Below are 72089 nucleotides of genomic sequence, written 5' to 3'. Positions count from 1 at the left end.
CTAGCCCTCCATTGTCCAGCTACTTCCCACCCTTGATCCTATCAAATTGTTTATGCCCAAATCTGTTACCCTTAAACTAGCCTAGCCCTACATTGGCCATTATCTCCAGGTAGCTTTCAGCTTACTTCCTGCCCTTAATCCCATTCTCTTGGTTCTTGGAATCTGACCTTTCCCCAGTCCCATCAAGATCCTCCTTAGACTCTTCCTCAAGACTCTCCCTAAACCTGACCTCATCAGTACAAGTGTATAATCCCTACTGCTGGGGAGGCTGAGGCTGATGGATCTCTTGAACTTGGGAGTTCTAAGCTGTAGTGTGCTAAACGGATCAGCATCCATGTTTTGAGCCCCCAGGAAAGCGGTGGGTGGGAGCTACCAGGTTGCCTAAGGAAACAACTAAAGTGGAATAGATCAAAGTTTCTGGGCCCATTAAAATGGAAATGACTCAAGGTCCCAGTATTTCTAGCCTAAGCAAGATGGGAGATCCCGTCTTTAAAAAAGAAAAAAAGAGTCCTTTTTTGAGGACTCTACCTGTTCTATCTCAATGATAATTTGTCCAAATTAGTGTAGTATTGATCAGGAGAACCTAATCAATTTAATGCAGTCTCAGGGAAGTAAGCTATTGTTTAGGACTTTGACTGTATCTCTCCATAGACAATGAGAGGTATGCTCATGAATATCTCCTCAAGGGAACTTGAGGACTGCTGAGGTTGACTTGACCCATTGCTTTTTCATTGAGGGTGAGTGATTAAATCTAAACCACTAGGGATGATTGGATTGGATCAAACAACTGGGTAACCCCTTTGGACAGAATCCTTAGCAACTACCATGAGTTATTCCAATGGGATTAATGATGGGAAGGGGGCAGTTTTTTTCTAGCAATTCCAAGTTTGGTTCAGGGCAAGTCCAAGCCCTTACTGTAATCTGGTCAGATTAGAGGCCTAAACAAATCCCTAGGGTAAAGTGGAACTTCCTGGAGAAAGAGGAAAATTGTATTGATTATTTATGGTCTCACTGTGAATCCTTTGTGCTTCCTGTTTCCAGGATGAAATCAACACTGTCTTATATTCATATATGTATCATTAGCTTGGTTGTTTCCATTAGTCTGGGGACCCTTTTAGCCCTATCTTCAGAGACCTTGACACAAGCTATGGTGTGTCAAGCTATACTTTGAAACTCTGGATGGGGACAAAATGGACCGAAGAGATCTGATTTTTGGAGAAGCCCCAAAGATTGAATCCAATTCATGTAACTGTGGAGCTTGGTCCACTGGACCACAGATTACCTCAACATGGAGAAGTAGCTAGGACAAATCACTGAGGTCAAGTTTTACTTACTACATCCCTTCCCTTCTCCAGGTCTGGCTTTCTATTTTTTTCATTTGTAAAATGAAAAGTTTGGACATCCAGCATTCTTTATTCACCCTTTTTGTGTCCTGGACCCCTTTGGCAGGCTAATAAAAACCTATGGACCCTGTCTTGAGAAGAATGTTTTTGAATGCATGAAATGAAATACACAGGATTGCAAAGGAAACCAATTATATTAAAATACATATATTGAAATATGTTTGTTTGTTTTTTTAAGCACATGGCCCCCTGAGGCAGCGGGGTGGCAGAATAGATAGAACTGGTCTATAAGTCAGCAAGACTTCAAATCAGCTTCAGGTATTAACTATGTGACCCTGGGCAAGTCGCTTAACCTCTGCCTGCCTTCTTTTCTTCAACTTAAAAATGGGGATGATAACAACACCTACCTCTCTGGGCTGTTGTGAAGACCAAATGAGATAATGCTGTAAAGGACTTAGTACGCAGATACTACAGAAATGCTTATTTCCTTCTTCTCTACACTAGTTAAGAACTCCTGGGCCAGATGATTTCTAAGGTCCTTCCCAGCATTGAACTGAGGAGAGACTAGAGCTTTTGGGAAGGATACTTAAAAACCAGGCAGAACGTTGCTAAAAAGAGAACTGGGAGACTTTTAGAAAGGGGAGGATGATTTTTAAATTTTGCCAGGGGCCAGTTCTCTGCAGGGGACAAAGCAGACCACCCCCATTGATCAGCATTACATGGTTTAGTACCACTTAGGTTTCCCTGGCAGGAATTTTTTTTTTTAATGCTCTTTCCTTGACAAATTGAGTCTTTCATCATGCCAGCAAGCCTGGATGTTGGCGGAGGATCAAATGGACACTTAGAGATATATGTTTCAAATATGCAAATAATTTATACAATGCTAGCCCTCTTTCCTTGTTTCAATATAGACATACCGATGATGGAAAAGCGACAGTAGCTGTTGGTTGATTTTTTTCCCCCCAGCTGCTCCATCCTGGGTTTCCCACTGTTAGAATCTGTTCTCCCTGCTGGAGGTACTCAGCTAACCCTTCCACCAAGGTCAAAGGGCAGGAGACCTGCACTCCCCTGTTGTTTCCTTTACTCAATTCATTTAACCATTTATTGAGTTGTTTTGCTTTGGAATTGGTCCTTTTCCTTTCTTGTCTTTTCTCTTTTTTGGTCCAGACCTATGGCTTCATTGGTCTGGCAAATTCCTGGGGTAAACACACTAATCACCAATATAGATAGGCAACTCCCTTGTGACTTAAGAGTCTTAGAGAGTTGTCTGGGGACACAGAGAGGTTAAGTGACACTCCCACAGTCACACAGTCCATTTGTTAAAAGGCAAGACTGAGGCCAGCTCTGCTTGTCTCCAAGGCTGGGCCTTTATGTACTCCCTATGATATAATGGAAGAAGCATCAGAACTAGAATCAGAGCATCTCCATTCAAGTCCTGCCTTTGAAACGGACTACCTGTGTGACCTGGAGCCAATTAGTCAACCTGAGTTTATCAGGCACCTACTATGCATCAGGCACTGTGCTAAGCACTAGGGATACAAAGGAAGGCAAAAACAGTCTCTGCTCTCAAGGAGCAGAAAGTCTAATGGATAGGCTGGTCTTTTAATCTTCTGAGTCTCAGTTTCTGCATCTGTAAAAGGGGGGAGGGGGGGGTTGGTGTTGCAACAATCAGGCTAGAAGCTGTTGTGGGGGTGAAAGACCAACACAAGCCCAACAAGAATGCTACCGGGCACAAGTTCTTTTGATCTGCTTTAACAATCCTACTTTAATCCAACATACAAATATCATTCACTTAATTTAGGGGAAAAAGCAAGCACCCTGAACTTCAGAGCAAATACAACAGAAATTACAGAGACAATATAAACAGATCAACATTTCTGTGTAACCAAATCACAATATGCAGAGTTACCAGAGAAGGCCGAACATCTGGGTTTTTCAAGGGGGGGGGTGCTCCTTAATGGCTACCCAGAGTCTCTATACTCTTCCAGTGAATGAGAGGCCCTGCAAATAGCTCTGTTCTCTCTTTTTATACACCTTTAGCCATCATCAAACCATCTGAGCAACCAGAACTTAGGCTCCTACTATTGGCTCTGGTCTTAGCAACTCCCCTTAGGACCCTGGCGGCTTCATGCCCACATAGGCTTAGCACCTAGTAGATAGGGGTTTGGACCTGGGACTTTGCACCTAGTAAGGCTCAATCAAAGACACTTAATTAATTTATCATTCTAAAACAGTAAAAAAAAGTCCCAACTTAATTGATATTACAGTTGGATCAAATGACTTCTAAAGTCCCCTCCAGCTTTAAAATGATGAGCCTACTATGTGCTGCCTCTTACTTTGTGGTTCCCCTAGACCTCCTTTATCCCCAGAGCTTTAAATCAAAACTTACCCATCTTATTTCCTAGCTCCTTATTCATCTAAGTCATCTTTGTCTCCTCCAGGTCCCCCCCTTTTTATATCCAAATCAGCTACCCAGTCTCAGAGATTCTGGCTCTACATCTCTCTCATCCTCCACATTTTCTCCTTCTTATCTGTTCCTACTGCTACCATCCTACCATAAGCCCTCATTACCACATGCCTGGACTCTTTCTTTTTCCTTTCTTCTTTCTTTTCTTTCCCTTTCTTTCCTTCCTTCTTTTCTCTCTTCTTCCATCTTTCCTCCTCTTCCTTTTTTCTTTCCTTGTATTTCTTTCCTTCTATTTCCTTCTTTCTTTCTTTCCTTCTTTCTTTCTCTTCCAAATTGTTACTTATGTCTTTTGGCTTTACATCATTTTCATTTCCTAATATATGCCCCACCACCACCACCCCCAGAGCCTTCTAAGAACAAAATGAAAAAAGAAAAGTTTAGCAAAATAAAGTGATACCTCAACCTACTCTGACATGATAGTCAGTGCTCCACACTCATGGTTTGCTATCTCTGCAAAGAAGGGGAGAGAAAGAGGTACATTGTCTTTAGCCAGGTGGGAAGAGGAGCAAAGCTGCTCATAACTCTTGGATAAGTCATGAGCCACACTGGTGATGAACCACTCATTCAATTATTTGGAGGACCAATAGGCTTTACCATTTACCTGACTCTAGGTCCTAAGGTGCTCTAACCTTGTTATCTGCCCTACTGCAATGCTTTCACCAAGCACTGTCATATGATCTGGTGATGTACCCATGGGACTTCAGGGCCTTTCTGTAGGCCCTGTAGGTGAACTCAAATGTATTGTCTCCCCAAGTTGGAATTGTGAACTTGTGAGAGCAGGGACTGTCTGTACTTTTTCCTTTTTTTTAAGGGCAGCTAAGTAGCACAGAGGATAGAGCATTGGGCTTAGAATCAGGAAGACTCATCTTCATGAGTTCAAATCTGACCTCAGATACTTACTAGCTATGTGATCCCGGGCAAACCACTTAACCCTGTTTGCCTCAGTTTCCTTATCTGTAAAATGAGTTGGAGAAGGAAATGGCAAATCACTCCAGCATCTTTGCTAAGAGAGTCCCAGATGGGGTCACAAAGAGTCAGATATAACTGAACAACAACAAAATCTTCAGTGTTTAACACGGAGCTTGGCACATAGTAAGCACTTCAAAATGGTTTTCCACTCATTCTTCCATTAGGGGTCAAGTTCAGTCATTAGAATTTCACAATAGTCAATTTCAGTTTTTTTCTTTGTCGTCCTTTCCATTTACGTGGTCATAGTCAATGTGCATGTGTTTTTCCTGGTCCAGGAGAATGGCTCATTCTTTTCTGTATTCTTCATATTCATCATTCTTTACCTGTGTCGTAATTTTCCATTACATCAGTGGTGTTCTGGGGATGGCTCTTATTGGCTCTTGTGAGAGCTGATTATTAAATTTTCAGTGTGAGCATTTATACCTCAGGAATCACCAAAACATTTATTGTTTTGTTGATTGCCTAGTTTAAAGAACCTGAAGGAGAAAATGTTAATAATAGAGATTAAACTTAAAAGACTATGAGCATTCAGGTTTTGGGGTCAGTTTTTTTTTTTGTACAGACAGTTGTCAAACATTTTTTTAGCACATCTCCGCCTCTATTCACATACCACAATTTGTTTAGCCGTTCCCTAATAGAGAGACACTTCTTTTGTTTCCAGCTCTTTGATACTACAAAAACTGAACTTTCATGATAATGATATTGTTTAGTTGTGTCTGACTCTTTGTGGCCCCATTTTGGAGAATTTTCTTGGCAAAGATACTGGAGTGGTTTGCCATTTCCTTCTTCAGCCTCAGACACTTACCAGCTGTGTGACCCTGGGCAAATCACTTAACCCTGTTTGCCTCAGTTTTCTTTTTCTGTAAAATGAGCTGGAGAAGGAACCCTACTCTCTCTGTCTTCCAAATCAATTGTGCATACTTCTGCTAAACATCTTTTCTGACTAGTTCTGGCCAGATCATTCCTTTACTTGAAAATCTGTAGAATGATGAGGAATCTGAGGCAAATAGAAGTTAACTGACTTTCTCAAGGTCACACAGCTAATTAGCATCTGAGGTTGGATCTGACTCCAAGACTGGCACTCTTCACTGTGCCACTTGACTAAACTTTCGCAATTACAATAACCTCCTTATGGGCCTTCTCACCCCTACGCTGTCTTCCAATCAATTGTGCATGCTTCTGCTACACATTTTTGGTCTAGTTCTCGTCAGATCATACTTTCACTTAAAAATCTTCAGTGTTTTCCTATTGCCTATTGAGCAAACTCAAGATTCCTTTGCCTGGTGTTAAAGGCTCTCAATTCAGTTTAATTCAATAGCATTTATTAATTGCCTCCTCCATAGAAGGCATTTTGCTATGTGCTAGGAATCCAATGACCCAAGAATTGCAAGTCTCTGCCTTAAGATACTAACATTCCGCTGAGGATTACATGTACAATGATAAATAAATACAAAATATATACAATGCAAATACAAAATAACTTTGTGGGGGTGGGAAGAACAGTAACAACTGGGAAGACCAGGAAAGGCCTTGTTGTAATGGGTGGCAGGCTGAGCTTTGCTGGAAGCTAGCCATTCTGAGAGGATGAGACAAGGGCAGAGAGCATCCCAGAGATGAGGGAGAAGGAGACAACAGATGGATAGTCTTGTACCAGTAGGCCAGTTTGGCTGGAAGAAGGAAGATTTGAAGGAAAGTAATGGGGGGAAAAGTCTGGAAAAGGGAAACCAGACTATGATGGTTTTTTTAAAAGCCAAACAGGGGACTGTGTATTTTATCCTAGAGGTGAAGCTTCTCAAGCAGGTTGGCGACATGGCCAGATATGTATATTAGAATGTCAGTTTGGAGGCTATATGGAAAACGGGGATGTATAAAAAGTTCAAGAGACATAGTTTCTGGGTCATTAATCATTTTATTAATCATGCTAGTAATAATTAATAAAATGGATCAGTGACACTCTCGAATACCAAAGACCCCTCATGGAACCCATTCAAAGTTTATATGCCCTTGGTGTTCCTGAGAGTGGCAATGGACTCTGATTGGTTAACAAGTAATGAGAGAGAATGAATATTATGAGAGGTGAATGTATTCTAATGAGGGGTTGGGAGATGTAACTTTGATCACTCACACCTGTCTGACTGGAACACTATGGGCCAGATTTCACCCAGATTAGATTAAATTCTCTGTAAGGTTCTCCAAGTGGGTGAGGTCTCCCACTCAGGATCTAAAGGCATGTAACCCAGGGACTTGGGTAAATCTCATCCGTCAACAATGCCCTTCAGAGACTCAACAACCTACAGGCTTCTGAAAAAATCCTGGTCCTAATTCAATAATTGATTATTAATATACTAGAGAAATAATCATTTCTCTCAAAGTGAATTGGAGAAGAGAAAGACAGAGGCAGGGAGACCCATGCAGAGGTTATTGAAATGAACCAGGAGAAAGGTGATTAGCATCTGAACTAGAGTGGTGCCTATGTGAGTGGGAAGAAGGGAACCATGCAAGAATTGTGGAGATGGAATCAGCTATCTGGTGCCGCCTGATCTCTCAGGCCTTCTCTGCTCCTCTTCCCTCCTGCAACCCCTCTCCAACCAAACCGAAACACTCCCCATCTTCTGAATGTGCCATGCCCTCACCCTCCCTCCCTCCATGCCTTTGCTTGCAGCATTTGCTATTCCTGGAATGTCCTCTCTGGAATGTCCCTCTCGGCCTGCTGAATTCCTTCCTGTCCTTTAAAGCCTTGCTCAGATACCACCTCCCCCAAGAAGTTTTCACTGTTCTCCCTTCACTAAGCATCTTTCATGCTGAGACCTCACAGAACACTTCACTTTTCACCTTCTTAATGAACATACTTATCCACAATTTGTGTCGCATTTACTTCTCTGCATGTGTGTCATATAGACCATTAGATAAGTCCTTGTAGTAGTAGCGTGTAAGTAAGCAAGGTAAGTACCAGTAGAATGTAAGTCCTTGTTGCTTTGTCTTTGTATGTCTAGATGTCAGTAATACAAGGACAAAAAGGAAACTAGCAGGTTGAGAAATTGAGGCCCAAAGAGATGTAGTATCTGTAAGTGGCACAGTGGACAGACTATTGGACCTTGGTCAGGAAAACCTGAGTTCAAATCCTACTTCAAACACTTACTAGATGCATGACCCTGGGCAAGTCACTTAACCTCTCTCAGCCTCAGTTTCCTCACCTGTAAAATGGGAGTCATGGTAACACCTACCAGAGTGATGTGAGAATCAAATGAGATAATATATATATAAAGAACTTTGGAAATTTTAAAACGTTCTATTTATTGTTGTTGTTGAGTTTTTTCAGTTGCATCCCACTCTTTGTGACCCCAATTGTCTTCTTGGCAAAGGTACTAGAGTGGTTTGCCATTTCCTTCTCCATCTCATTTTACTGATGAAGAAACTGAGGCAAACAGGGTTAAGTGACTTGCCCAGGGTCACACAGCTAGTCAGTGTCTGAGGTCAGATTTGAACTCAAGAAGAAGAGTTTTCCTGACTCCAGGACTGGCGCTCTACGTACTGTGCTACCTAGATGCCCTGTGCTAGCTATTATCATCATTATTATTTTCTTGCCTCTTCCATCCCAGCCCAGAGTGACAAAGAAGAGGCGTTGGGCATTTGTGCCAAATGCTGCAGAAAGGTCAGGAAGAATGAGGACTGACATAAAGCCGTCGGTGGAGGGCATGGCTAGTGTTAGGGGTTAAAGTTGGGGGAACGTGAGGCCGTGGTTATTAACGGAGATGGGGAATCATTCCAGTGTTTTGGTTTTCTCCCCCCACACACAGATATCACAGTAGGATATGATTACAGTTGTGGAGGAGAAGGGCTGAAGTGGGGCAGTGGAATGATGGATGAATTTTGAGTCAAAGGACCCAGGTTCAAATCCCAGCTCTACCCTTTACTACCTATATGACCTGGGACAAAGAATCATGACTAGACCATGGCTTTACATGGCCATGCTCCAACACACTCAAATGGATCTGTGATAGTTTTGAAAGATCTCTCCAATAATACAATTAATCCATGATTGTCCATCCTATATAACTTCTGTACACAGCCTTACCTAAATTCAACACAGGGGATCCACTCCATATACTTGGCACCTTCTACTTCTTTTGACATTCCAAGGATAGCAAAGAGCACTCTGGCTGTCCATTGGTAACGATGCTATCACACAACCAGCCCAGGCTTTTTCCCTATTATACATTCTCTGATGACATCTTTTGCTACTCCTGTTCTTCAGGGTACTTACTTGGTTATATGTTGCACAGGTTGTTTGTCCCACCATGCACCTCTCCACTAATCTCAGCATTCTCATGCTCATCTGTTCTCAATTAATTGGACACTGGCATATTCCATGTCTCACAGTGATATAATAATACCTGTGGAAAATGGTACTAAACTGGATGTGTATTTGAAAGAAAGAAGAGAGACAAAAAGGAATAGAGCGAGGGGTAGCAGATTTCTCTTTCTTCCTTACCCCCTTTGGCAATGGTGTCTTCTGCAAAAGCGCATGATGCTATGAATTTTGTACGTAGCCTGAGAGGGAAATCCAAGGACAGTGCTTCCTGAACTTCCATCCGTGTAGACAAAGTCAAGAAGAGGGTTTAGCACATAGGACTGGCATCCTGTTTAGGTAAGGGCAGGTACAGTAGTTACAGATGATGGGCAGCCATGAACGGATGTGAAGAAGCAGGGAGGGAAGTTGTATGCTGGTCATAGGGTAATGATTCTGGTTCTGTCCTGTCTTTAAAAGTATGGCAGTGTCCTAGCCAAGGACTTCAGCTGAGCCACAAGGAATAGGTTGCAACTGGCTACGAAAGGTATACACACCGGTGGGGGCTCATGAGATAGTTTTAATATCCAGCGTACTGGAACCTTGTGTAGTCAACCTCAAGGGGATCTGTCCTGTGAGGTAGAAGGTCACCCAAAGAGGTGCCATGTGAGGAAATGAGGAACTAGAGAGAGGAATCATAGTGGAAAGCACCTGGGTAGAGGTGGCATGAAATAACAGCTATGTGACATAGATAGAAGACCAGACTTGAAGTCAGAAAGACCTGAGTTCAGATCCTGCCTCCCACATTTACTAGCTGTGTGACCCAAAGCAAAGCCACTTAACCTGTCCGAGGATCAGTTTTCTCATCTGTAAAATAAGGGGTGATAATAGCATCAACCTCAGAAGGATATTACAAGATAAAATGAGAAACATGTACAGCCCTGTAAGGTATGTATTAGCTACATAAATGTTAACTATCATTATAGCCAGCAAACCTCCTCAGTGCTTCTGTGTTACCAGCTGCTTGCCCCACCATTCATGTGTTACAGTACTGAAGAGTGCTGGGTGTGAAGTGAAAGGAGCTGAGTTCAAATCCTTACCACTCTATCACTTGTGTGAATTTGGCTAAATCACTTATGTTCTCTTGGGCTCAGTTTCCTTATCTGAAAGGGTTAAACTAAGTACAGTAGAAACTTAGAGTCCTAGGATATGAGTTCAAATTCCACCTCTGCCCTTCCTACCCATATTTCAGCAGCTTGGTGGCATAGCAGCGCTGAGCCTGGTGTCACTGAGACCTTAGGTCAAATCCAGCTTCAGACACTTACTGGCTGTGTGCTCCTGCTCAAGTCACTTAACCGCTGCCTGACTCAGTTTCCTCAACTGTAAAATGGGGATAATAATTGCACCTAGTTCCCAGGATTGTTATGAGAATCAAATGAGATAATATTTGTAAAGCTCCTAGCACAGTGACAGGCACATAGTAGGTACTATATTAATGCTTATTCCCTTCCCTTTCCTATATGGGCATAACCCTAGGTAAGTCATAATTCGATTCCACACCCCCCCACACTTTTTTTTTTTGAGGGGAGAAGCCAGGGCAATTGGGGTTAAGTGACTTGCCCAAGGCCACACAGCTGGTAAGTATGTCAAGTATCTGAGGCCAGATTTGAACTCAGGTCCTCCTGACTCCAGGGCTGGAGCTCTACTCACCCTGCCACCTAGCTGCCTGCGATTCCCCTTTTGTCAATGACTAAATGGCATCTGAGGTCCCTTCCAGTTCTCCATCCATCATCCCCCAATCTTTGCTTTTCAAAAGGAATTGCTGGTAGGCATCCCTGCCTCCCCTTACTGAAGAACAGGGTATCTAAGGGAATGGAAAACCTTATCTTTTCAGGCCTGATCCTCTGTTCCTCCAGGAGCAACCTCTGAGAACCCCTGCCTCCCGTCCCCATCTCAGGGCATGCCAGCGTGGAGCCCATCACCATTTACAACCCTAGCGAGGGCTTGGTAATTTACTGGGGAGCTCAGACATGTGCCACGGCAGGATTCTGAGGGCAATGGGGCTGCCCTCCCTCCTCACTGGGGTTTAGTAACGGGAGACAGGTGGCTCATTAAAATTTAGAGAGGGCTCCTGGAAAGGCAGCTTTTGCAGGGAAGCTATTAGAGTAAGTTAGACAGATGAAAAGCCTTGCTGTGCCTTCATTCAGCCAAGAGCAAGTCCCAGCAGGGAGAACAAGCGGCTGCCCAGCACCAATTCATATTCCACCCCCACCCCCCAATTGTATTGCATCACATCTCTAGGCCCTTCATGTGCACTGCACAGAACAGAATTCAGCTGTAGCTAAGACACTGGCTAGCTGGTGGGTCCCTGCCTTTCCTTCTGCCAGTCCTGGGAGCCTGGGGCTCAGCAGGGTAGGAGCCAGAGGTTTGGGACCCAGCTGGGTAGGAGGCTGAAATTTGGGGCTCAGCTTGGTGGGAGGCGAAGCCTGGGGCCCACCCATCCGGATAGGAAGCTAAAGTTTGTGGCCTAGCAGGGCAGGAGGCTAAGGTTTGCGTCCTAGCTCTCTGATTTATAAAACACAAGTTAGCCACAGGGGACAGAATGGGCACCGAGGTCCAAGGACTCAGTGAATCTTGGAGGGCGAAGGGACTCCCTAGGGCCTTTGCAGCCAACCTTTCCAGAGCCAGAAAAGCAGTCATTCATGTAGCGTCCCTGTCCGGCCCCTACCTAGGTGTGGGCTGCTTTACCAAGGAACTCTCCCTTCCCTTCCCAGGGCTGCAGTAGCAGCCATCCTATAGACAGATTCCAAAGAATGAAATGAAAACTCGAAGCCAGTCCAGAATAGACAAAAAGGTACTTCCATCTGTAAAGAAATGACCTAAGACTTTGAGATTGTCTGGAGTTTCCACTTGAGATGTAAATGAATCGCTTTTCATAATCATTCAGAAACCTATTGTCCTGACTCTGACTCCGGATTGAGGGGCCGGACAGAAGATGGGATCTCTTTCTTCTTTTTCTTGGAAAGTTTGTGTCTGTCGGGGGAGAGGGGAGGGCTGGGCTATGGGATCCTTAGACCTGAGAGGTTTGGTCTTGTTTTTCCACCTCTATCTGCTTTTTTTTTTTTAAACCATTTTCCTGATGCCGCATAGAGGCTAGAATGAAGTACTTGGAGCCAGGTTTAACCACTCAGCCAATTAGCCTGCCACACCCCTGGGAGTATACTAAGGTGCTAGGGACACAAAGAAACTATTTCTGCCCTCGAGGACCTAAGAATCTAGTGGTAACTGTGCCGGCCGTAAAGAGTCAGGAAAACTTGAGCTCAAATGCAGACTGACATGTACCAGCTGGGTGACCCTACCTAAGTCACTTAACTTGTCTGCCTCAATTTCCTCCTCTTTAAAATGGGGATAATAATAGCGCCTATCTCACAAGCTTGTTGTGAGGATCAAAGGAGAGAATATTTGTAAAGTGCTTTGCAAACTTTAAAGCGCTGTATAAATGCTATTATGTTATGCTATGTTATTATGCAATAAATGTTATTATATTATGCTAATAATGTTATTATACCATTATTATTTAAATAGTTACAAAATGTAAACAAAGTAACTTGGGAGGAAGAGGCAGCTGGTATGATTAGGTTCAAATTCCATCTCAGACACTAGCCAGGAGATGCTGAGCAAATCACTTACCTCAGTTTCTTCATCTGTAAAATGGGCACCAAAAAAGCATCAAATGAGATAATGTAAATGCTCTGCAAACCTGACTGTAAGTGTGCACCTCTATCGGGCTAGCCCACTGGCATCTCAGCTTCAGCTCTGGGCAGGTGGTACAGTGGAAAGAAGGGTAGATTTGATGTCAAAAACTCAGCTCTCCCCTTGCTTCCTGTGCAATGCTGGGCAGTTCAATACATTTTTGTTTTGTTTTTGGGGGGGGGAGGCAGGGCAATTGGGGGTAAGTGACTTGCCCAAGATCACACAGCTAGTAAGTGCGTCAAGTGTCTGAGTCTGGATTTGAACTCAGGTCCTCCGGATTCCAGGGCCGGTGCTCTACTCACTGCGCCACCTAGCTGCCCTGGTTCAGTACATTTTTAAACACTTCTTTTCATTATTTCTATTGGCAGCACTATTGTCTGTTAGTGGCACGGCCATTTACCCAGACTCCCAGGTTTGAAACTTCAGTTATATCTCTGCTTTTTCCCCTTCCTTTACTTTGTACATCCAAACATTTGCCATGGCCTGTCTCTCTCTTGAATGTATGCCCACTGCCACAGTCCAGGGCTGCCCCCTTAGGTCCTCCTCACTACCCACTTAGACTCTTGCCTGATCTCATCGCCACTTTCTCAGTCCTTCCCTCTGATTTATGCTTCTGGATTAATCTGTCTCACGCAAAGATCTGAACATGTTATTGCTGAAAACTCTTCAAAAGTTTCCTGTTGTCTACCAATTAATGTTCAAATTCATTAGTTTAGTATTCAAGGCCCCCACAATTTGGTGCCATCTTATGTTACCTTATTTCCTTTAACATTCTCTATGGTCCAGCCAAACTGGACAGTATTCCTCTTCTGGGGGATTTGGGTATGCTCAAGGACAGGAGAGGAGAAAGAGGGGACTTCCAAAGAGGGAACCTCAGGACATCCATCTTATGCTTGGACTTAAGGACCATGTTCTATCTCTAGCTTCATGTTCTATCTCTAGCTTCTGCTGGACAGAGGAGAGGCACCATTCATTTAATGATTAACAAGCTCACACTTGGTCATATCCTACAAATCCCAGTGATTTTGAACCTCTGTAGACATTATCCAAACCCCATCCCCCATTCCCCACTACTCAAGTTCTTAGCCCCATTCCCCTCAACCCACTCATTCCAAAGTCCCAACAAAACGTTACCCCCCTCCTCCACTGTGCCCTCTGGTATGCCTGCTCCATAGGCAACAAGCTTGCTTTCATCTTACATCTTTTCCTTTCTTAATCCTTCCATTTTTTGGCTATCATTAAGACTTTTCTACTCTTTCCCTTCAACTAACTGGTTGAAGGTCCTCTTTGCTGCCAGGCAATCTTTCTACTCCTCCCTCATCAATTCACTATTCCACTCTCCATCGTGGTTCTTCCAAATCATTTCATCCCTCCTCAAATTCCTCATGGTTCCCCCTTCCCCTAGCTTCTCAGCTGAGAACCTTTTACTGAAAAACATTGAGGCCATCTGCTGAGAGTTCCCTCTTCTCTCCCAGCCCCCCTTCACGTTCTATTACTCGGATGCCTTCCTTCTGCCACTATCTCCTCCTTCACCTCTGTCTCACAAGAAGAGATGACCTGACTCCTTGACAAGACAAACCTCTCTACCTGCACAAGCCATCCCATTCCATCCTGTCTCCTCCAGTACATTGTCTCCTCTGTCATCCCTAGTCTCATTTATTTTCCATCTCTCCCTGCTTCCCACTCACTGTCATCCCATACCTTCTTCCCTTGGTGGCTAATCTCCTTGAGAAGGCCATCTACAATAGGTGCCCTCACTTTCTCTCCTCTGCCTGTCTTCTTAACCCTTTATGATGCAGCTTCTGATCCCATCATTTCACCAAAATAGGTCTTTCCAAGATTATCACTGATCACTCAGTTGCTAAATCCAATGGATGTTTCTCTGTCCTTGACCTCTCTGTAGTCATTAACACCATTGGTCACCTCTCTTCTCTCTAAGTTTTTGGGATGCCAGTCTCTCTTAGTCTTCCTTTTACCTATGTGACCTTCTGTCTCTTTTGCTGGATCTTTATCCAGAGTATTCCTGCTAGCCCTCAACATGTCCAAAATGGAATTCATTATCTTTCCCCTTGAGCCCTCCCCCCAAGCTTCCTGATTACTGTAAAGGACAGATCCCCAGCTCCTGACACCTCACTGTCTTCCCAGTCTCCAGGCTTGAAGCCTCAATGTAGGTCTACACTTCTCACTCTCTCTCACTGCCCCTCCCCCCCACCAAGACAATCTATTGCCAAGGCCCATTGATTTACCTTTTCAACATCTCTCCAATACCCTCCCTTGTCTCCCCTGATATTGCCACTACTCTGTTGCGGGCCTTCATCACCTCAAACATGGACTAGTGCAAAAAGCTGCTGGTGGGTTTGCCCACCACAAGTCTCTCCCAAATCCATTCCATCATTAAAGTAGTTTTCGTAAGGCATAAGTCTGATCATGTGACACATCCTCCCCCTGCACCGCACCCCCCCCCCCCGGAAACTCCAGTGGTTCTCTATCACCTCCAGGATCAATTATAAAATTATCTTTTTATCATTCAACATCCTTTATAACCTCCCCTCCCTCCCCCACCTTTCAAGGCTTCTTATACCTTACACTACCCTCCCCCCAATTATTCTTTGATCCAGTGACATGGGCCACCTTGCTAGTCCCCAAACAAAACAAGACACTCCATCTCTCTCTTCTCTGGACATTCCCTCTGGCTGTTCCCTATGCCTAGAATGATCTCACCTCTGCCTCTTGGCTTTCCTGGTTTCCCACAAATCCCAGCTAAAATCCCACCTTCTATAGGAAGCCAGTCTCAATACCTCTTAATTCTAGTGTCTTCTCTCTGTTGATTATTTTCTGTTTATCCTGTACATAGTTTGTTTGTACATAGCTTTTTGCATGTTGTCTCTCCATTAGATTATGAGATTCTTGCCTTTTCCTGTATCTCCAGTCCTTTGCACAATGCCTGGCACATAGTAGCAGCTTAATAAATGAATATTCCCACTATTGTGCTATAAGAAATGATGAGCAGATGGACTTTAGAAAACCCGGAAAAACTTATATGAACTGATGCTGAGTGAGGGGAGAAGAACCAGGAGAACATTGTACACGGTTACAGCCACATTGTGTGATGACTGACTTTGATAGACTTAGCTTCTTCTCAGCAATGCAAGATTCTAAGACAACTCCAAAAGGCTCATGATGGAAAATGCTATCCGTATCCAGAGAAAGAATTATAGAATTGGAATGCAGATTGAAGTATACTATTTGCTCTCTCTCCTTTTTGTTTTGTTTTGTTTCTTCTTTCTCAAGGTTCATTCCATTGGTTCTAATTCTTCTTTGCAACATGACTACTGTGAAAATATGTTTAATATGAATGTATATGTAAAGCCTGTATCAGATTGCATGCTGTCTTGGGGAGGGGGGAGGGAAGGGAGGGGCAGAAAATTTAAAACTCAAAAGCTTGTGGAACTGAATGTTGCAAACTAAAAATAAATAAATAAATAAATCAAAAAGATACAGTAAAAAACAAAATAAAATAAATGATTATTCCCTTCTCCCATTCAACTACCAAGGTTTTGTCCTGGGTCCTCTTCTCTTCCCTCTCTGTGCTCACTTTCTTGTGATTATATAGCCTCCCATGGGTTATGCTATCCCTTTGGTACAGACAACTAACTCCTAAATCTATGTATTCAGCCCTAGTCTCTTTCCTGTACTCTTATCCCATATCACCAACTGCCTGTTAGCCATTTCAAATGGGCATCCCAGAATTATCTCAAAGTCAATATGTCCAAAACAAAACTCACCATCTTTCTCCTTAAACCCACCCTTTCCCTAACATCTCTTTTTCTGTTGAAAACATCACCATCTATCCAATCACTCTCTTCACAACCTTGAAGTCACTTCTTACCCTTCCCATCTAGTTAGTTGCTAAGTTCTGTCCATTATGTATCTCATCCTTCTTCTCTGTACCCATCCAGGCAACACTCTGGTCCAGGCCCACTTCCCTTGGGGTCACCCTGCCTCTAGTCTCTCCACTTGCCAATATATTCTCCATATAATTACCATATTAATATTCTTAAAATGCAGGTCTGACCCTTGTGTAAGAATCTTAGGTGATTCCCTAATGTCTCTAGGGTAAAATAGTTTCCTCTGTTTGGCATTTAAAGCCTTCTGCAATCTGGCTTCAGTCTATTTGACCGGGCCTTTCACATTATTCTTTTAAAATCCTGCGTTCCAGCAAAACTGGCCTGCTTGCCGTTTCCCATACACAGTAATCCATCTGTTTCCATGTCTTTACACCAGCTGTTTCTCCCATGCCTGGAACATTTTTCCTCTTCACCTCTGCCTCTTCTCTTAGCATCTTTGTCTTCCTTCAGTATTTAGCTCATGTTCCACTTCGTACAATGGAAGAGGTCCAGCCCTGCCTTCCCCCAATGGCTAATGACTTTTCCCTGGAAATGTCTTTGTCTATGCTTTGTATTTAGTTTTCTATATATGTATTGCTTTCTCCCAAAAGAATGTAACTTCTTTGAGTCAAGACTACCTTTTTTGTGTCTTTGTACCCACAGTACATGGTTTATAATAGGCGCTTAATAAGTGCACATTGAACTGAATTATTGAATTCAGCATGCATTTATTAAGCACCTACCATGTGCAAGCCTACTCATTCCCTTTGACTGCCCTCATCAAGGATGCCCTCAATAGGTCATTCTCATAAAAATGCATATAGATGAGAAAAAAAGATACAAATTAGTAATTGTGGGTGTTTTCCTGGTTTCCTTTTTTTGGGAGAGTAACAAGTTCTAATCATTTTTTCACACTTTTAGTATCTTCATCTGCTTCCTATACCTTAAGAACTGATCCCTTGGCACCCTCACCGTTGTCTCACCTATAGCACAGACCTCCTGGGAGTACCTTTGGCCGAGTCCAGCTACTTTTCCCGTCTTTGTTCTCTTCAAGGTAATTTCTACTCTGAAGAACTGAAAATCAGTATCACACAGAGGACACTAGAAAAATACATAGTGTGTATGAGCACACAGAGAATAAGAAAAAACAGAAGATAACTAAAAGAATTGAAGAAATGTGTGAGCCAAAAAGAAGATGGATCGGTCACCTGGGGGAAATGGAGAGAGAGTTGATGAAGAGTTCGTGTGCTCTGTTGGTATCCTTGTAACATTAAGAGAAGGCAACAAAGGCTTGGCCCCGCTATGGCACACTTAGGGAGAAAAGGGTTGCAAAGAATGGGCCAATGTGCAACTTGAGAGAGAATACTCTCTTGAAGACATCACAGATTCACTATGTATTTGAGTATATGCAAGGTGCTAGTCTATGCTGTTCCCTCCACCTATCTCCACCTCTCGAAAGTCTATTCATCCTTTAGAGCCAGCTCAAAAGCCATGTTCTACATGAAGCTTTCCCTGTTCTTCAAACACTAGTTCCCATCACTCAGCCTTTCTGGGAACTCATATAGCACTTATGTGCTTATCATGGCTTCCTTTGTATTAGCTATTTTGGGAAGGTATCCTATGGTCCTACTAGACTGTGAGCTCCATGAGAGCAAGGTCTGTCTTATTTAATCTTTATACGCCAGCAAAGGGGGGTACTTAAGCCAGTTAGAATTAATTGTTAAAATTTCACTGTTAGCAATCATACCTCAGAGATTGGCAAACACTGCAAATCAGTGCTTCATTTATTGTTTTGCTGATTTCCTAGACATAAGTGGTAGAGAAAATGTTAATGCAGTTCAAACTGAAAAGTGTGTCTAAATACACCACCCACCCCCAGCCCATTGTTAAACATTTACCAGCACACACTTATACTAGCACCAAGCATGCCCAAATATTGACGTTGGAACTGAAATGAGAGTGTTTGAACTGAGCTAGTTGCCAAAAAGAATGAAGAGAGAAGTTAGCAAAAAAGATGACATTTATTATGACAATTATATGTTAAAAAAAAAGGAAATAGTCCTTGCCCTCAAGGGGCTTATGTTCAAGGAATATGACATACAGCCGGATAAATGATATAAAGTATACAAAGTTAAGCAAGGTCATTTTAAGAGAGATCAGAGCAGCTTAGGAGGAGGAAGGGGAATCAGGAAAGGCAGCATAGAGTAGAATAGATGGCAAGGAATGAGAACATTCTAGATATCATTGACCACTGTGCAAGGGCATGGAGGCAGAAGAAAGTGTGTCATGTATTTAATATATCATTATTAATAATAGTATTATTATTGTCATCGTCATAGCCATCATGTGTATAGTCCTTTAAGGTTTTCAAAGCACTTTGTACATATTATCCCACAACAACCCTGGAAGGTAAATGCTATTACCATCTCCATTTTGCAGATGAGGAAACTGAGACCCTTATCAGAGTTTAAGTGACTTGGCCAGGATCACACAGCTAGGTGTCTGAGGTCAGATTCAAACTCAGGTCTTCCTGACTCCAGGTCCAGCACACTATTCAAAAGAAACTGCTAGTTTGGCGCAGATGCAATGTATTCAAGGGAAAAAGATGAAGTAAGGAGACCAGGAAAGTAGGTAGAACCGTGTTGTGGACAAATTTTCAAAGTCAGGTCTAACCCCATTTGAATTATAATTAACATAGGGCTGACTATTAGTAAGAGATATTTTGCTCTTGAACCTTCCCATTCAATTTCTCTATTTTTATGTTTTTATCAATGTTTTCTATTTCTGACATCATCATAGTTATCTCAAGTATTCCTCTCCCTCCCCCTCCCAGGGAACCATTCCATACAAAAAATAGGATTTTTTTTTTTAGAGAGGAAAAAAAAATCAGCAAATCTCATCAATAGATTAAAAAAAATCTGAAACTATGCAATGCCTAACACCCATGGACCTCACATCTCCACAAAAAGGGTTGGTTGCTTCCCATTCAATGAACAAATATGCATTAATTTGAGAAACAAATATATTAATCAAAGGGAAAGGCACCATGACATGGTGAATAGAGAGATAGAAGACCTGGATTCAAGTCTTGCCTATGACCATGTCTTGGTTGTGTGACCTTGGGTAAGTCATTTAACTTCTTAGTGCCCAGGGAAATTCTTTAAGACGATAAATAACAGAAGAGCTGTTCATCTGTAGGGACTGAAGGAATTTCTGCTCCAGGAATATCCTATGCCAATGAACTCAGTGGTCCAACAAAAATGGGTGAGGCACTGGACCAAGCACAGAGGTGGAGAACATGGTAGAATCTAATCACTTTCTGGGCACAAACTATTTCATTTTCATCTTTGTGCCACCAGCCTAGCACACATAGTAGATACTCCAGTTATCCCTTTCACATCATGACTTTCCCCATCCTGATTTTGATATATTGAGTGTTGGCATAAGAAATTAAATTGGAATTTGGGGGTGGGGGGAGTTTTGTGGAAGCTGCAGGTGACAGGGGAAGGTCAGCAGATGACACAGAGTCTATACTTAACCCAAATTTTACAATAAAGTACTGTAAATACCCCATAAAAGAAAAAGAAAAAATTCCAAATTTTTCTCTGATATGAAGGGAGGGCCAAAATACTTAGATTTTCCAGATGGGGAGAGGGGGAAGATAACAGTAAAATTCTTGTTGATTTATTGATTATCGTGACAAAGACCCTACTCTCAAGGATCTATTTAATTGTAAGCTACTCTGTTAAATTGTAAACTCCTTGAAGCTGGGACTGTCTTTTGCCTGCTTTTGTATCCTCAATAATTAGCCAAGTACCTGGCACATAGTTGGCACTTAATAAATGTTTATTGATTCATTCATTCATTCATTCATTGGAGAAAGAATCCAGCACTCAGGGTAGAGATCCCCTCAGGACACTTCCTGGAGGAGAAAGTCATGGATTTGATGCTAATGCTGCAAAGAGTTAGGTCATGAGAGGTGCTTGAAGGCGGTTTCCAAATCCAAAGGACTGGAGTCTCTGGAAGACTGATGAGCAGCTGCCTTACTGGGGTCCCTCTGGCCCTGCCATATTTGTTGTTTTTATCCCCTTAAATTATTAGCTTTTAGGGACAGACCTAATTTGGCACTTTGTTAGTTCAGGTTCAAGTTCAATGTTGGGATGAAATGATTTACACATCATGGAAAAGATAATAAAAAGAGGTTTACTTAGGCCTAGCAGAGCAAGGATAAATAAGGATGCTATGGCACTTAGCATCTGTAGATGTGCCCCCCCCCCCCCCAATCTGCACATGAAGATATGTCTGGGCAGCAGAACAGAATGTGATGACTCCTTTTTGTTTACAGACACTCGCCCAACTGGAGAGGGGTGGAGGTGCCTTTAGGTGGCCAGAAAATTGCATCAAGGAAGATACAACTTGAACCTTGGAGTCTCACTCCACCCCTGGGCCAATCAGGTGCTGGCTTTGCTGCCTTTTCTTAACCCATGTTTGTGGTGGAGAGAGGGGGGGAACCCTGATAGAGGTTGGTCTAATCACAGCAATAAAATCTTAAGGAAAACAAAGAAGAGGGTTGTCTGCTTGTGTCAGAGATAGCAAGCACGGTAGGGGGACAAGTGACCTCGGGAGATAAGAAACCCAAATGGGTGAACCAGAGTGGAAATAGGCACTATCTGAGATAAACTGATAACTGAAGCCCCTGAGACTTCTGAGAGAAGAAAGTGGGGCATGGGATGTTGTTCATAGGAAAGAAGAGTGTTTCCCAAATGGATCTTTTATGGATAATGCAGAATAAAAGTATTTAAGAGATGGAGAGCAAAGGTAGAGATCTGGAATGGATGCTGTGTTAATTTCACATTGCATTTGAACAGGGGGAAAGGAAGCAATCCGTTCTTTTATGATCAATCCAGAAAAGTTTCATGGAAGAGGTAAAGCTTCAGGAAAGGCTATCTGAAAAAGAAAACACATGATATTTGGAGGAGAAAATTCTAATGTTTTTTAAAATCTCTCAATTCTGAAAAAAAAAATTTGTTTTCTATGGTCAAAATAATATGGTGCCTCCTACTAGCAATTATCCCAGATTTAAGATACCTTGTTGGTCAGCACATGTTCAAACCATAAATGGTTCCTGTGTCTCCATGGGTGTGCTTACCTTTCTTTAATAGTCAGAGGGTACAACTACTTCAAAGGAAAGGCTTTTAATGAAATTGCATGGTAAAAAAAAAAAAAGTAGCAATAAAACACACCCCTCACTGACCAGGGTTTTTGTCTTTCCCACAAATACACACCCCTTCAGTTGCAAGAGTGAACACATGTTGCAGGAACATGTGTGGCTAAGGCAAATGCAGGAAGGGGCGACTAATCCTTCTCACTCTGCCAGGCTGCCAATGTCATCCAACAATGTCATTTCACTGCTTCTGAAGAAGCTGTTTGCCCCCTGCTTTCTGCTAGACAATCAATCAAAAGCAGTCATTAAGCAGCAACTCTCTTGGCCAGATGTTGTTCCAATGGGTACGTGGTCTTTGAAAGGCCAACACAGGGAGATCTGGCTCCTCAACATGTCCTGCCCTTATTTCCAAAGTCTGTTCTCTCTCTGTTCCTGGAGTCTTTCCCTGGAGAGAATCTGGAACCACATGTGTTCTCTCAAAGCAAAAATGAAGAAAAGGGTCTATTGGGAGTAGCTCTGCCCCGACACACAGGCACACAGTGTGGAAGCATCATTCTCTCCTCTCTGGCATGGGGAGAATCTTATGCAAATGATCCAGGCTTAAAGCCAAGGTTATCCGGGTATAATGCTTTCTCTCACCCTTCCCTTCTGTACCATAAATAGCTGCAGCTCTGAAGCTCTCCTCTCAGACCCAACTGTTTAACTGTCTCTTTGGTTTCATTCTCCTTCAGACTCTGCAGATTGCTTATGTAAGTAGGGGACGGGGTTGAGCCTTAGCCTTTGGAGGCCACATGCTTGGGCTCCATCATCCCTGCAACACTTCAATCGGGACTTTCCATACCGGGCAGCAAACACGCCTGTTGAATTCTTATCTGAGCAGAAGGTTAATCCTATTCATGTTCATGTCCTTATATTACTCTTTTTAGGTAATACAGTGCCAAATGATTTGTACAGCAAATGCCATCCTCCTGCATACAAAGATAGAATACAAACTCTACTCCCTTTTTTTCTTTCCTCCAAGATTGGATCTCTCTCTCACCTAGGTTCAAAGTAGAAGGGCTGCTCATGGGCTCAATCCTACTCTTGTCTAGGAGTGGAAGCTTTGACCTGCTCCATTTCTGACCTAGGGCAGCTAGGTGGTGCTGGGCCTGGAGTTGGGAAGACCCAAGTTCAAATCTGACCTCAGACACTTAGCTACGTGACCCTGGGCAAGTCACTTAACCCTGTTTACCTCAGTTTCCTCATCTGTAAAATGAGCTGGAGAAGAAAATGGCAAACCACTCTAGTATCTTTGCCAAGAAAACCCCAAATGGGGTGACAAAGAATGAGACACAATTGAAACAACTGAACAACAAAAATTTCTGACCTGAGCGTCCACTCTCAGGAGCTCACCACATCAATGCCAAACTTAGGCCACGGTGGCTCAGAACTTGGGAGCCTCAAAGCTCCAACAGTCTCAGCCTCTCTTGTACTAGGAACTACAGGTGTGCCTCACACCAGCAACAAACCCTCTTATCAAGGAACTTCCAGTCTAATAGAGTGGAATAAGGTACCCCCAATAAATCATAATAACATAATAAATGTCAAAGGATATACCAAGCAAAGTGCCACAAGAAATATGAGTAGTAGATGGTGTCTCTCCTGATTCTAGGTTCTTTGAGGCCAAGGTCTGTCTTTGTTCAATTGATCCCTAGTACCTAGAAAAGTACCTTGCCTGTAGCAATTGTCACTTAAATGTGCCTTAAACTGAATAGAAGAAGGTATCATTTTCAGTCAGGAGAAGAGGAAGAGAAGGACCAGGGAGAGGTCATTTTAAAGTTGCTTCTAGCTCTAGGACAGAGATTCTTGATGTTTTTCCCCCCATAATTACATTTCAAAGCATTTTTTTGAGCAGGGGTCCTTCTGCCTCTGGCATAAATGCATAAAATGCATAAAAATAAAATACATAGGGTTACAATGGAAACAATTGTGTTATAATTCATACATACACACACACACATACACCCACACACACATATACATATATACACATATACATATGTGTGTGTCTATTTTTTTAAGTTTCTAGACAGACCCTGGGTGAAGAACCCCTGCTCAGATCATTTAAGTCAATGGTCCTATTCTACTACTGCAACATGCTGGGATTTCCAGGTCTTTGCCTGTTTGTTCTAAGCACCTGCAGGTCCAGCTCTTGACCAGATCTACAGGCTGGTTCTTGATCTGTCTAGATCTATAATCTCTCCCTCCCCATCTCCGCCTCCTGACTTCTCTGCCTTCCTTCAAATCCCAAAGAAAATCCCACCTTTTATAGGAAGCTTTTCGCAGACTCTCTTCATTCTAATGCCTTTCCTTCCTGAATTCTTTTCTGTTTAACCTATATGCGACTTGTTTGTACATATTTGTTTGGTTATAGTCTTCCCCATTAGATTATGAGGTCTTTGAGAGAAGGGACTGTGTTTTGCCTTTTTTTTTGAGTCTCCAGTACTTAGCACAGTGCTTGCCACTGTTTAATAATTATTATTATATTACTATATCATATTTATTTTTATTTACTTACTTTTTATATTTATTTATTATTTATTAAATGACTGCCTATTCTCCTTAGCTCTCAGTCCTAACAGGCCCCTCTCTTGTCACTCCTTCCCAGTCCCCCCTCCACACCACCCCTAAGGACCTTGCTGTCTTTGTCCAAATCTTTGCCTATTGATACAATCACCAAACTCTGAGCACCTCTGCCTCACTTAAATCTAATTCACATACAAGTCAAGACATCCCCTTCATGATGTCAAAGATCCTTTTCGAGAATGAAGAAGAAACAACAACAAAACAACCTCACGGCAACAAACTTCTTCTTACCTTGCTCACCATTAGACAAAGAAAGTAGAGGAACTGAGTTGTTCCACCGAGGACCCTCAGTGTAGCAGACCTGGGAGTCCTCCAGCCCTAACATTGTACTTTCTTCAGCTATATTTCACAATTTCATTCAAAGCAAACTCTACGAAAGAGTATTCCTTACTTTAGCCTGGGACCAGATAGTAATGTATAGGATAAAGGATTCAATCTACATTTGTTTTGTCTACACTTGTGGATGATTTATTTGCTTCCCCCCCCCCCCAAAAAAAGGATAATGACACAAATAGGTAACATTTATGTAAAACTTTAAGATTTGGAAAAAAAAATAATAATGTATTCTGATAAGAGAGATACTATTCATATCCCCATTTTACTCTTGGGGAAACTGAAGCTCAGATGGGTCAACTGACTGGTCCATAGTTACATAGCTAATAAATGTTTAAAATAGGATTTGAGCTCAGGTCTCTCTGGCTCCAATCACTGCATGCTAACCAGGAGACCAAACTGCTTCTCAAAGAGCAATAGTACTTAAGTAATAAAGGAGGGAGGGAGGGAGGTATTTGTGACCTACACTTGACAAGTCACAAGCACTTTGTTCCCATCAGTCTATCCACAAACATTTATTAAATGCCTACTATATGCCAAGCACTCTGCTACACTGGGGATACAAGACCAAAAAATATTTCATCTCCCAAAGTAGAGAATACAAATGGAGATCCCCAGGATGGAGGGAGCAGTGAGACTAAGGGTCTCCTGGATTCAGAGGCAGGGATTCTAGGGGAACTGTGGTCAGAGACATTGACTATCCTTAATAAATGTGAGCTCTCACTCTCTCTCTCTCCATCTCTGTCTCTGTCTCTCTCTCTCTCTCTCTCTCTCTCTCTCTCTCTCTCTCAGTAAGGCAAGATTGATGACCTCTAAGATGACCATGAACATGCCTGTATAGTTCGGAATTGCAAAATATAAGAGATTCTCTAGGTAGAAGGCGGGGGAAGTATAACATTTATTTAGACACCAGAGGATCAATCCCAGAACCAATAACTCCAACCCGACATAGCAGTAATTGTATGGACCACTAAGGTGGAAGTGGACCAGTAAGTCCACCTCAATGTAAAAACAAGGAAATTATAACACAGTATCACAGCAAGGAACCAAGCCATCCTGTAACCTTCCCTCCTGCTGGGGCCTTCCTGTAAACACTCATGAATCCCAACTGTCTGCTTATGAGCATTCTCTTCACCCCTCAGTTCTCTGGTCTCCAAAGCTCTCTGGTTTCCACTCTCCACTCTGCAGCTCAGTTGACTCGGAGTTCTTGTTCCTTCTCCTTGGGCTGAATTCTGACTTCTGAATTCTGTAGCTCGCTAGTCCTTGAGCTCTCTGCAGATTCTGAGTTCTATAGCTACCTTCTGGGCCTGAAGGCTTCATGCCCAGTCAGCAAAAGAGTACAGGCCTGGGGCTTAGTGCCTAGTAAGTAAAGGGTGTAGGTCTGCCTACAAACAAACCTCTAATCAAACTTCCTTTAACTGGCCCCACCTGAGGCCTATTGAATGGGTGGCCTCTCTCTCTCTCTCTCTCTCTCTCTCTCTCTCTCTCTGTTTTGGATTCTCTTTATTTACCTCTCTATCTCTGTCCATCCATCTTTCTATCTTTCACATATCTATCCATCAATTTATCTGTCATACATCTATCCATCTATCATCTATCCATCCATTTATCTATCTCTCTATTTCTCTATGTCTCTCTGAGTCAGAACTGTAGAAATCTATTAGATGAGATTAGAACTGAAATCAGAAGAATCAATGGTCTCTATGGCTTCTGCACCTCCTCGAAAGTTGAGCAATCAGATTCCCAATGGGAAGTAGTAGGTGTCTTTCAAGATGACCCCAAGGCATAGCAGATACCAGGGAGCAATGCCAAGGGCATACTAAGCCTGAGGAGCACTGGCACTCCCTGCCCTTTGACCAAGGGCAGCTCTCCCTCAAAAATAACAAGGCAGTTCATAACATGTCCAAACATACCATTTGCTCAGATGAGGTCAGAATGGCTCTTCCCTCCAGCGATGGGAACTTTCATTTTCTCAAGTAGGTGCCACTTCTGCCAAGGCTAGTGGTAAAGAATTGCCATCTAACTGAATTTATTGGGTGTACATTGTTTTGGGCTGAATGGGTAGTCAGAGACTCTAGGCTCTGCTGCTTTTTATTGTTGTTTAGTCATTTTTCAGTCACATCCAAGTCTTCATGGGGGTTTTCTTGGCAAAGATACTGGAGTGGTATACCATTTCCTTCTCCATATCTAACCATGGGCAAATAACTTCACCTTTCTGGAGTCTCAGCTTCATCGTTTATCAAAGGAGGGGGGTAGACCAAACAAGCCCTTTGATCCCTTCCAACTCTCAAGTCTATGCTTCTAGAAGGGCTCTATGAAGGAGGTGGTCCCTGCCCTGGACTGATGCAGTCTAATGTACTAGGTAGGGAGCTGGACTCCAGTGAAGAGGACCCATGTATGATTTCAGGGTTGCACCCAGGATTCATCCTCAATTGTTAAATTTTCAGGTGTGAACATTTACACCTTGGAAATCCTAAAGACTACAAATCAGGGCTTGGTTGATTGTTGTGCTGACTATCTTGACTTAAAAAAGTGATGGACAAAATGTTAATATAGATTAACCCTAAAAGTCTGTAGTGTATGCAGTTTCTCCCTAGAGAGGCAATTGTTACACCTTTACCAGTATACCCCCATTTGAATCCTCTTCTGCCACTTACTTCTACTACTTACCTACTATACATAGGACAGCTATGTGGCTCAGTGTATAGAGTGCTGGGTCTGGAGTCAGGAAGACCTAGGTTCAAATCTGACCTCAGGCACTTACTAGCTGTGTGACCCTGGGCAAGTCACTTCAACCTGTTTGCCTCAGTTTCCTCATCTGTAAAATGAACTGGAGAAGGAAGTGGAAAGCCACTCCAATATCTCTGCCAAGAAAACCTCAAAAGTTGCTACAGAGTCAGACACAATTGAAAATGACTAAACAATAACAACAAAATCGGCTATTTACTAGCTGTGTGACCCTTGGTAACTCACTTAATTTCTCTGACCCTCAGTTTCCCCATCTGCAAAATGAGAAGTAAAATAGCTCTTGCCTGCAAGGGCTGTTATCAGGATCAAATGAGATAGTATCTGTAAAATGCTTTGCAGCTCTTAGAGGGCTATATACACATTAGCTATTAGTAGCAAACCTCCTTGGTTTCTGTATGGACCAAATGAGATGATTTATATGAATTCCTGTGCAAACTTCAAAGTGCTATATGCAGGTCAGTCATTCTTGCTATGACTATATGTATCCTGCCATGTTCTGTAAGTAATCAATTCTTCCTCATCATGGATCCAAGATGTTTCTTTTTCTTTCCTAAATGATCCTTGTCTCAATTCAATGCCTTTCTGTTTTTTTCATCTCTCTACTTTTTCCTGTTAATATCTGTGGTAACAAACTCAAATTGTTAGTGAAATGAGAATCTTAGGCTAACCCCAATGACCACATGTTCATAATAATAGTAGTAATGCCTTCCAGTTGGATGGGTCTTTTGAACTTTTCAAAGTTCTTTTATTCCCTGCCCCCTTTCCACTGGCATAAAGAATTCCCACTGTGGAAACTCTCTCCCACTGATTCCCTTCAGCAACTGATGTAATATAGTCTTAAAAAGTTGCCTGGGGCACTGATAGGTTAAGTGATATGCTAGTATGGTATGTATCAGTGGTAGGATTTGAACTCCTGTCTTCCTGGCTCCAAAAGCTCATCTACTATACCATACTGCCTCTCATAAGTCTCCATCATCATTCTTGCCTTGTTTTATGTTCTCCACAGCATGGTGGAGGTAGGTCAACAGAGGATTCCTATTTGATGTAGAAATAGGAGACCAGACGACAACTTGCTTAAGGTAATTCATTTCATTGGTGGCACAACCAGAACTAAGGTGAGTAGATGACAAATCCCTTATTAAAGTTTTTTAATTTTTTTGGAGAGGCTCATCTGTAGCGCACTGTGGAATCCTTGGGGACCCACAACCCAACCCAGAACCTTTTACTTTCCATCTACCTATCTACTATCTACCTTCCTACACATCCAACACACACACACACACACACACACACACACACACACACAGTGAACCATAACCAAATCAACTCTGCCATTGTCCATGGTTGGGGCATCTCTAATCCTTTATGGCCCCTCTTACCATCTGGATAAGATAACTTTTTTAACCAAGTGCCCCTCACTGGTGACTACTCCTCTTTTTTGTGTTATCTTCCCCATTATAAGCTTCTTGAGGGCAGGGACTGTCTTTCCTTAGGTATTTATATCTCCACAGCTTTGGAACATGAAAGCCTTTAATTCATTTTTCATTCAAAAAGAAGAATATTCATGGAAATGTTGAAAAGTTGTATATAAGAAGTATGTAAAGAATGATACAGGGATGAGGGGACACTTAATAATCACTGTCTCCTTCCTCCCTAAACATGAGGTTAGAATACAATGGAACAAGCTTGCACTAGATAATTGATTTCATATTGTACTCTTGGAATTTGGGACTTATGAACCCAACATGCTTAATGTAAAACATGCCTCAGGATTTGTTGAAAGAAAATATATACGTCCCTTAATCTTGATACCAAGTGCTAGGAGGCAAGTTTTCTAATATTGGCTTGGGATGGGCGTGGAGGAATCATTTAGATCCCATTGTTTCAAAGTAATTTACCATCTATGTGACCTATACATGTTTATCTGTTTATTTATTTTTAGTTTTCAACATTCACTTTTTTTTGGAGGGGGGAAGGCAGGGCAATTGGGGTTAGGTGACTTGCCCAAGATCATACAGATAGTAAGTATGTCAACTGTCTGAGGCCAGATTTGAATTCAGGTCCTCCTGACTCCAGGGCTGATGCTCTACTCACTGCACCACCTGGCTGCCCCACAACATTCATTTTAATAACATTTTGAATTCTAAATTTTTCCCCCTCCCTCCATTCTTCCCTCCCCAAGGCAGCATGCAATCTGATATAGCATATACATGTACAATCATATTAAACATTTTTCTACTTTAGTCATGTTGTGAAAGAAGAGTCAGAACAAAAGGGAAAAACCATGAGAAAGAAAAAAAGAGAAAAAATAGTGTGCTTGGATCTGCGTTCAGACTCCATAGTTCTTTCTCTGGATGTGGACAGCATTTTCCATCATGAGGCCTTTGGAATTGTCTTAGATCATTGCATTGCTGAGAAGAGCTAAGTCTATCAAAGTTGGTCATCACAGGATGTTGCTGTTATTGTGTACAATGTTCTCCTGGTTCTGCTCAATTCACTCGGCATCAGTTTCATGTCAATCTTTCCAGGTTTTTCTGAAATCTGCCTGCTCATCATTTCTTATACAACAATAGTGTTCTGTTACATTCATATACCACAGCTTGTTCAGCCATTCCCTAATCGACAGGCATCCCCTCAATTTCCAATTCTTTGCCACCACATAAAGGGCTGCTATAAATATTGTTATACATACGGGTTCTTTTCCCTTTTTATGATTTCTTTGGGATACAGACCTAGTAGTGGCATTGCTGAATCAAAGGGTATGCATAGGTTTATAGCTTTTTGGGTATAGTTCCAAATTTCTCTTCAGAATGGTTGGATCAGCTCACAGCTCCACAACACTACTTCCAATTTTCCCACATCTTCTCCAACATTTATTATTTTCTTATTTTATCATGTTAGTCAGTCTGATAGGTGTGATATAGTACTTCAGAATTGTTTAAATTCTCTAATTGATAGTGATTTAGAGCATTTTTTCATATGACTATAGATAGCATTGATTTCTTCATCTGAAAACTGCCTGTTCATATCCTTTGACCATTTATCAATTGGGGAATGACTTGTATCCTTGTAAATTTGACTCAGTTCTCTATATATTTTAGAAATGAGGCCTTTATCAGAAACATTGGCTATAAAAATTGTTTCCTAGCTTTCTATTTCCCTTCTAATATTGGTCGTATTGGCTTTGTTTGTGCAAAGACTTTAAATTTAATGTAATCAAAATTACCCATTTTGCATTCCATAATGTTCTCTATCTCTTGTTTGGTCATAATTTCTTCCCTTCTCCATAGATCTGACAGGTAAACTATTCCTTGCTTTCCTAATTTGCTTATAGCATCACCCTTTATGTTTAAATCATGTACCCGTTTTGACCTTATTTTGGCAACCTGTACTTGTTGTCTTAAAATTTTTCTTTCTCCAGCATCAGAGTTTGTAAAGGTCTCTTCGCCCTCATCATTTCTGGTTTCCTAAAGTATATTCTAGGATAGCATGTAATTTGCTCTTGGAGTATTGATTTGATTTTCCAAGAGGTCCCATAATATTGTTAAAAAGCATAGTACTGTTTTACACGATTGCACATGTATAACCTATATCTGATTCTTACCATCTCAGGGAGGGGGGAAGGGAGAGAGGAATAGAATTTAGAACTCAAAACATTTTTTAATGTTAAAAATTGTTTTAACATGTAATTGGGGGAAAATAAAATATTATATTTTTTGAAAGCATAGGATTGGGGCAGCTAAATAGTACAGTGGATAGAACAATGGCCCTGGAGTCAGGAGGACCTGAGTTCAAATCTGGCCTTAGATACTTACTAGCTATATGACCCTGGACAAGTCATTTAATCCCAATTTCTCTCCTTCTCATCTGCCCTGGCAGAAAAAGCATAGCACTTGGAATCCATGATCAAGTCCCATACTTAGCAGTTATGTGACCTTGGGCAAATCACAACCTTCTCTGAGACTCAGTTTTCTTATCTGTACAATGAAACAATACACCTTTGACTATCTGCCTCACAGGATGATAATGAAAGTGCTTTGAAATCTGTAAAGTGCTCCATGAAAGTAAGCAACCCCATTTAGGGTTTTCTTGGCAATGACACTGGAGTGATTTGCCATTTCCTTCTCCAGCTCATCTTACAGATGAAGAAACTGAGGCAAACAGGGTGAAGCAACTTAACCGGGGTCAAGCAGCCAGTGAGGGCCTGAGGCCAGATTGGAACTCAGGTCTTCCTGACTCTACCCCAGGCACTCTATTTACTATGCCACCTAGCTGCCCTATATCTATATCTATATCTATATCTATATCTATATCTATATCTATATCCATATCCATATCCACATCCACATCCACATCCACATCCACATCCACATCCACATCCACATCCACATCCACATCCACATCCACATCCACTGGCTAACAGACAACACACAGCCTATGACCAAATACTTAACTCAAATTTTACAATAAGGTATTGTAAACACCCCATAAAAGAAAAAGAAAAAAAGTCAGACTTCTCTGATACAAAAGAAGGGCCAAAAAAAATCTTGCATGGATTTTCCAGATCACAGGAGCACCATGTCCTTAGCTAACCCTGGCAACGTGGAAGGGATAACTATAAGCCTATATCTATTTCTACCTACATTTCTGTATAGACACACATATATTTATATATGCATATATGAATATACTTATTTATATGTATATATGATATCAACATCTATTTAGCTAAATCTATCTATCTATCTATCTATCTATCTATCTATCTATCTATCTAACAAGGAGTCTAGACAATCATGTGTTCCCACTGCATCCTTTGTTTTGATATCAGTGAATTATAACAGAGAAGGAGGGTGGTATGGTGCCCTGGATCGACAGTCAGCCTCTGAACCTGGCCACGTTATTTACCCTCTCAGGGCCCCAAGCAGCTTGCTAAAACTAAGTTGCAGAGCAGGTGCGAATTTTTGTCCAAAAAGGATGTGTCTTATGCCAATAAAATCATAGGTCTGCTTTAAAAAATAAAAATCAAAAAGTCCTGGTGACTGGAAGTTGCCTATCTCTTCTTTAAATCTAGAAATGGACATTGATAGGTATTTTTTCCCCTGGGCTCTACACACAAAAATTCCTGACTAATGGTTATTAAACACTTTATTCTAACTAGGGCTGGGCTAATGTGACTTTGCCCCCAGGGTGCTGACAGCCCTGGTGCTCCTTGGTAGGTAGAAACAGCAGAGCTTAGCATCTTGCTGGTAAGAACAATTCATTAAAATAGGAAACTCCCCGATGTCCCCACCCTGAATCCTCCCTCCTCAGGCGAAGCCCCAGAATAGTCTCCCGGTGCCCTACGGTCTCCTTGTGTGTCCAGCAAAGGGATGCCCCAGAGTCTCTACTCTCAGGGTCTTCTGTTTTGGCAGTCCCTTTTTGCCAGACTACTCCCCTATGACCAAATACTTAACTCAAATTTTACAATAAGGTACTGTAAACCTTATTTGTTTCAAGGAGTTGATTGAGGGAATCTTTTGAGGTTCTTGCCCTGGATTCCAGAATCACTAGTTAATATCAGAAACTAACATGATTTTATCAGTGGAGATGTCATTAAAAAGACCAGGCATCATTATCTGCTTTGTTCCAAGTAGAAAGGACCCCAGCAAGGACAATGGTAAGGCTGGCCTTCCATTCTTCAGCATGGCTCAGCCCCTGGTCTCTACCAGGGCACTCTGGAGGAAATCACATTCTAGTTCACTAACTCTCAATCCCTCTCTACCTCATGGAGCGATCATCTGTCCATTAAATCCACAGCTGCAGGAAACACCACTCTGTCTCTCTGGCAACACTCTCCTAAGGCTGATCTTGAGGCAGCTGTGGGAGCATGATGATAAATGTTTAACAACTGACTCTCTGGGGGAAAAAATGTACTCACTTGTTTAATTTACATGATTAAGATTTTCTCCATCACCTTCTTAAGTCTAGACAATCAACAAAACAAGAAATTAAGCTCTGATTAGTAGTATTTACTGATTTCTGAAGTGTAAATGCTCAACCCTGCAAATTTAAGAATCAGCTTTCCACGATGAGCTGATTCCAGCACACTCTGGCCAGTAGTTACAGCCTCTGGTTTCATGATCTTGTCATTTCAGCAGGAATGGTTCTACAACTATTTCCTTTTCTAACATACATGCCTCAAGTAGCTACAGTGGAATCTGGGTGACCTGGGGTGGCCTCAGATTTGTTTCATTGAGTCATACCTGAGATGATGGAGAGCAAATTGAAACTGGTTTTACCTGCCACTCACCTCTCTCTCTCTCTCTCTCTCTCTCTCTCTCTCTCTCTCTCTCCCCCCCTCTCTCTCTCCTCTCTCTCCTCTCTCTGTCTCTCTCTCTCTCTCTCTGTCTCTCTCTCTCTCTCTCTCTCCCCCCCCTCTCCCCTGTCTCTCTCTGTCTCTGTCTCTGCCTCTATCTCTCTGGGTGCCTCTGTCTCTGTTGTTTCTCTGTCTTGGTTTCTCTCTCTGTCTCTCTCTCTCTCTTTCCTCCCCTTGAATTTCTTCACTAGCTCTCCATATGTAGAAGTGTCCTTGCTGTTCCATCTCTGACACATGGCCAGGTATGCCTGGGTCATTTGCTAATTCAATCACAGCTTGCCCAATCTGATATGATCTCTCTGCTCTTTCAACCTCTGAAACAGTCTCTCCACATAGGGCACAGGCAGAAGCCTTCTCTCCTTCCTCTCCAAAGGGACTGATGCTTCCCTCACACACTTTTTTTCCCGCAATTCTCTACCCAGCCCCTGCAAGTACCGCAAAACTCAGGCCCCCAAATCTTGCATTTTCATGAAGCATTTGAGATCCCCAAAGTTTTCTGACAGCCTCCTCCATTTTTCTCCACAACTTTTCCAATAACACAGATTGTATTATTATTTAGGGGGTATGTCCTAGCTACCGAATTCCTTGGTTGAGGGGCAGGGTTTATCCTCTGAAAATGATCTTAGCTTCCAAAAGTGTGTCCCTTGTTTTTGCACGGATAATGCAAACAGCAGATAGTATATAGTTTGCTTACCATCCCCAGCTAAAGCTAATGATCTTATAGGTGCTGTTACCATCCCTCGTACTGACTTTGCTTCATCTTCAGTAAGTCTTTTCTCTCTAGGACTGTTTTAAATCTTGCCATCTCCTCATCCATACTGGGGAGTAGAGTTAATTCACTTCTAACCCTACCTCTATCTTTATGGATAATAGCATTTAAAGTAATTTATAAAAACATACAACACTTTTGTCTTCTTCCACAGATACCTTAAACCAAAGGTTCTTAACCTATGGTCCCCTTCTCAGAATAATGTTTTTAAATGCATAAAATTAAATATATAGGGCTACAAAGAAAACTGATTTTAGTGAAATATAGCTATCAAAATATTTTAAAAACAGATTCATGAACGCCAGGTTAAAAACTCTGGCATTAGACAGTACTTGACATTTCCCCAAAAGCTTTTTTTTTTCTCAAAGTCGACAGGCATCTGAACACTAATAGTCTTTAATGAGACTCCAATCCCATAATTGGGCTGCAATTTCCCAGTGACTGGATAGTCATTGGGCATTATTTTAGCTCCAGTTGCAATCACAATGTATCCCAACAATATCACAATGTCAATACTTAATCACATGCACCCCAGCCATTCTACAACGTTAATTGTAGTAATTGGCATTTTACATAGCTTTGGGTTAAAGGTATAATGAAAGCATAATTTGTTCAGAAAAGGATTCCATTGGGGAACTATAATAATTAAAAAAAAACCTTGAACTGCCAACTATAAACAATAAAATCTTTGATGTAGTGCAAAGAAGATTGTCTGTAGATTCAGAGGATGTGAAGGCTTACTAGATGCATGAACTTGCTCGCTGTCCAGGGCCTTGGACTAGATGGCTTCCAAAGTCTCCTCCGGTTCTAGAGCTGTGATTCTATTGAAAAATTATTGAGTCCAGTTTTAGCTAATCAAACCTCAAGCAAGTCCATCGAAAAAGGCTAAAATATTTTCAGAAAAATTAAGATTCTTCTGGATGAAGTCCCCACAGAGCATGAGAATGTCAAGGCATTTTAAGTGCCTACTGTGGAGCAGGCACTGCCTAAAGCACTGAGAATACAAAGAAAAGTAAAAAAAAAAAACCAAAAAAAAAAAAAACAGTTCCTGCCCTCAAAGAGATCATATCCTGATGGAGAGACAACCTGCAGACAACTCTGTGCAGAGAAGATATATACAGCAGAAATTGGAGGTAATCTCCAAGGAAAGGCATTATGGGGGACTGGAAAGTCTTTTTGAAGAAGGGGGATTTGATTGGAGGCTTGAAGGAAAACAGGAGGCAGAAATGGGGAGAGAGAACATCTTAGACATGGGGATAGCCAATTTTCATTGGCATGGAGTCAGGGGATAGACGGAAATGTTTGAGAAATGGCAAGAAGACCAATGTCCTAGGATTGTTCTTGTTTGTCTTTCATTCTTGAAGAGGACCGATGACATCATGAAGGTGATGTCTTGACTTGCAAGTGAATTGGATGTGAGGCCAAGCTGTGCAGAGTCCTCAGCCTCACTCTCTCCTCCAGAGTCATCAGCGTCCAATAGCAAGAGATAGGCCAAGAGCATCGGCCTGCAGGATTGTAGAGAAGGTAGAGAAGAGTTGATTGTAACAATGCTGGAAAGATAGGAAGGGACTGGATTGTGTAGGGCTTTGAATGCCAGCAAAGGATCGTTTGATCATCAAATGGAACTAGGGTAAAGGGGTTAAAAGAGTAGCCCTCTCTGGAGAGATGGTAGGCACCAAGAGAAGATCATGACTGTAGCTGCCTAGAAAGTCCCCAGAGAAAGTCTGCCACCTTTTAAAGCTATTCACCTGGGGCTTGCCTATCCGGCCTCCACACTGCCTAGACAGACTTTCTGGATTTAAAGGGCCCTACCTGTTTCTTGGTCCCCTCCTCTGAACAGATAGGGGCATCTACGAGGAAGTACAGATGCCCTAGCTAGCTCTCTCAAAATTATTACTGTCATTCTATGGTGGTTTGATAGCTACTCCCATCACAGGCAAGTCTGAAATAATCAGTCATTTGGCAAGTATTTATTAAGTGGCTGCAGCATGCTAAGCCTTGTGTTAGGGACTAGAGATAAAAAGACAAAATTGAGTAGTCTCTGCCTTTGAGGAGTTTATATCCTTTGGAGGGAAATAACATGTAATCAAATAATTATAACAGTGCTTTCAGCATGCCCAGATCACCTGAGATGGAGGCACCCACGTGGGAGACACAAAGGACCTACTTCTGGGGATAACATTCTGCTATTGTTTATCCTATAACATACCTGGCCTTCAGGAAGTGGGAGTGGGGGTGGGAGGGGCAGGGTAACCACTGTATGTGCAGAGTTTATGCAAAATAAATGCCATGTCCTTTGTGGAAGGAGGGTCTTAAAAGGGAGGAAAGGTATCAGAAAAGGTTGAATGCTGAGTCTTGAAGGAACTGGATTCTAAGAAGTGAAGAGAAGTTCCAGGCATAGGGACCAAACAGCAAAAAGGCATAGAAATAAGGGACGGCGTGTCATTTGTGAGAAGCATGAGGAAGACTATTTGGCTGGACTGCAGCCTGCGTAAAGGTCCTAATGAATAAGAAGGCTAGAAAGGTAGCTTGGAATCTGGTTGTGAAGGGTTTTCAATGCCCAGCAGAGGTAGTATTTTATCCTAGAAGTAATAGTGAGCCAGTAGAGTTTGTTAGCACAACGTTGCTAGCAATACAAGGCAATTCTAATGGACTTAGGATGAAAAATGCCCTCTATCTCCAGAGAAAGAACTGAAGGAGTTTGAATGAAAATCAAAGCATACTTTTTTCAAACTTTTTTTATTTTTCTTGAGTTTTTTTTGTCTATTTTCTTCGGCAACATGACTAATATGGAAATATGTTTTCCTTGACTGCACATGTATATTCTCTAGCAAATTGCTTGTCTTCTCAAGGAGCGGGGAGGGGAGTAAGGGAAAGAGAAAATTTGGAACTTTATGTTAAAAATTGTTTCTACATGTAACTAGCAGAAAATAAAACAAAAATTTCCAAAAGAAAAAAATAAAGTAGACAAGGTTTATCTTTGGCTTACTCTACCACCCGATCTTCCATACTTCTAAATATTAGGCTTCTGCTTTACTGTTTTGTTAGATCTCTTAGAGTTATAAAAGAAGGGAATCTAGTAACATTGGTCACACTAAGGGGTTAGTATGCTCCTCCTCCCAGTTATATTTGAATTCCAAAACAAAGTGACTGGAGAGCTTTTTACCAATATCCGAGTGTTTCCCTATATTAAAAAAAAATTCTAAATCCTCTCTTACATTCTGCTGTGCACGTGCCAATGCTTTTTTTCTTTTCTTATTGTGTATTTAAATTTTAGTATTTAAGTTTAAAATATATTAACTTAAAAATACCTTGTTTGACCTTGCCATTCGCTCATCATCCTGCATCTCTCTTCCCCCTCATAAACCCTCAGAAGTGGTCATCTACATTTATTGCTTTCATTTCTTCACCTCATACTTACTTCTTGATTCCTAGAAATCTGGCTTCTAATGCCACTATTCCACTGAAGTTGCTTTCTCCTAGGTTATCAATGCTGTCTATTAACTATTAACTCTGAAGGCCTTTTCTCAGTCCTCATTCTATCTGACTTCTCTGCAGCTTCCGACATTATTCATCATTTCCTCCTCTCTGGCTTCTGAAACACGGCTCTCTCCTGGTTCCTATCTTACCTGTCTGACTGTTTTTCCTCAGTCTGCTCTGATGGATTATCACCCTTCTAAGTGTAGGCATTCCCCAACCTTCTATCCTAGACCCTCTTCTCTCTCTACACTTCTTCCTTGATTTTCTCCTCAGTTCCCATTGATTCAATGATTATCTCTCTGCAGATGAATGCTAGATCCAGCTCTCCTAACTAAGCTCCAGGTCTGCATCATCAGTGCCTCTTGGTCTAGGTATAGCAGTTCATACCTATAATCCTTGCTGCTGGGGAGACTGAGGCTGGCAAAAAGTTTGAGCTTGGGAGCTCTAAGCTATACTAAGGCAAACATAGATTGGATGTCCAAACTAAGACCAGCACCAAGATGCGGAGATCCTGGGTGTTAGAAGGAGCTAAAACGCTGCCTAAGGAGGGGTGAATCAGTCTAGGTCAGAAATGGAGAAGGTCAAAGTTTCTTTGTGAATCAGTATCAGTGAATCTGGGCAAGATAGAGAAAGCTAATCTCAATTCAAAAAAATTAAAATTGCCTATTAGACATTTCAAACTAGATGTTTCATAGAGATCTCAAACAGAACGTTTCCAAAGAACTCATTATCTTCCAGACTAAACCACATCCCTAATCTCTCCAGACTTCCCTATTTCTGTTGAGTATATGACTAGCCCTCTGATCGCCCGTGTTCACAAACTTGAAGTCAATCTCTTGATGTTTCTCCTGCCCTCTATATCCTATCAGCTGCCAAATCTAGTTAATTCTTCTTCCGTATGTCTCCCATCCAAATCCTCCTCTCCACTACACAGTCTCTGCCCTAGTTCATGTCCTCACCACCTCTCACTTGAACTGTTGCAATAGCTTCTTAATTGCCCAGCATTAAAGTCCACCCCAATATGGTCCCCCCCCCTCTTCCCTCCCCCAGTCTTTACTCCTTTTACTAACTCTACATCAAATTGACCTGCTAGATGATTCCCATACATGACATTTCTTCCAGCCTCCATGCCTTTGCGTAAGTGGACCCAGGATTGTACTGGATCCAGCTTAAACCAGCTGGAGAGAGAAGATTGTTAGATTTTCAGTGTATTTACACCTTGGAAATTGGTAAATCCAGACTTTATTTATTCTTTTTTTTGTTGTCTAGACTCAAAAAGTGATAGAGAAAATGTTAGTAAAGTAGATTAAACTGAAAAGTGAGTCATACATACATTTTCCACCCCAAACAGCCAGTTAAACACACCTGGGTAGATTCCACATCTGGAAGGCATTTCTTTCTTCTGAAATAGAGCTCAGTGCCCCCTACATGAGGCCTTTCCTGATCCCCCTACTTGTGAGTGCTCTCTCTCCTTGAAATCTATAGGATTTACAAAGGTGATAACTGCCAGGGGCAAGATTTGAGCTCCTTCCGGAACCAGGGCTTGTTCTGGTAAATTAGGCTGCCCATCTTCTGTTGTTTTTTTAAAAAAATATATATATATACCAAATTTAACCAAGTAGTAACAAAAAATGCCCCATTTCTACAAGTCCCCTTTGAACTTCCTTTTAGGAACTATCTTGTTCTCTTGTTTTTGTCTTTTCAATGCTTAGTATAGTGTCCGGAACATATTAAGTACTCAATAAATTCTCTATTTATCATCTGTCCATCTATTCACCCATCCATCTATCACCTGTCTACTTATCTATCCATCCATCTATGCATTTATCCATTTACTTATCTATCCATCCATCCATCTACCATATATCTATGCATCCATCTATCCCTCTATCCATCATCCATCCATCCATCCATTTATCCATCTATCTATCCAACCACCTTATCTATTATCTATTTATCTATTCATCTATCTATCAAACCACCTATCTATCTAGCATCAATCTACTTATCTATCCATTTATCTATCTAATGTCATTTCTTTTCTTTTTTTTTTTTTTGGACTCTCACTATCCACTGACTTACTCCCTCAATAAAACTTCTCTCTCCCCTTATAAGACATGAGTGTAGTCAAACCAAAAAGAAACAAAAATAAGAATTTTCAGATCCACAATATCAGCCCAGACCCTTCAGCTCCAACTCTAGCTGTTTTTCTAGCCTACTACAATCCTTAATGCCCATTCCACTAGATTGCATTCTTTCTCTTTCTAACATTCTGAGACCAGCTGAGCTGAATTAAAACATAGATCAGATCATGAGTTAGTCTTCTAAGAAAAGATTATTTCTGGAAAACTCCTTAGTGAGTTATTTGTTAGTTTGTTTTAATGTCATAGATGATGTGATTTCATCGTGAATGGCAAAAAGGAACATTGGACAAAGGCCTCAGACCCCGGGAGTGTCATCAGCTCCCTTACTGAGCCACAGTAAGGCTGAGGATTTGGACACAGTAAAGCTGTGTCTCACAGTCTGGCTCAACCCACTTTCCTGCTTCTACAGGGAACATTCCACATTTACTGCTTCTCTCTGAGAGGGAACTGAATTTTCCCACATCTAAAGAAGCTCTTCAAAGCGTCCCTTGGAAAATTTCAACCATTCAATGGCCAATTTGCCCAGAATCAAGTTCTGGATAAAGGCACTGGTTTCTTCTCTTTCACATGACTCAAAGATTCATTTCAGGGGACAGTGAAAGTTGCACTAGGTCTTTCCTCATGTTGCCTTAAGTTCTGCTAACAGAAATGCCATAAATGGCATGAGCAGCATGGCATACTGGATACAGGGCAGATCTTTGAGTGGGGAAGGTCTGGGTTTGGCTCTTGCCTCAAGCAGTCACTAGCTTAAACAAAAGTTATTTAACCTCTCTGACCCTCAGTTTCTTCTTCTGTGCACAGAGGCGAATAATAGCACCTACATCACAAGGCTGTTTTGAGCCTCAGATTACATATTATAAGTATAATGCCCCATCTAGGGTCACTTCTACAACTGAGCATTCAACTTCAAGTTGGAGTTCCCAGAAAGAACTGGGTTTGGGTGGTGGGGCTAAGAGAGACCAGGATAATTCTGAGATCATGAGCCTGGGTGACTGAAAGGATGATGGTGCCTTTTACCATAATAGGGAAATTAGAAAGAGGGAAGGGTTTGTGGAAGTGAGGAAGATAATGAGTGCTCTTCTGAATGTGTTGGGTTTGAGATACCTAAGGGATATTCAGTTCAAGTTGTACAAAATTGGTGAAGTGAGACTGGAGCTCAGGAGAAAGAAAGGGCTGGATATATAGATCTGAGAATCATCTACCTAGACATGATCATAGGAAGAGAAGAGAAATAGAGAGTCTTGGAGGATACCCAGAATTGGCAGGCATGACATGACTGAAAACCCATCAAAGGATACTGAGCTGGGAAGGAAAGAGAGAAAGGAGGAGAATCAGAAGAAAGTAGTAGTATGAAAACCCAAAGAGGAGAGAGTATCAAGGAGAGAGTATTAAGGAAGAGAAGATGATCAACAGTGTCAAAGGCTATAGAGAGATTAAAAAGGATGAGGACTGAAAAAGGACCATTAGATTTGGGAATTAAGAGGTCATTGGTAACTTTGAAGAGAGCAGTCCAATAAATACTAAATTCAGAAGTAAGATTAGAGAAGGTTTAGATTCCAAACCTTTAGATTCTACATCCTTTTATTAAGGGGATTTATTCTGTGGAGTTTGGATTCAGTCAAAGGGCCACACTCAAGGACCTAGAGGGCCACATGTGGCATTGAGGACACAGGTTCCCCACCCCTGGTTTAGAAGTTAGTGAGAGATGAGAAAGTGAGAGTTTGCATAGTTTTCTCAGAGTTTGGCTGAGAAGTGGAGGAAAGTGATAGGATGATGAGGGGATAGTTGGAACAAATGAGAAATTGCTTTTAAAGAATTAGGAGACTTGAGTACCTTTGTAGAGAAACAACCAGTAGGTAGAGAGATTTTGAAGATGAGAGAGTAGTAATAGTAAAAGCAATTTGCTAAAAAAAGACAGGAGACAGTGGACTCAAGGGTAGAGTAGTTGACCTTAGAAAGAGGGGTTGCCTGAAACAAGACTGAAGGAAGGGATATTGGGGGAAGATGTCTGAGTGATATGAGAAGAGAAGGAGGGGAAAAGAGGGAGCTCTTGTAAATGGCTGCAGGTTTTCCAGTGAAGTATGAGGCAAGGTCTTTCAGCTCAGAGGCTTGGGAAGGGGATGCTATGAGAGGCTGTGGAGCAAGGCATAGAGTGAATTGCTTAGATTGGAATAGCATGGCTGCCTTGCTGTAAGGGGGCCCGGTAGGAGTCAGATAAAATAAATTTGTTGTGTACCCACTCAGCACAATTTCATGATTTCCTCTAACTCTCTCCAGCAGAACATGAATAGGAGAAAACAAGATGTATGGTTGGAGTAATCCAGGATTGGCATTTGGCAAGGCATGGTCAGAGAGACGACAAGGGGGCAAGATATTCAGGAGTAGAGAATAGTGTAGATTTTAAGTGGCCCTGAGTTTGGGAAGGGAGGAGAGTATAGCTGGTATAAGGGTGATGGTCATGAAAGAACCAAAGGTTAGAAAGAAGGGATCACGCAGTGAGGATGAAAGATAAGATTGGGGTTCATAAGGCATAGGGAAAGATGGGATGATAAAAGATTATTATCTGTGGATCAGTTGTGGAATGGCTTAGAGAGGGGTGGTAGAGGTAGCCCAGGGTATAGGCAATAAGGGGATATATAGTTTGTAGAAAGTTTTAAAACAATAGACTTCATATTCTGTATGGAAAGGACTTCAGAGAATACCCTCCCCGCCCCCCCCCCCCCCATACACTAGGCCCACATATGCTGACTCAGCTACACATTTTCCTTTTGTGAATATGTTTTCTCCTCATGGTTCAGAATTGTTCAAATTCATTCAAGCTTGCATTGTGGAACCATATATTCCTGTGTTTAAATGGTAGATTCTGTATAAACAATGACAGCATAGTGATTGTAAAGATGGAGGAACAGACTGAGCCTTAATTCTGCCTGCTTGTGCGACCACTTGGGCTTTTATTTGTGCCTAAAATTTAAAGTGGTGAAACAGTGTGACCTGCAAGATGTAATCTTTCCACTGGGTCAGTGCCAATTTTTAGTCCATACATGAACTATTGTACTGAATTTGAATACTATCTTTAAGGCTGAAATTTAATCTTTTAAAATGGTTAATTGTTTTGAAACTAAAAAAAATCAAGGAAATATTATGTCAGCGGAATGATTTAGAAGTTTCCTAAATGTGATCTTTTTCAGACATTTTGGTTTTATTAAAATTCATTTGTGAAATGAGATGTTTATGAATCTCTGCCAAACTTATCCTTATTTTTAATAATTTTCCAAACTATTTATATATCTGTTGCTTCAGAAGAGAAAAGCCTTTTGACTTACAAAACTGATGCAAAGTGAAATGGGCAGAACCAGGAGAATATTGTACACAGGAACAGCAACATTACTAGAAATAACAGCTACTCTCAGCGATTCAACAATTCATTGGTCCAAGACAATTCAGAAGGACTTATGTCCGTCTCCAGAGAAACAACTGGTGGAGCCTGAATGCAGATCAAAGATACTTTTTCTTCACTTTCTTTATTTTTCTTGTGGGTGTGTGTGCGTCTGTGTGTCTGTGTGTGTCTGTGTTTTCTTTCACAGCTTGACTTACATGGAAATGTGTTTTGCATGACTACACATTGTATGACCTATGATAGATTGCTTGCCTTATCAATCAGGGAGGGAGGGAAGGGAAGGAGGAGGGAGAGAATTTTGAACTCAAAATGTGAAAAAAAGAATGTTAAAATTGTTTTTCCATGTAATTGGGAAAAAATAAAATTTTTAACATAAAATTTTAAATGAGAAAGGACTTTTAAAATTAAAATGAATTTTAAAAGTGTTCTTTGATCAACTGAGAAAAGATTGACAAATCTGACTATTGAATGTGAATATGGAAAGATCAATTTTGTTAAAATCATTGACAAAGTTGCAGAACTTAAGGCTTGAAAACAGAAACCATAATTTTATTATTAACTACTACAATAGTCCAATATGCATATAAATATTCATTTTTTCCATTTTTTCTAAAAAATAAATATTCATGTAATTGCTTTTTTCCTTTTCATGTCTGGTAATATTATTTTATTCTTTATTTATGTTTACTGCCATGATTGATTACATATATGAAGTTCAATAAAAGAATAATTTCACCATTTTTATTTCTTTTCTGGTCACTCGTTATTAATTTCATTTTGTGATTATTACTGAAAATAATTTTGTCATTTTCAGGAAAGGGGGGAGGTGTTAAAAATTATCTGCTCCAAGTGTCAAATCCACTGGATATGTCACTGATGATCAGACAAGGTAATTTTGGAGTCAGAGAACATGGAAGTGGAACATTGTGAGTAATGGCAAGATCATGGGCATAACCATCTCTGTATCTAGCTTCAATGGAATAGAAGGGTAGGTTGTGGGAATTAACCAGAATGAGGAATGCTGTAGTATTTGAGGGAGCATAATATGTATGCTTTTTTCCTTTCATTTTTATACTAAACACAATGACTACCAAATAAGATGGGCATTTCCATATATGTAGTAGAAAAAGAGAGTTGTATATAAAATTATGAGTCTCTTTTATGTACATCTTCAAAGTTATCCTGCTTATCTGTGCTTCTTTTGGCCTTTCTTCTGTTGTCTTTGTATTATTTTTAAAATGTTTCAATGACTTCCTTCCTTCCTTCTTTATTTCCTTCCCTTCTTCTTTCTCCCTCTCCCTTTCTCTTTCCACCCTTCTTTCTTTCTTTCTACTATCCTATCCCTATGCCCCCTCACCCTCCACTTCACCCCATTTGAAAAAGGAAAAGAAAAACAAAATCTTCATAACAAATATGAACAATTAAAAAATATAAATTCCAACATTGGCTGTGTCTGAAAATATCTGTCTTATTTTTTTAACTTGATTCCATCATTCTCCATCAAGAAATAAGTAGTAAGATTCACCATCAGTGTTCTAGAATTGTTGGTCACCGTATTGATGAGAGTTCTTAAATCTTTCAAAGTGTGTTTTTTCCTTAATAATGTGGTTATTTTAAAAATTGCTCTCTTGGTTCTAGTCAGATTACTCTCAAATGGTTCATCAAGGTTTCTCTGAAACCATCCATTTTGGCCTTTCTTATGATGCAAAAATACTCCTCTACATTAATATATCATAATTCATTTAGCCATATTTTAATAAATAGGAACCCCCTTCATTTCTAGTTCTTTGCTACTATAAAAAAGCTGCTATACATAATTTTGTATACATGGGTTCTTTTTCTCTTTCTTTGATAGTCTAGAGTGTATAGATGGTGGCATGCTGGTAAATATTTTAACTGACTCTCTGTGGGGAAATGTAGGCACCACAAACTATGAAGCTTAATATTATTAACATTTTCTATATCACTTTCTTAAGTCTTCCTGCTGTTCAGTCATTTCAGTCGTGTCTGATTCTTCATGACCCCATTTGGGGTTTTCTCAGCAGAGATACTGTGTCAGAGCACGAGCTTTGGCCCAGGGTCTAATGGACTAAGCCATCGTGATCTCAAGATCCTAAGCCAAAAAGGACCTCTCTAGCAGTACAGAATCTTTCCCCACCACCTCCCAAAGTAACTGACAAAGGCATCATTCATAGGAGTAAAAGACCTTCTGGCTTCTAAGGCCCAACTCTTCCTCTAATACCTGTGTGACCTTGGACAAATCATCACTCTGGGCCTCATTCGTCCTCATCTCTAAAATGAAAGAGTTGGACCAGATGACCTCTAGGTTCTTTACAGCTCTAACTCTGTGATCCTGAGATCAGAGTGGGTCTTTCTCTTTAGCTGTGTTGGACCACCAGTCCCCAGCACATCCTGAATGGCTCATTGGGATAGAGTGAGGAGGGGGTTGGTCATTGGGTGGGTGAGGAGTGGGAAGGGTGGGCATTGGCTCCATCAAAGGATGGGACTTTCTAGAAAAGGTCCCAGTCTACCAGGCCAGGCAGGCACCTTCCTTCTTCCCCATGAGGAATGGGGCTCTGGGGGGCCAGGACCCTAGCCGACTCTCTTTGTTTGCTCTTGTCCCCATTCTCTGTGAGGAAACTTAAAAGAGAGCATTTGACACCATCCACCCATTGTTCCAGGCCCCCCTTGCCATCCTCTTTATTAGATGGTTTATGCCTGCTTGTCGGCTCTACAAGGGAACCTAGACAAGAGCTGCTAAGCAGCTGCTGGGGCCTTTTTGTTTTTCCACTGAGATGCTATTGTCTCTTTACATTTGCCATAGTGGCGGTGACCCAGGTGGTGATAGAACAGAACAGGGCCAGGTCTGTCACATTCATGAAATGGCAAATAGCAGACAGGGGAGGAAAATGGCACCCAGGAGCAGGTGAGGCCTTGTTAGAGCTTTTATTATTGCTAATAATGATCCTTACAGAATACCACCTTGCATTTACATAGTAACCTTTCTCCTCAAAAGTGAAAGTGACCTCCTGTCTGCCGGCTCTTCTATCTCTGGGAGCCCACTGACAAGGTCTATTGTTTGAATAAAGTTTTAGGTCCCAGGGGGTAATAAGAAGGAATCAGAGGGCCTCGGCTGGAATCCTGGCCCTGCCTCTTATCACTGAGGGATTGTAGAAAGAGGGCTAGGTTAGAATCCTGAATGGGCAACTCATTATCTGTGGGTCCTGGGAGAAGTTGCTTACCTTTTAATGGGCCTCTGCTTCCTTAATGGTAAAATGAGATGTATGAACTGGATGGCTTCTCAGGTCTCTTCCATCTCTAAACTTATGACTGATATGGCCTTGGGGACCTTGCTTGAGGTTTTGGGTCCTCAGTTTCCCAATGAGAGAGTTGGATTATCTGATTTTTGAGATCCCTTCTAATTTGAAAGTTATGACCCCAGGATCCAACTGCATTCATCTGGGACTTCAGTCCATTGTGGGGGTTTGGGAAAATCATTCCTAAAAAAGAAAAAGAAAGACTGAACCTAAGAATATAGGTCTTGCCCTGAACTCTATTGCAATATGGGACTTTCAAAGGCACTGTTAACTGTTCAGTTTCTGCTAAGGTAACTTAGTCCTAAGAACGAATTGTTCTTTAACTCAACCAAAAAGAAAAAAAAAATACAAACGACATTTAAATTCTTTTAGGCAGTGGACTGGTGATACAAAGGAGCCCCATTGTATTCTGGGCCCGCCCCAGGCAAGATGGTGAAGCGACTGAGGGAGCTGGAGCACAGGCCCTTTATTCTCCTTTCTGTTCCCCTCCCCCCTTCCAGCACATAGATCCTTTCCCTCACCTCCCAGAGGCAGCCAACCTCCTCAACTGCAGAGCTCCCACCCCCAGACAGAGCCTAGGAGCCTGGCTAGCTGATCTGCCAAAGAACCAATAGGGTTACCCAGCTAAATCCCACGTGCTTAAGGAATTGGAGTCCGAAAGACCCCGATCGAATCCTAGCCCTGGTATTTCCCAGCTGTGTAAATGGGCAAGCCATTTAGATTCTCCGGCCTTCCGTTTTCTCATCTAATAATAGCTAGGTGTTATTATTAGATGAGAATATAGCCCTTTAAGGTCTGCAAAGCCCTTGGCCTACGCTATCTCGTTTGATTCTCACAACAGCCCTGAGATGTCGGTGCTCTTAACACCCCATTTTACAGATGAGAAAAGCGAGGAAGAACAGGGCAGCTAGGTGGCAAAGTAGAGTCAGAAAGACCAGAGTTCAGATCTGACCTCAGATACCTGCTAGCTGTGTGACCCTGGGCAAGTCGCTTCACCCCTGCCTAAAACTGGAGAAGAAAATGCCAAACCATTCTAGCATCTTTGCCAAGAAAACCCCACGGACAGTTGGTCCACAGGGCCATGAAGAGTTGGATGTGACTGACTGAACAACTGAACAATTATATAAATGCTTATTCCCTTCCCCAAGTGACTGGTCCAGGGTCACACAACCAGTAATTGTCTGAGGCAGTATTTGAACTCAGGTCTTCTTAGATCCCAGGTCCATCCAAATGCCTCATCTGTAAACTGGGGGCAACAATCCCTAACTCACAAGGGCTTGTGTACATGTGAAAACGAAATGAAATAATGTTTGTAAAGCACTTTGCATGCATCTATTTTTATCTCAACAGGATAAGAAATGGAGATATCCCGATAAGCGGGGATACCAGAGGCAGTTTAGTGGGGAAAGCATAGGATTTGGAGTTAAAGAACCTGGCTGAAAATCCCGGCATTGACACTTGCTGCCTTGTCAAGGTGGTGGACTTCTCCTGGACTCAGTTTCCTCATCTGTAAAATGCGTGGGTTGATGATATCAAGGCCCCTTCTAGCTCTAAATCTTATCAGCTTTTCCTGTCTCTTCAAATATCTCCCGGAGGCTGCCTGCCGACCTGGTAGCATCTCCACCTTAAGACCTGTCCATCTACAAGAGGGAGAACCAAGACCTTCCACCTTCAGCAAGTTCTAATAGGAAGCATCTCCTTATGTAAAGCCTGAGCCTGACTCTGTAACTTCCTGTTATCTACTTTTGAGACCACCCGGATTGCACTGAAAATGTCAAAGAGCTTAGGATATTATTAGGATATATTAGGAGGTGTGTGTGTGTGTGTGTGTGTGTGTGTGATATTAGGATACATGGATAGTCTCTGTTCCACATGGCAGGGGAGAGCAGGGAGGAGGAGGTCGCTTGTAGCCAGGCAGTCCATTTTCCAGGATATAAACAAGTGGAGAGAGAGAGCAATTAAAATTAAAAGCAGTCTGGACTGTTCGCCTCACAAAGGTAACTATCTCTTGTTGCTCTGGATCTGGATTGGCTCACTCTGGGTGAACCCCGTGTCATAGAATCATAGATCTAGAACTGGAAGGAACCCATAGGTCTTCTGGTCCGAAAGTCTGTCTTTCAGATGAGGAAACTGAGGCTTAGAGCAGTTAAATGACTTCCCCAAGGTCACCCAGGTAGTCAAATAGCAGAGCCAGAATTTGAACTCAGATCAAATCCAATAATCTTTCAACTATTTCAGGACAGTCCTAGCCATGCCTCACATCACCCCTTTCTCTCTAACTACCTCATCCTCACCACTGGAAGGACATCAGAAACCATGCCTATAAGAAACTTCTGATTGGTGAGCCTCTTCCCAACACTATTTCAATGCAGGCCCAGCTAAGTTTCACTTCATTCCCTCCTTTCTGAGCACCTCCACAGCCTCCCCTACCACCTTCCAGCCACTTTGTGTATCCTCTCATCTTCCTCCCTCACCCCCTTCCTGCTAGTTCTGGAACCATAAACCATGATCACTTAACTCTGCCATGTTTATTGTTCCTGGATAGGCTGTGTCAATCTGCTCTCCTGTATATAGTTTCTTCATCTTTAAAATGAATGGCAAAGTTTGTGCTGGTTGCTAGGAGACCTACTTTGCTCATGAGTTCTATTTGTTTCCAGGGCGAAAAGAGAGGTAATCCAAGATCAGAATTATAGCAGAAATTTCTAAGGAAAGAGAGAAAAAGAGAGGGAGATGGAGATGGAGAGGAAGGGGGAGAGAGATAGAGAGACACAGAGAGAGAGAGACAGAGAGACAGAGACAGAGAGGCAGAGAAAGGGAGAGAGGGAAAGGAGGGAGGAGGTGAGGCTTTCCAAGGCACATGGCAGCAGCAGCCTTGGTGACATCACTTATGCTTTCTCCTGGGACACTACAAAGGCAAGAAGCTAGAGGCAAAGTGTAAAGTCGTGTTTGGTTTTCTCTCCCCCCAAGTCCATGCTCCTCTGAGTGCTAAGAAAAAGACACATACAGGAACTGACTGTCCTTATCCCCTTCTCCAGCCTTACTCAAAGATAGGCGAAACTAGTAAGCACCCTTTACTTAGTGCATCTTTTTTTTTTAATTATCCTGTTAAAGATTGTGTCTGACAGATCTAATCTTATTTCTCATAAATGCCTGTGGTTGGCCATTCTTTGCCTGTCCATGTGTCTCCCTTTATTCACTGGACAGCTCTATAGGACGAACACAAGAGAGAGAATGACCTTTCTAGGGTTAGGCTGAGATCCCAAATCCCAGGCCATTGTTAGTTTTCTCTCCCTAATTGGGAGCACCATTATAAGCCAATCCTACAATTCAGAACTATCCTTCCCAGGACAGAATTACCACAAATTTAGAGCCTTTTAAATCTGTCTCATCAGATCACCAGCCTAATGTAGCAACCCCTCAGGGTACCCAAATGTAACAAAATTTCCACCAAAAATGACAATTGATGGTAACTTTCTGGACCAAAACATCCCTCCCTAGCTACAACTCTCCTAGAAAGAGTAGTTTCTCCCTTAAGAATGTGAGGTCCTTGAGGAAAGGGGAGGATTTTTCTTTTATATCTGCATCCCCAGTGCTTAGCATAGCCCTCATTCACTCATTCATATCTTTGCCTTGAATGAAAGATCATCACAATACCCAGAATTTCCAGTTAGACTTCAGTTTTGTAAGAACCACTCCGCTCTCTCTCATTGCTCATATTTTAAGAAAGTTCAGGCCCAGCCAGCATGTGATGTACACCTTACAAAAGGGAGTACAAGAAGGTCTGTCAGGGAAGAGTGTTTCAACCCTAGGATTCCAAGCACACTTGGGACTTGGGGCTCTGGGGAGCATTTCATACTAGACAAATCTGTATAATAATAACATAGTATTTATATATCAAGATATAAATAATCCATCTAATAAATATCTTAAATCAAGAATCTTTATCAAGGATAGGGAATCTGGGGCCTCAAGGCCACATGTGGCCTTCTAGATTGTTGTGTGTCTGGCCCTCTTATGAAAACGAGCCTCACAAATGGTGAGATTTCTTAAGACAATCCATTATGTTGAACCTGTGATAAACTTTGTCTTTCTTTGGCTGTGAGAAGGCTTGAGTCTAATTCATCCAAGCAGGACCCGGTGGTTGGTATACTGGGGTCTCAAGCACTCCTAAAAACATATAGTTCCCTGACCTCTTCACTCCCTTGTCCATTTTCAAACTATCTTTTCCTTTTAGCTCCATATAGTAGGGCATTTGTTTTCAAGAGGAATCCAGATCTGCTGGGAGGCGATCAGCAGAGTTGTCATCTTTAGGTAGGCAATTTGTTGCATTTGTTTTGGTTTTTAATCAACCAAAAATAAAAAGCCTGGGTCTCTCTATTTTGCCCAGGCTGGGAATACAAGAATGACTCAAAGGCTTAGTCCTCAGCCCACAAAACTCAGTAGCTTTGCCCTGTCCTTGGCCTTGTTCACTCCCCCTTAGGCAACCTGGTGACCCTCTGTCCCCCACTTCTGGGGGGGCCCTCACCATGTTAATGTGGAACTTAATGCAGATGGGCATAATGCAGACACTGGACTGGCTTAACATACTGCAACTCCAAACTCCTGAACTCAAGAGATCTACCACCCTCACCCTCCATAGTAGGGAATATAAGTGTGTACCACCATGCCTGACTATATTTGTTTTAAAGATACGGAACAACAAATTGTTTTAAAATATGAAAGGGGGTTGACTGGGAGTCCCTGATCAGTCTGATGAGGTTATAAGGCATGAGTCTTTGCCTGGAGGGGGCACTTCCCTACACAGGGTGTAGGCCTGCACACCCCTGATTGGCTCCTAGTGACAGGGCCACTTATGGATTGAATGGGACTCAGCAGAGTGTGAGAAGAGAACTGAACTTAGGCCTTCCTTATTCCAGGTTCATTACATGGTACAATGGAAAGAACCCTGGCTCTGTGTAGTGTAAGGAAATGGGTTCAAATTCTTCCTCTGACACTACCTGTGTGACTTTGGATAAATCACCTAGCCCCTGTATGTCAGTTTCCTAAGGGGTTGAATGATGACCACAGAGGTTCCTTCAACCTCTGGAGCTATGATCTTACCAAACCACCTTCCTTTTCCATTTCTCTGGCTCCCCCACAATGCCTAGATTACAGCAAAGAATCAGTGAATACTTAGGATCTGCAGCTAGAAGGGGCTGTTATGGGGGCATCTAGTACAATACAATGAAATACAACAAACATTCATTAAGCAACTACCGTGTACCAGGCACCGTGCTAAACACTAGGGATAGAAATAAGAAAAAGAGATAGTCCCTGCCCTCAAGGAGCTTACAATCTAAAGGAGGAATTCAAAATAGAAAAGGATGCTGAAAAGGTGGGAAGGAACACCCAAGGGTACCCAAGTGAGGAGGTTTAGTGTTCCATGGAGTTGAAGGCAAGCAGAGTTGCTGATGGAAAATGGAATCTAGAAAATCTAGGCTGACTTTGGTCTGAGAACTTGTTTAAAAAAATTTCTGACTATATTTCAATATAATTGGTTTCCTTTGTAATTCCAAGTATTTTGTGAATTCAGAAGCATGATTCTGAGAAAGGCTTCATCAGACACTAGCAAAAGGGATCCATGACACAAAAAAGATTAAGAATCCCCACCCTGGCCCAGTGTCCTCTTTTTATAGATGAAGAAATTAAGGCCCATAGAGATAAGTTGATTGGACCAACTCCTGCATGTAATAAGGAGCAGAGGCTGGTTTGTAACCCAGATTCTCTGAATCCAATTCAACTGGTCTTTCCATTACACCACACGGACACCCTGATGAAGCAGGCTTAATTCAACCTCCTCATAGTCTAGAGTCTCAAAACTTTATTCCAAATGCACTATATAGTTTCTTGGAATGAGAACAGCCAGCAGGTCAACCAGCCAGCAGGCCAACCTGCCCTCTGGCTCATCCTCTGGGCAGGCAGTCGATCCAGAGTGATTCCCTCTATTTGTTTCCTACCTCCTGTCTGTGGACGGTCTTGTAGAGTTCAAATCCAGCCTCAGACATTTCCCAGCTGTGTGACCTTGGGTAAGTCACTTAACCCCTTTCTTCTAGAGTTTTCTTAGCTGTAAAATGAGGATAATAATAGCACCTACCTCCCAAAGTTGTCGGGAGGATCAAAGGAGATGTTTGTAAAGCACTCAGCATGTAGTAAGTACTTAACAAATATTTGTTCTCTCCCCTTTCCCCCTTGTTCTCTGAATCCTTACCCTTCTGAATGATTTATTTGTCTGCTGTAGAATGACTGGCACATGCTAAGATGTACACTGTGACCCCGTTGACAGACGACCCATTTATCAGCCCTTTCCTTTTGCTCAGCGCCTTTCACCTACCCTCCACCTGCCTTCCCGCAGCCCCTCATCTCCCTGTATCCCCATCCATCCTGTCCTCTGAGACCCAGATCAAATTCTGCCTCCTCCTTCTATCATGGCTCCCTCTGACCCACCCTCCCCCCAACCCACCCAAGGTGCTCTCCCTCTCTCCTCTGGATTTTCTAGCACTTACTATGTGTATAATTCATTGGGTAATGAATCATGTGCTGGCTGCCTTGTGACATTCCTTCTATTGTTGCCCTGAGTCTCTTTGGAATCTTTCATTGTCCTGAAGCCCTTGAGCTGGTCCTGCAGATGAAGATGGGACAAGATGCAGGGCTCAGAATGCCCTGGGGAAGGAGAGGAGGCTCAGCTGGATATGGACCCCAAACTGCTCACTGCCCCAGAAGCCTATCCCTCTGACAAGGAGTCTTGCAAAGATGCTCTAGCCCAGGGGTGGGGAACCTGTGAGTCCCCGTGTGGTTCTCTAGGTCCTCAAGTGCAGCCCTTTGACGAATCCAAACTTCACAGAACAAATCCCCTTAAAAAGATTTGTTCTGTAAAACTTGGATACGGTCAAAAGGCTGCACCCGAGGACCTAGAGGGCCATATGCGGCCTCGAGGCAACAGGTTCCCCACCTCTGCTCTAGCAGGTCAAGGTTTACAAAGGGCTTTCCTCACAACAGTACTGTTGTAAAGTCAGGAGGTAGGTTTTTCTTTCCTTCTTGGTCCAAATTTATACATAATTTCATTGGTGTAGGGAGGTCCTAAAGTGAAAACTCCATCCATTTGAGGTGTTTTTTCAAGTCTAAAATGGTGAAATCTTAGATTTAGAGGGAGGAGTTACCTTATAGGCCACCTCATCCAACCGTCATATTTTATATTTCTGGTTAGCAGGAAACAAGGTACTAAAACCCAGGACTTCTGACTTAATTCACTTCCTTTTCTCCTAAAGCATATTAACTCACAGAATGCCTTCCATTTTTATATTTGAAAGCTTTATGGAATTTTCTCACATAGCAAAGAGCCATAGACTTAGAACTGAGAGGGTCCCTAGAGGTCATCTAGTTAAATCCTCCTCATTTTTCAGATAAAGAAACTGAGGCCCAAAGCGGTGAAGGGACCTTACCTCAGAAGACACAGGAGGTTAAGTGGTCAAACTGGGATTTGGGTCCTCTAATTTCAAATCCTAGGCTTGTGCTGTTGAATCAGACTGGAATCCTCTTCCTCAGGGCAACCACCGTCACGTGGAGGGCACTGATTTCAGGAAACACAGAGGATTTTCTCGCATCGGCCAGGAAAATCTCCCAGTTGCAAACTTCTAGAACATAGGAGCACCTTTGATCCTTTGGCAAGGTGAGTATTTTTCACCTACCTTACAAACAGAGGTGGATTGAGGCTCCTAGAGTTGGACAGGACCTCAGAGGCCACTCTAGACCAAGAGGTCACCCTTGTGTGGCATCAGTCATCTTCAAGAACGAAGGATGAACAACAATACCTGAAGTAGGAATCTCCTCTACAATAGCTGTTCTGAAAAACTGGACCTCCAGCCTCCATGCGAAGACCTCCATTGCTGGGGAGTTTACTGCCTCCAAAGGCAACTTCACTCTGCTGTTGAATAATGCTCATTGCTGGGAAGTTTGCCCTCATAAGGCACTTCAATCTGCTTTCTTTGTAACTTCCAGATATTTGTCCTAATTGTCCCCTTTGGAGCCAAGCAGAATCTCTAGGTGGCTTAGTGGATAAAATGCTCAGCCTAGAGTCAGGAAGACTCCTCTTCCTGACTTCAAATCCAACCTCAGACACTTACTAGCTGTGTGACCCTGGATAAGTCACTTAACTCTGTTTGCCTCAGTTTCCTCATCTGTAAAATGAGCTGGAAAAGGGAATGGCAAACCATTCCAGTATCTTTTCCAAGTAAACCCCAAATGGGGTCACAAAGAGTTGGACACAACTGAAAAATGAGTGAAAGAAGGTAAAAGAATAAATCTAACCCTCTTTCATAGGACTGCTCTTCAGATATTTGAAGGTGTCTCTTCACTCTAGACATCTTAATTTACAGTATCATAAGACTTAGAGGTAGAAGGCATCATAGACATCATCTCGCCCAGGGGTTCTAACGTTTTTTCTGTCCTGGACACCAATATGCTGGTGAATGTTTAATAACCAGATTTCCTGAAGAAGAAAAAAATGTACACACAACAGACTTTTAAGTTTAATCTGCATTAATAACACTTTCCCCATCACTTTCTTAAGTCTAGACAATCTATAAAACAATACACCAAACCCCAATTTGTAGTTTGACAGTTTCCAGTGTAAAAATATTGATGCTGAAAATGTAATAATTGACTTTCCAGTTGGACCTGGCTCTAACACACCCCTGTCTGCATTCATCTCTTTGGCAGGCTGGTGCAGCCTATGCAGCCCTTCTCAGAATAATGTGCTTAAATTAATTTTTTTTAAATGCCTAGGATTGCAAAGGAAGTCCCATTGTATTGAAATAGTTATCAAAATATATGTTTTTAAGAATAAGTTCATGACCCCCTCCCAGGTCAAGAGCCTCTGATCTAGCCCAATTTCATCACATAAAGAGCAGAACTCAGGTCCATTAATTACACTAGTTTTATCTTCCAGTACTCCATGCTGTCCTTTCAATTGCTTCAGCAAATCTTCTTATGGCATGGCTTCCAGTCTCCTTCCTTCACTCTGAACAGCTTTCACCAGGGATACCGCATGGTATGGTACAATGTAAAGAGTGCAATCAAGGGAACATCCTCTCCCCTTATTCCATATTGGTTCTGGCTAGAGTACAACTGATAGAGTGTGCCTAGGTACAGCCCCTTCCAGTGCCATAGGTGCCATTCTTGGGCTTCTAGTGATGCATTGCCCCGGCCTTCTTCATGGGTTGTGTGTGTTCTGGTCTTGTTCTTGGAACTTTGGTAGATGGGAGAGCGGAGATGGAGCATCATGTGTGGGTAATATTGAACAGGCCAGTATGGCTGGATCATAGAGTACGAGGAGGGGCATCATGTGTGAAATAACTGGAAAGGCAAGAACAGTCCAGGTTATAAAGACACTTAACATTCAAACAGAGGAGTTTATTATATCTGATCCTAGAGGCAACAGAGAATCTTTTGTTGGGGCAGTGACATGGGGAGATCTTCACTTTAGGAAGGTCATTTTGATGGCTGGGTGGAGGATGGATTGGAGTGGGGGAGAAGATTGAGTCTGGGCGACCAGTCAGGAGGCTGTTGGAGCTGTATAGGGGAGAAGTAATAAGGGACTGACATAAGGTAGTGACTGTGTGAGAAGAGAGGAGAGGACTGATCTGAAAGATGTTACAGATATAGGACTGACAAGATGGAGTCTGGAAGGATGGTGGCTCCCTTCACAGTAGTAGAGAAGTGCAAAAGACAGGTGGGAAGAAGGAGTGATAAGTTCTCTTTGGGATATATTGAGTTTTAAATGGCTACACTGTTTCAGAAATGTCCAGTGGGTAGTTGGTGTGGTAGGAATGGAGATCAGCCACTTTCTCAGCCTCGGGCTCCTCATCTGTAAAGTGGGGATGATAATGGCACCTACCTTATAGGGTTGATACGAGGATCAAAGATCATAATATATGTAAAGTGCTTTACCAACCTTAAAGGGCTGGTTAAATGGTAAATGGAAATGGAATAAGGCCTATGTAAATGGACAAGGTGAAAAATTTCTTTACAAATCATATTTGTTGCAGGGAGGTATGACAGCAGTTCATCTTTACAGTGTGGCTCAGTCTTTTTAGACATGGCCCGGTATTCTTTGTTGCAAGTGTAGTAGGAGGTGCCTTCCTCTCTCCTCTCCTTCCTCTCCCCACCATACTCAGAATCATCATTCCTAATTCTGGCTGACCAGGTGTAACCTGTGGAGGGCCTGATTCTGGCCACGTGTGCCTCATCACTAAGGTACTTACTCTGTGGGGTGACCACAAGTCCACTTGGAGCACCAAGCTGGCCTCATGCCTCCAGGAAGGAGAATCCAGTGGGGATGGGGTGGCTGGCCCTGTTCCCTCCATGTAGCCAGGAGCCCACAGGAAGTCTCTAGATGTGAGCCAGGTAAAGTCATTCCTGAGATGCTGGAATAAGGGACTTAATGAGATAAAAGGCGTGAGAACAGGGATCCAAAACCATCTTACTAGAGGGAGAGTCCCCTAGGCCTGGTCTCAGTCAAAGCCCCATGCCTGGGGGTGGAGGGCCCCAGGACCACCTCCTTCCTCCCCCACCCTCAGCCAGTATCTGAGATGGGTGACCCAGCAGTGGTTCCTCAAGGTTAGATAAAGAAATCCTAGCACACAAAAGGCAGTGGGCCTCCCAATTCATTGGGCTGGCCTTGGAATTCCTCTACTTCTCCCTCCCCCCACTGTCTCAGCCAATACTTTCCCTATATCTGTTGGTCTCACATTAGAGGAGTCTGCCTGGGAGGCTGCTATGATGACCTTTCCGATGCCAAGCCAGGAAGAGCAGGTAGCAGCTGCGGGGCTGAGACACTGGGGGCTGGCACAAAGCTCATGGCCTGGCCCCACAATGCACCCTTTGAGAGTCACCGATATGACAATTTAAGGTTCGTAAAGAAACTTTCTTCTCATTGACCCTGGGAGATAGGGAGTCCCAGCAGATGTGCATAGCAGCTCCAGCTCCCACATCTAGGAAGGCTGCTTGGTCTCTCAGGGTGCCTGGCTAGCCTGAGAGATTGCTGGGGAGTCTCTTCTCTCTGCCATTGGCTTGAGCCTCCACTGCATGTGTCCTTCTCCGCTGTCGTTAGGGGCCTGTATTGAGCAGTCCAGTTTCATTTAACCCCTTAAGATCTGGTTGTTTTTCAAAGGGATAGTTACTTCAAAGATGGAGCTAGAACGAAGGGACATTTTCACCAATACTTACAGGGCATAGTTTCCTCATGCCATCTTGGTCTCTGGAGGAAGGGAAGGGAATAAACACTTATTAAGCACTCACTGACTTCCCTTTAAGTCTCAATTAAACCACCATCTTTTATTGTCAATCCCTTTTAATTCTAATGTCTTCTCTCCATTAACTATTTCCTATTTAGCCTGCACATAGCTTCTTTATATTACATGTTCTTTCTCCCATTCGCCTCTTTTTGTATCCCCAGCACTTAGCACAGTGCCTGGCACATAGTGGGTGCTTCATAAATGTTTATCGATTGATTACTATATACCAGGTGCTGTGCTAAGTTCTGGACAAAAATAATATCTCTTTTGATCCTCCCGACAATCTGCAAGGAAGATGCTGTTATTACCTCATCTTACAATTGGAGAAACTGAGGCAAACAGGTTAAGTGACTTACTGAGGATCATGTAGCCAGTAAATATTTGAAGTTGGATATGAGCTCTGTTCCCTCTGACTCGAAGTTCACGACTCCATCCAATACACCACCTAGCTTATGTCATAAGGGAGGAGGCTCAAAATTAAGCTTAGTTCTTACATAGCACTGGTCCAGATGTCGAATGACTATCTGGGAAGTCTTTCTGCTGGGCTGAAGTCCCCAAAGTCACTCCCAAAGATGGCTCTCCTTGCTCCTAGGTATATCAATGATGCTCTGTCTGTAAAACCCAGCCTGTATTCTGGCTCCTGGATTCCTGTGGTTTGCTATTCCGACTAAGCTCTGAGACTCTACTTCCTAAACCTAAAATAGAAAAGAATGAACAAAAAGATGAAGGATAGAGGCCTGTTCAGGCTTTAGAGAGAAGGAAGGCCTTGAGGCCTTTTTCTTTACAGCAAATGTGGACCAAATGAAAGAGTCGTCCGGCTTGCTTGATTGAATGGACAGCCAAAGCTGGCTCAGGCCTTCTGGAGACTTGGATAGCTCTGGCTTCTCCCAGTCGTGTGCTTGGCCAGCCAAGACCAGTTGAAGAATATCTACTTATGCTCCATGCTCTCCCTAAGTCACTGTCTTTTTACATCATCATGATTCTCCCAGAAGCCACCTCACCAGCGTCACCACATGGAGAGATGCAAACTGAGCAAGCCAACGAGATCTTCCTGATTGATGCCCAGGATCACCACTGGAGCCCAGTAAAACCTGAATAAATAGAATTAAAGATCAATTAGGGCAGGTAGGTGGAGCGATGGATAGAGTGCTGACCCTGGAGTCAAGAGGACCTAGTTCAGATCTGACCTCAGACACTTACTAGCTGGGCAAGTCATTTAACCCTGTTTGCTTCAATTTCCTCGTCTGTAAAATGAGCTGGAGAAGGAAATGGCAAACCACTTCAGTATCTCTGCCAAACAGGGTCACGAAAAGTCAGACACGAACAAAACAACTGAACAACGACAAAAAGAAATAGAAGAGGAAACTGAGGCACGGAGAAATTAAGGGAGGCAGTGGACAATAGGAAAATCAGACTCCAGAGTGAGAGGACCTGGATTCAAAGCCTCCCTCTTACATTTCTTACCCGAATGGCTTGGGGCAAATCCATTAACCAGTTTCCTCATTTATAAAAAGAGAGGGTTGAATGGGGGGGCGGGGTGCAGTTAGTATATGTTTAACAATGAACTCACTGGGGAAAAAATTCACCCAAGATATACTTTAAGTTTAATCTGCATGAACACTTTCTGAGGTCTAGACAATCAACAAAACAGTCAACCAAGCCCTGGTTACAGCATTTGCCATTTTTCCTGTAAATGCTCACACTGAAATTTATCCAATTCTCCCAAGCCAATTTGAGTTGGCTCCAAGCTAAGGGCTGGGAACTAAATCATTTTCCAGGCTCCCTCTAGCTCTAAACCTATAATTCAAACACACTTAGCAAGGATCAAAGTTAAGATTCACATCCAGATCTTCCTCTTTCCATTCTGGCAAAAGGAGCAGTATTAGAGATGGAGGATGTAAATTTGGATTTGCTTTTCACCATGAATAACAATCCATTTCCCACCTCTATGTTTTTGGTCAAGCTGTCCCTGATGCCTGGAATGCCATCTCTCTTAATTATTGCCTCTTGGAACTTCTAATTTCACTTTTTAGTGATCTCTCCCTTCGGTAAAATTACTGTGTATTTATATTTAATATATATGTAGTATTAGATATAGTGTACTGTATAGTATATCTATATATTATATATAAGAAACATTCAATATATTTAAATAATTTAAAATAATATATTTAAATGAATTAAATACATATTTAATACATAGTACATATACACATATATGTATGCATGCATATATAAGGAAATTCTATATACAGGTATGGAAATTCTATATATGCTGTGTGTATATATGTATGCATTTATGTATATATATGTGTATATATATGTATATATATATACACACACATACACACACCCCTGTATCCTTACATCTATCTATAAATAGAGAAAGAGAGTTTCCTTATATGTCATTACCCTCCCCCCCATCCCACCACACCCCCACCCCCATATAAGCTACTTAAAGACAGGGACTGGGTTTTAGGTGTTTTGAGTTTTTTCTCTTTGGACACCTAGCACCTAATGAGTGCTTAATAAATGCATATAGAATAGAATAGGACTCCTAGCTCTGTAGTTTACCATCTGTTTGGCCTTGGGCAAGTCACAGCAGCCCTTTCAAGGGGTTCAATCCCACTTTCCATGCTGGGGGTGAGGGTGGAGGGAAACCAGGGCTGCCCCTGGATTGCCACGAAGCTTTCTCCACACTCATAGACTGTATTAATGAGAGCAGAGTGCCCCCAACTATTACAAGGATTCTGCTGCTGTTGTTACCATGGCAAATTCTGCTCCTCAAAGGAATCCCAAATAGGAAAATTCACGTGAAGTGAATTCATAGAGACATGATCTTGAAAGCAAATACTCCTGTTTCTCGAGTCAGGCTTCAGGTATTGGGGAGCGGGGTAGGATCGAGCCTCCTGAAGGGGTGGTCAGGGCGACTGCATTCTTCTAGTCCTGGCTCTGACGCTCCCTGGGGAGATGACCTTGAGTTATTTCGTTTTTCTGGGGCTTCAGTCCCTTCACCTATAAAATGAGGCCGCTGGATTCCAAGGTGGATCCTGATAGCCCCTCTACTTCAGGGCCTTTTTCCCATGGATATTATCAAGTCATTCCAATGTAAACCTCCCAGGTCAAATGACTGCTCCGTGAATATACAGCCCCCAGCCAAACTGCTGGCCCTGGTGGTTGGCTTTCCGTGATTTCCCTGCTGAATTGCCCTTTTAAATTTTTTTTAATGACTGAAAAAAAAAAAGTCTCCTGGACTGAAAAAGGAGCATTCTGTAGCTCTGATGGGAATAACAGAACCGTGCCAAATTAGGAACTCAATATAAAGCCAGGGTCTTTGTACTGTTCAGGGAATAAGCCCCAGCTTAGCCAAGCACTGGAGTCTAGGGAAGAGCCAGGTGAACACAGACCTGGGTCTCCCCACAATTCTTTGAAATGTGAAGGGTGGCATTCTGAGAACCTCCATATTCTGCTGGCAAGAACACAGATTAATTTATCTCATTCCTTGCCTTCTCAGTCACCTCCAACCTATTTTTCCCACCCCCACTTTAAACAGAAGGAATGCATTCCATTGCAATCCAGCAGATTCATCAGATCTTGGAGTATGCCATGTGCAGAGAGCTCAGGACTAGGCTCCCTACAGGTTGCAAAACTAGGGGAAAACCTGATTCTAGCCTTTGAGGAGCTTGCAATCTCACTGGGAAACAGTGTATAATCTTAAAATGCAGGGGTGTGTGTGTATGGCGGGGGGAATCCCACCTTGGTGCTCCAAATGGGGGCAGCAACTCGATATGCAATTAGTATTTCAAATTACAGAATATTAGAGCTAGAAAGGACCTTAGAGAGCATCTAACTCTACCCCCCCACTTTTTTTTTTACAGGCTCAGGGGAGTAAAGTAACCAACCCACGATCACATATAGCAAGTTTGCGGCACTGAGTTCTCCACAGTTTGAATGAAGTTACATCTAGAACTCAGGTTCTCTATGGTTAGAATGGAAGCTACTTGAGAGGAAGGATTATTTCATTCTTTGTACTTATGTCTCCATTTTTTATGGAGAACTCATAGAAGGCAAGCACTCACATGGTAGTCAGAAGAAGAGATACAAGGGCACTCTCAAGGTCTCTGAAAAACTTTGGAATTGACTGTATGAAATGGGAGACCCTGGCAAAGGACCACTCAGCATGGCATGCCCTCATCAGAGAAGGTGCTCTATGAGCAAAGCAGAATTGAAATAGCTCAAAATAAACTCAAGATGATGAAAATTTAGGGAATCGACCGCAAATGTTCATTCACATGGACAATTTGTGCCTGCCCTGTGGTAGAGGATTCCAAACTCATATTGGTCTGATCAGATACAACTGGACACACTGTACCTTGACCCAACATAATGATGTCATTTTGGTCTTCTCTGAGAACAAAAGACAACAACCATCCACTTAGATCCCCAGAGGCCATTAATAAGTAAGTGCTTCTTGATTGACTAAATGACTGAGCCTAGGTATCTAGACTGCCAATGCAGGGTTGTTTCTTTTACATCATGACCAAAACCAGTAGTCAGTTAGACAAGAAAGGACAGCCCACACAGAGCACAAAAGCTGAGCATAGTTTCCCTAAGAGAGGAGCTGGCTTTCCTGACCAGGTCTCAATGAATTTCACTTGACATGAATATTCCTGTTGCAGGTTCCTGTATTAGCAGGATTTGCCATGGTAACAACAGCAGAAACACAGGCAGGAGTCTGGGGGCTCCCCCCTCAGAGACACTACTCCCACTAGTGCTGCTGGACTTTGTAAACAGAAGAGTATACAGCCTTCTGGAACTGAGCCAATGGGGCACCTTACCCTGAGCATTATGGGTCCCCCCAAAATTGTCACTGTTTGACTTCTGGCAATCAGACCACATGCTGACTAAAATTGTGCCCCTCTATTACTCTGCCTGAGTGAAACCACTTTTTTTTATCACATTCATCAAATCTGTCTCAGCTCCCCCCATAAATGCCCAAATGAATTATTTGGGTGCACTTCATTATTTAACTGAGGCAGCCATTGCTGCTCCTGGCTCGTCAGTGCAGTGTTCAATTTGGGCATCAAAGTAGATGAAAATTCAGTCACAGAGGATCTGTCAAGAAACAAAGATAGAGATAAATGCATGACTGTATGGTACCTGCACCAAACATTTCAAGGTGCTCCACTCTGATTGTTTTCTTTAGAGGCACGGAAAGCAGACTGTACATACATCTAGTGTGTGTGTGCGTATATGTGTGAATGAGTATAGCATACATTTACTCTAAGAAGATTCAATTAAATAAAACAGGAATTGTAAGAGGTACTGGGAATACAAAGACAAACAAAAAAAATGAAATCTGCACCTGCCCCTAGAAAGCCTACCTTCTACTGATGGATGCCACATGCCACAGGTGAGTCAGAAAGAATTCTAAAACTTAAGGGGATTTGGACATAAGAGCTGGCACCTGAGCTGAGCCTTGAAAGAAGCTAAGCATTCTAAGAGTCAGAGGAGCAGAGCTGAGGAGGGAGGGCATTCCAGGAATGGGGGCTACACAATGCAACAGCATGGAACCTGGAGATGAAGTCCAGGGGACAGCAAGTGATCAGCTAGATAAGAGCAGAGGCTATACATAAGAGAATGATGTGAAATAAGTTTAGAGAAATAGGCTACAGTCAGACTGTGAATTGCATCAAATGCCAGTTCGAATGTTATATTAAATACTATTGTGCCATAAGAAATGAAAGGGAGAGGGGTTCAGAAAAACCTGGGAAGTACTAGCTGTCAAATCCAGCCTCAGACACTTACTAGCTGTGTGACTCTGGGCAAGTCGCTTAACCCCAATTGCCTCAAAAAAGAAAAGAAAAATCTTTGAAGACTTATACAAACTAATGCAGAGTGAATTGAGCAGAGCCAGGAGAATATTGTACACAGTATCAGCAACATTGTAAGATGAGTGACTGTGAATGACTTAGCTACTCTGATCAATGCAATATCCAAGACCATTCCAAAAGACCCATAACGAAAAATGCTATCATCTTCAGTGGGAGAACACATGAACTCTGAATACAAATTGAAGCATGATTTTTCACTTTCTTTATTTTTCTTTGTTGTTGGTTTTTTGTTTTTTGTTTTGCTACATGGATAATATGGAAATATATTTTAATATATTGATTTAACGTATATAAGTGATATTGTTTGCTTTCTCAATGGGTAATGGAGAGGCTGGAGGGAGAAAGAAAACTGTAAACACAAATTTTCAAGAATGAATATTAAAAAGAGATCAGTAATAAGAATGGTACATGAGAAGCTATAGAGAGCAACAAAATATGGATAAGCAGGGAAATGATGGTATCAGACCTATGTTTTAGGTTAATTTTATTTTGACATCCATATAGAAGGTTGCACCTATGCACTAGTTCAGAAATGGAACGACGACAAGGGTCTTCTTTAAGAGCGAAGGACCAACAACAACAAGTCCAGAGGAAGACAGATGGACAAGATGGTTGAATTTAAAAAAAAAAAAACAACCCAAAACTTAATAGTTGTTTGGATTAGAAAGAGATGGGGTGCTCCATTTTCATTTAAACTGAAACAGGGAAGGCCTACTCTGATGCCTCATCCTGACTGGGCTGTCTTGGCTAGCAGGTGTGAACTCTAGCGGGTCCTACTAGGAAGATAAAACTTCCTGTGGAAGCCTGGTGGGGAACTGTGTCTGTCATCCAAGGACCAGCCTAGATAAGTTTGGCAAGTCTCATCCCCAGGGTTGACCAATATGAGATGAATTCTCCCTCCCCCACTCTCAAATAATGAAGACTGACTTAAAGTTCAGAAGGGCTTGGGGTGTTGACAAAGAGAGAAGGAAGGGAGGAAGTGTCAATGAGGGCCTTTGCTGAATCTTTTATTGATCCTACACTTTAGTAGTGAGGGACAGGAGGAGGGCAGAGATATACTCTCTCAAATGACAAGGCAGCTGGGAAAGTTGTATCTAGGAGCCAGACAACCCCAAAAGACTTCATGCCATGCCCTTACGTCCTCTTTTGGAGATCCATTTACAGGTATAAGGACCATCTCTACATCCAGACCTACCAGCACAGACACACAGATATCTATACTATACATCCCCCAAAAGCCCAGGCAGATCCTGAGGGAAGGCAGACATAAATTTTGGATTTATTCCTTAGCTTTCTAAGAATCTGGTTTCCATTTCAGAAATATTCCGGAATTAACCTCCCTGCACTCTCAATAACATGAGAATTCTTTCTGTTGTTTTCTCCTGGTTAATATGTCATGTGGGTTTGAAATGAGGTTACTGTCTCCACTTTAGAAAGAGAAGTGATGTTTTTCCCTCTTGACTGACTTCAGTTGGAGTTTCCATCTGTAAGCTATCACTGGCTTTGCTATCTAGAGCTAAGTATTAATAGGATCATAGATTGAGGGCTCGATGGGACTGTGGAGAGCAACTAATCCCACCCCTTAATTTAATTTTAAAGATATTTTATTGATGTCTTCGGTGTTTACATCACAGACATTTCTGGATATACTCTTCTCCCCTCAATCAGCCCTTTCTTGTAACAAAGAAAAACACTCAGCAAAACCAAGAGAAGAATGACTAAATCTGAAAGTACAGTATATTCATTATTTTGCACACAGTCAACCACTCCTCTACCAAAAGAAGGGAGTCATGCTTCATGATCTGTTCTCTGAGGCCAAGATGGGACATTATGCAGCACTCGGCCAACCCCTCTGTTGCATGTGTATCCCTGTAAAAACTACACCACCACCCCCTCCCATCCCCAGGTTCAAGGTACTCTGTGGGACTACATCCACTCAAAATGATAGCTCATGAGAACTCACCACTACATTTAATTTTGTTAGTCTGCCAGAGGACAAAATGACTTCAAAAGAAAGTTATATAATGAAACAGGGTTTTATAAAGTATCAATGAGAAAATTCCCCCATGAAATAGGAGCATACCACCCAACAACATCGTTGGTCAGAAGAATGGACATAAATAGGGATTGTTTATGGGTGGTACACAGACAAGGACCACTGAGGGCACTAGTGGAAAGGGACCTACCTCCAATGCCACAGGACCACCAACACCCTGCTGTCATTTTTTCATCTCTGTTTCTCTTTCAAGGCCAGTCAGTCCATTAACTACCATTTATTAAGTGCTCACCACTTTCCAGGCTCTATACTAAGTTCTAGTGATACAAAGCAAGTCAAAGCCAGACCTTGGCCTCAGGGAGTTCACATTCTAATGGTTATTAAACAGTGTCAATAACCAGGTACATGAAAAATATAGACAGAGAGCAGGTAGAAGGTAATCTCAGAAGGTACCAGCAGCCTGGGAAAGACCTCTTAGAGAAAGTGGGATCTGAGCTGAGTTGAAGGAAAGTAAGAGAACTAAAAGGTAGAAGAAGAAGAAGTGTTTCAGGCATGGGAGACAGACATTGCAAAGCCATGGAATTGGAAAATGGGGTGTCATTTGAGAGGAACATGAAGTAGTCCAGTTTAGTACATGGAGGAGAGTAAAGTGAGAAGGCATCAAGTTATGATGGAATTTAAATGCGAAACAAAGGACTTGTGGTTAGAGGGACACTAAGTCATCATTCTCTTAATTTCTTAAGATAAAGGTCACAGCTGAAGGTAATATTCATACATTGTCTTCCAACATTCAGAAACTCTTCCTTCAGCCTTTGACTCCAGAGCCATACCAGGAAGCACATAGTATGGTGAAAGCTGAAGGTTTAAAGTGTCGTTAGGAAGAATTCACTTGATAAAAAACTCAAGTCCATAGGAATGAACTAACACAGCTAAACAGACTTGAAGATAATTGGAGGACAGGCAAAGGATCTGGACAGTCAGAAAGTATTAGTCAAAAAGGCTGGTGAGAGGCCCCTTCCAGGTGTCTTGTCTTCATTCTCATAGTGAATCAGGAAACCAAGAGGATAGAGAGGAGGAGACCACTGATGGGTAACTGGATGGAGCATCAGGCCTGGAGTCAGGAAGATTCCTCTTCTTGAGTTCAAATCCAGTCTCAGATACCTACTAGCTGTGTGACCTTGGCCAAGTCACTTAACTCTGCCTCAATTTCCTCATCTGTGGGGTCCATCTCCAGTCATCCTGATCTATATCTTGCCGCTGGACCCAGATGGCTCTGGAGGAGAAAGTGAGGCTGGTGACTTTGCACAGCCCTCCCTCACTTAAATCCAATTCACTTGCAAGTCATGGCATCATCTTCCCGATGTCATGGTGCTCTTCAAGAGCGAAGGACGAATGACAGCAATGACAAAAACAAGCTCATTTGTAGAATGAGCTGGAGAAAGAAATGGCAAACCACTCCAGCATCTTTCTGAGAAAGCCCCAAACAGGGTCAGGAGGAGACGGACGTGACTGAACGACAAAGACTATTGAACTTATGGAGGCACACATGTTTTTTAAATTGAACTTAATTCCTAGACCCGGATATTTCATAGGCAAGAAGAAAGCCAAAGCAACCAAATAAATGCTTCTTTATTGGTTGATTTGAATCTTGTCTAAGGAGAATTTGTTAGTACAAAAAGGCAACATCTTACATTTATATATGTCTTCTAAATATACCTTATGACTATTTTGTGCCTTATTTCTTTTTTTTTATGTTTTACTCATGCATTTTGATTTGACAAGTGTTTCTTGACAAGTTTTAGGGGTTTCCTAAGTTCCATCTCATTGTACTTGGAATTCTTCTAATCCCGACTTCAGAAGGCTTTTTATCTACCAAGTTGGTGATCCACCTCCTTCCCATTCCCTATCCCATCTTCTTCTCTAAGGCTACCCACTTCATTGTGACGAGAACAGTTTCCTTTCTCAAATATCTGTGGGTGGACCTCTTTTAAGTACTTATATTACAAGGCTAGAGCCTTCCCTCAGATACTGCCCTCCATATTATCTATTTATCTGTCAATCTAGTCTATGTGTGCATATATAAATATATTATATATACACATTTGTGCATATATGTATATCTGTGTATAAATATACATGTATATGTCTATATATACATATATATCTTTAATGAACATAGCTATTTACATGTCTCTCCCATCAGAATGTGAGTGGTGGTTATGCACTGTTTGACCAATGTATGTGTTCACATAGTTCTGTCTAGATATGACTCCAAAGAAGGCATGACTAGCTATCTCCAGAGTCCTTCTCATCCACTCTTTTGTAAGGGAGACTTTGATTCCTGCTAGGAAGGAAGGTAGGCAATTAGCACCACAGGCTAGCAGGGGTGGGGAAACTGCAGCCTTGAGGCCACTTGACTTCAGTCAAAGGGCCACACTTGAGGACCTAGAGTGTCACATGTGGCCTCAAAGTCACAGATTCCTCACCCCTGCTAGCCACTTTGCTTTCCTCTATGAAAGGTCCTGGGGACTAAAATTATTTCTATCTGCCACCCCCCCCCCAACATTGTCAATCTAGGGGAAATTATTTTTAGGTTCAAGCTGAGTTGCTGATCCTTTAATGTGGAAAGAGTATCCTAAGCTATATATCTAAGACACGACTCCCCAACAAATGCTAGTTCCATAAAGAACACCCAGGGTACATAACAAATAAACCCATTTGTCCAACCAAATAGCCAGCAGAAAGCAGAGAAGATACACAGATAAGAATACATCAGACAGTACATAGAGTGAATTAGTTCTCTCACTCTCTCAGCCAACCTAAAGGAAGAGTTCCAAACCTCACCCAAGGAGATATTCCCTGAAGTCTCTAGTGTAGTAGGCAGGGGACAGGGGACAGGGATGTGAGCTAAGTGCCAGCTCCTCTACATATTGGCTTCTTCCCAGAATCTGGAAGGTTGCCTTCTTTCTTGAAGTTGGGAGCCAGAAGACCATGGTCTTACTTTTTTCTCCCAAACTCTACCCGTGCTGCTCCTCACCCCGAAGAGGATCAGAGACTGATAAAAAGGAGAGTCTCATGCAAATGGGCTTTGAGCTAGGGCTACCATTGAGGTTAGAGAGGGCTCATTGAGGGCAAGGACAATGTTGTCCCCATTCTTTGTAGCCCTAGTACTTACCATAGAGCCTGTCACATCGTAGGAGTATAATAAATGCTTGTTGACTAATTGTTTGACTTATTCCCCTTCCTAGCATAATTTTTGTCTTTGTATTGTAATAACCATAATCATAACTTACCCCTATATACCACTTTAGGGTTTCCAGTGCTATCTGTCTATTAGCTCATTTGATCCTCACAACAACCCTGGGAGATAGATGCTGTTATTATCCTCATTTTACAGATGTTCAGGGACTTTTCCAGGGTCATAGCTAGTACAGGGCCAATCATAGTTCATAGCACATAGTAAGTACTTTGTAAGTATGGGCTGAATTGAATTAAGCAGAACACTAGAGTTGGGGAAAACTTTAAAGATCATCTAGTCCAAGCCTCTCATTTTACAGACTGAAGAAACTGAGGCCAAGGGAAGCTAAGTGCTCCAACCATGGCCATGCATCTAATTGGTGGAAAAGCAAAGACTTCTGAGTCTTGTGATTCTTAGTCAACTAGTCAGCAAGTGTTTGCTACGTGGCAATGAGACAAAGAAAAGTAAGGACAGTGTCTCCAGGAGTCACAGTGTAACAGGGCATACAACACAGAAACAAGTATTGATATTGACAGAGGGTAGATGGAGGAGGGTAATCCTAGGGGGTAAGAGAAGATGGGATTTGACCTGAGTCTTGAGGGAAGCCAGGGAAGCTGGGAGTCAAAGGGTAAGTGGGTAGAGAGTGTTCCTGACATGGGAGATGGCCAATCCAATGCCAATGCTCTTTCTATTACATAGTTCATCATGTCTTCGTGTAAGGCCTTATTCTCTTCTCTGGAAAACAGGGCAATCAAGGCACAAAGAGACTGAGTCATTTGTGAAGACCCTCTCACAATGGTAACTAAACCACCCCTACAGCCTCCTTCTCTGACTGGTGAGTTTCTCCCCACAATCTCCATGTGAGGAAGTATCCATGCCCCCCATCCTCACTTCAAACCCAGCTCAACCCATGACTCTCTGGATCACTTTTCCATCTTTCCTCTTTCTTTCATCTTCCTTTTCCATCTCTCCTCCTTTCATCTCCCTTTTATTTGCTTCCCCAATTAGAATGTAAACTCCTGGATAGCAGATCCTGTGGTTCTTTTCACTTATATTCATATTCTCAATTCATGGCACTATCCCTGGCACAAAGTACTTAATTATTTCTCTTTCTTTAATCTACTTTGTGAAGCTCCTTACGGGAGAAGTCAGAACTTGAATCTAGAATTTTCCATCAGATACCTGCCAAGACAAAAGTCAAAGGTGAATGATTGAATTCCATCTTTCCCCCTGAAAAGCATCTAATCTAATTTGAAGGGGGAACAAAATCAATCAGTTTATATGGTGACAGAAAAGGACAGTTCAGCATATAGACCATCCCCCCATCTGTACTTAGGGCTTTGTCTGCATGCATGCAGAGGACAGAATCTGCTCTAGGGGGGTTGGGTTGAGTTGTATTTCTTTTTTTCCCTCTGACCCTGGAAGTCTGATCTTTCACTTAACCTCTGATCTCTTCAATTCAAATAACAACCAGACCCAGTTGGCTGAAAGGGGGGAGTGGGAGGGAGGGGTGTTTCTGAACACATTCCCTGGTCAGCCCCAGTGGAGAGAAAACAAAAGAGGAGCCCTCCAGCCTCCGACAAACCACTTCGGAGCTGATAGAACCGCCCTCAAGCACCTCCCACTGACCAGCTCCAGTTCAGAATGTTAGGAGATCCCAACCCTCTCCATTGTTTTCTCTTTAAACTGCTTTCCTGCTTTGTAATTACATTCTGCTAATTCAATTTAGCATCCTGGTTTATGCTGCAATAAAAAAATTCAACCTCGATCTGACTGTTTTCCAAAGCCCGCCTGAAATGGGTTCTCTGTGAAATTGTTCAACCTGGAGGTAGATTTCACCTTGGGTCTCACTGATGCCATGCTCCAAGCTGGAGTTTCAACTCCCCTGCTAGTAAGCCACATTTGAGCCACTTGTTCGAAATTGAATCTGCCGTTTTTATTAAACCATATATTTTCATTCTCACCAGGAAGCCTGGGTGAAAATATTCAAGCCAACCTATTGTACTTTTCAATGCATCTTCATTTTAAGGATGGGCTGCAAATCAAGGCCTGAGTTCCAACTCCACCCCCACTCTTAGCCCTTCAGCTACATTCAACCCTCTCTAATTACCCTGCTCTAACAATACCTCCATACAAACCTCAGATGGCCGTCTCTAAAGAGGGTCTTGTAACCATGAGACAATGCATTTCAGGCCAAAAGAATATATTTCCAAGTAGACCGGTCAAAATGAATGACCTAATTGATTCTCCCTCTCCTCCCTGCCCCCCAATTTTTTGTGCTACCGTTTAGAGATTCATTTGTTGGCCCTGCCGATGGTTGCTTTCTCGTGTTTTGCTGCTTAGCAAGTGACCATCTGCACTCACTGCTCTGGGGCTGTCCCCCTCGCCTGAGGTTGCAGGTCCAGGTTGGTAGGAGGTTGTCTTCAGTCTCTCAGGCAACCTGAAGTCTTTGAGAATCAACCATCCTATCAGATCTGCGGCTTCTCTTCATTCAGGGTAGTAACTAGTACTGGTCAAAACTCACCTTGGGAGACCTGAAGTGGACATTTTATTTAGCAAATTTGTTTTAGTTTGAGTGGAAGGCATTGG

Source organism: Trichosurus vulpecula, chromosome 9 (assembly GCF_011100635.1).
Source record: "Trichosurus vulpecula isolate mTriVul1 chromosome 9, mTriVul1.pri, whole genome shotgun sequence".
Classification (NCBI taxonomy): Eukaryota; Metazoa; Chordata; class Mammalia; order Diprotodontia; family Phalangeridae; genus Trichosurus; species Trichosurus vulpecula.
This window is presented reverse-complemented; position numbering follows the sequence as displayed.